Source organism: Ricinus communis, unplaced genomic scaffold (assembly GCF_019578655.1).
Source record: "Ricinus communis isolate WT05 ecotype wild-type unplaced genomic scaffold, ASM1957865v1 Ctg27, whole genome shotgun sequence".
In the NCBI taxonomy this organism is placed as follows: domain Eukaryota; kingdom Viridiplantae; phylum Streptophyta; class Magnoliopsida; order Malpighiales; family Euphorbiaceae; genus Ricinus; species Ricinus communis.
In genome coordinates this window covers 74-72,162 of record NW_025963461.1, presented here as the reverse complement: position 1 = coordinate 72,162, position 72,089 = coordinate 74, and the positions used below count along the sequence as shown (strand labels likewise).

The window sequence follows — 72,089 nt, the reverse complement described above, 5'->3', positions numbered from 1 at the left end:
GGGTGACCTTAGTAGTATCTATAAAACTAATTAGATATGCTTCACATCCATTTTTAATTAATCGACACTTGATCACTTTAGAAATCAAACAATTAGGAATTGTCTTCCTTTCACCCACCATTACTATTTTCATTTCTCCTTGTATTTCCATAGCCACTTCCTTCGTTTTACAATCAACAATAGCATGATTTCTTGACAACCAATCCATCCCCAAAATAACATCAAACTCTCTAAGATTAATAACAACCAAATCTGCATGTAGTTTGACACTATCTACTACTACAGGACATGATCTCACTATCGATACTGTGATAATACCCCCAGCAGGCATAGATACATATATATCATAACCTAATGCCTCTATATTAGCATGAACATGCGATGCAAAATCATGTGATATGAATGAACATGTGGATCCAGGATCAATAAGAACATGTGCATCAAAATCATGAATAGAAAGTATACCAGTAACAATTTCAGGTGCTACAAATGCTTCATTTCTAGTAGTAGCAAATACTCTAGCTTGTGCTTGTGGTTGACCAATTTGTTCTGATGGTGTTGCTGAAATAGTTAAACCTCCTCCGCCACCTCTTCCCTCTGCCTCACTGAACCAACTGGAATATTTTCACCAACACTACTCTGACCCACTGTATAAGATTCTCCAGCATTATTTCTTCTCATAGGACAATCTCTAGAATAATGTCCTGGCCTACTATAAGTAAAACATACTACTGGTCTAGGTCCCCAACATTCTCCAGTATGTCTCCTGTTGCACGTAGGACAAACAGGAGCAAACCCTCTACTGGCTGAAACTTGTCCTCCCTCAAGTCTGGATGAATTGTATCCAACTCTACTATAAGGTACTATGGAGGATCTACTAGACTGACCACCAAACCCTCGTCCACGATAACTACTCCGCTGTGAATTAGAGCCTCTAAACGAAGAAATACTAATATGTCTTGGAGGATTACTGTAAGCACCAATGATCTTCTTCTTTTTAGCTTCCATGGTATTCCTTTCAAATGATGTTTCTTCAGCTCTCAAAGCAGCTTCAATTGAGGCATTGTAATTATGAGGTTTCACTGCCATTTTCTCACGAATGTCAAGCCTCAAACCCATCTCAAATTTCTTCCTTTCGGTTCTTGATTGGCTATTTCTTCCGGTGCATACTTACATAATCTCACAAATTGAACTTCGTACTCTGCAACTGACATATCATTCTGTTTCAACTGAAGAAATTCAAGCTTCTTTCTGTCTCTATAAATTTCTGGAGTATACTTCTCAGTAAATTCTCTCAAGAAATCATTCCAAGTCAAAGTCATTGGTCGTTCTTTGCTTCTTAAAACTGTTTCCCACCAATCAAGTGCATCTTTTTCTATTAAAGATACTGTATATAGAAGCCTTTGTTCAGATGTGCAATTAAATCTATCCAACACCCTTTCTGTATTTTGTAACCATTCCTCGGCCTCAGGATCGGGTAGTACCTTGAAAACATTAGCACCTTGTTTCCTAACTCTTTCATAATTCTTATCTATCACGACCTTTTGTTGTTGAGTCCGGTAGGTGCTTGTTGTTTGCCGTTGCATCAGAAAATCCATAAACTGTTCCATAACATTTTGTATATTCGATTGTGCAGCATTTTTAGAATGTAGCTCATGCTCATCATGTTGATCATGTTCAGATGCATTTTCATGACCATGCACAGACTCTAATGACTTATCTAGGCCAGTTGCGTGTTCTCCTTGTCTCTCCATCCATATATATGAAATGCAAATATTCAGTCAAGTTCAAAGAACATATATCATATGCTTAATGATGTGCAACATGAATCTACTCCCAATGAATCTAATCCATGCTCTGATACCACTAAAATGTAACACCCCCATCACATGCTAACCAATAAACATTAGCCAGGAAGCATACAAGCGTCGTAGAATATATACTACAGGTAGATAGGTCAATATGTAGGTTGTTAAGAATCCAGACACAAGGTTATTAACATATAAACATATGATTATACTTAAACATCATTCAACAAGTATTACAAACATCTTCTTATGCCTTATAAGGCATACTTCCATATATATCACATAACTGCATACAAAAATGCATCGGGAGGAGACTTCACAAAACTGGCCCAACTTGAGCTGCTAAAAGCTAGACTTCGCATACAACCAACGGATGCACTACTATTTACAAACCTGAAAAGAAAAATTTTGGAGAGGGTTGAGCCTCCATTTCAGTAAATAAATAATCAACATAATCTATATCACATACACTTAATACAATTTCCACCCAATCACATAACTTTCCATGATATTCATAGTTTAGGTATAAAGTCATACCATTCTACTCAATTCATTACAACCATCATAGAAGAAATACAATTCAACAATTATGGTTAGTTCTCACGGCTTGTGGATCCCCTTTAATGTGCTGCTCCGCCTCATCCTCACATATCACACACGTAAGCTGCTCCGCCTCATCTCACATTATACACTTTTATAGCCTCTCTAGGCTTTAGCCTCCCAAGGCTTTATATATATATCTTTTTTTTTCACAGGGGAATCCACCATTCACATGCACATATGCACTTAACATCATAATTCAATCATTTCACTTATATCATATTTCAGCAATAACAATTGTTCCACTCAACACCAATCATTTCCATCTCAGTCATTCAAACATAAACAATATTAAGCAAACGCAACCATTTGCGGAACATTTGATTAAATATATGAACATAGCAAATATTAACTATTTACTTACTCAAAATATACTTATTCCTTTAGCATATAAGAACCTCCTTTCTCCACAACTTCCTTTCCAGGCCTTTGAGTACCTGTCAACACATTCATCGATTCACATTTCATGCATATTACAAATATTCATGTAAATGCGAGTTCTAATGCACTACAAGATCATCCCCTCTCTAATTCATAGGTCTAACTCTTCCTCTAAGACTCTCAATTACTGTTTTAATATCCTATAAACATTTCCCATCTAGTTAAATACCAATTTAACTCAAATTAACATCAATAAATTGCATAAAACTAATCTCCAACATTTCTGTTTTCTAGACAGAATTTAGTACCAAGGTATATTTATTGCTGGGAAAAATTGGCTTAATACAAAACTCTCATATTAAATAGACATATCCATTTATGTGTCTAGTTTCATCTCCAAGAAGAATTACTCAATTCCGACTTCTATAGATTTAATTATTTTCAAATTACTGAGCAAGGGTCATACAGCTAGTTGTACCCGAGCAGAAATCTGTTTGCTCAATCTAAGCAACCAAAACGGCAAAAATAGCAAAATGACAAAACTACAAAGTTATAGAGGACTCATTAAAATTTCCATAGACACCAATTAAGCTTAATTTGGACTTATATAACCCATGTTATGCCTAAAATACAAAACATCAAGGTTGCTGGAATTTTGACAGTTTTCTATCTTAACATACTTAAACTCAAATCAAGCTTAATCTTTATGCAATCATTCAATACTCTACTAATTCATGATAATCAGACCTTTAATTAATTAATGAGAGCATCAAATGAAGTTTTTCCAATTTGTAATCAAGAACCCTAATGACAAATTAATAACACTCAAGTAACAACTTACCAATTTCAGCTTTTGGGTTGCTAATATGCTTAAATCCTTTAGCTTTAGCTTGGCTCCTTCAATAGTTGGCAAAATCCTATCTTAATCTTAAGTTTTTCTAGGTATTCCACTCCTCTCTCTTATTCCAAATTTTGTGTTTTTGGCCATGTACGAATTTTAGAGAAATGAAGAGGTAAAATGAGCTTACTCATGGTTCCAATTTCCAATATTCCTCTCTTAATGCCACCACCTACTAAACTATTTTTATCACCCTAAATCAATTCTTACTAACCATACATAGGTACTAACTTTTAATTGTATCTTTTAAGTCCAATCTATTTACCCAACCTTCAACTATTGGTTCAATTAAGTCTTAAGGCTTAATACACATAACCCAAGTACTTAATCAACTTATCTAAATTAATAATCTAATATCATGCTTCTTATTCTCTACTTATAATTAATATATATATGTTCTCATAAAATAAAAATATCATTGATATACCATCATATGCCCAATGATTAAATGTAAATGCACATAACATGGATGATGAGAAAATGCAGGCGTTACAGCTAAAGGAGGCTGAAACAATGCAATGGGTAGAGGGAATAGTAGAGGTGGGTTTGGTGGTTATTGTAGGTATAATGATGATGTGGATAGAAATTTGGGTGGTATCAAACTTAAGATTCCTACCTTTTTAGGAAAATAAGATTCGGAGCCATATCCGGAGTGACAAAAGCAAGTAGACCTTATCTTTGATTGTCATAATTTTTATGAGGAAAAGAAGATAATGTTAGTGGTTACTCAATTTTCTGAGTATGCAATAGTGTGGTGGGATCAATTGGTGATGAATAGGAGAAGAAACATGGAAGAGCCTATTGATACTTAGCATGCTCTCAAAACCATCATGAAAAGACATTTTGTCACATCAAAGACTCCAAGGTTTGAAGAAAGGTAATAGGAAGGTAGAGGATTACTATAAGGAAATAGAGATGCTCATCATAAGGACTGATTTGGATGAATATAGGAAAGCTACCATGGCACATTTTATTAATGGGCTTAATAAGGATATTGTAGATAGGGTCAAATTGCAACATTATGTAGAACTTGAGGAGTTAGTTCATCTTGCAATTAACGTTGAAAAGCAATTAAAACTAAGGGGCACAGCAAGGTCGAAACAAAAAGGCACTTCAAGCAATAGGCCTAATTGGTCTAATCAATGGAAAGGAAACAAAACAGAAGATGATAAGGCTATTTTTGATGGAAAGAAAGTAAGAATGTTTTAGGCAACAAGGTGATATGGAGCCTCCATGAATAAGCTTGGGAACCTCTTTTTAGTTTGTGGACCCCTAACACTTTAACATGAAAACTCTAAGAACCAATTCGGTTCAACCCATAAGAAAGGTTAGAAGACTGATTACTTAGAAAGATGATTAAGAATTAGAACCTAAGGAAAACTAAGTCCCTTAAACCCCAATTCCAAGTATGCCACAAGGATAGATCAACTCCTTGATAAATAAGATTTGCATTCAAACAAGAACACAAAGACAAAGCAAACAACTTTAAGGTTTAAAAACTAATAATTATTCAACTTCAACTTCAATTTCAACTTAATTTTTTTGTAACATCAAAATTCGTACTAGCCTTATATAGGCCTTAGAAAACCCTAAATCTTAACTTATAAGAATTTACATCTCATATAGGATAAAGAGAACCTTCCTGTCTATAAGAGATAACTTAAACAAAGTCCTAATTAGGTTAAAATACATGTTTGGCCGCCCATAATAAGCCATAAAACCCTAATTTACATAAGTCATGTAGATGGGGACTCATAAGATAAGTCAAGCTAAGCCCACAGTCTTCATATGCTCCAATTTAGCTTTTTGGTCTTTCTAAGCCCAATTAGATTCATTCAAGCCTAATAATCTGAATTAGATTAATGAGCTTTGAACTTAAATCCAATTCTTCAAGCCTTGATGTGTCCTTAGCCCAAAAGTCTTGGATAAGCTCATTGTCTTATAATTTGAAATGAACTAGGGCTCCTAGTTGAATTAGGATTCCTTTTGTTGCTTAAACTTCTAATATCATTAGGACTCCTTGCAGGATTAGGATTCCTAGTTGAGTCATGACTCCTTATTGCATTAGGATTCCTTGAGCTAGTAGGATTTGCATCATCAAGACTCCTTGTTGGAGTAGGATTCATTGTGCTAGTTTGGTTCGTATCATAAGGACACCAACCTAACCAAAGCTAACAAAATGGAGGTGACTCGCTAGCCTTTGCTTGGGGCTTAGTTACTTAGTTATGACTTCTTCCTCCGCTTCGAGAAGGTTGGTGCCTCGACCAGTGCTTTACTCTGTTTGCTTACTAGAGGTGATCTTTTGGTTGCTAGATACACACTTAATGTGCAAATGAAGGAGGAAGATAATATGAGTAGAAAAGGGACAACATATTCCATACTATATGCCATGTGCAAGTTAAGACATGCATTGTCATTATTGATAGTGATTATTGTACAAACATTGCTAGCACTTTGATGGTGGAGAAATTGGGATTGAATCTCATTCCACATCCAAAACCTTATAAATTTTTATGGTTAAACAACTATGGTGAGATAAAAGTGAATAAGTAGGTTATTTTGACTTTCACTATTGGGAGGTATTCAAATGAAGTGCTAAGTGATGTAGTGCCAACAAATACTAGCTATATCTTGCTTGGTAGGCCATGGAAATTTGATAGAAGGGTTGTCCATGATGGGTTCCTTAATAGATACTCTTTTGTAAAAGATGGGAGAAAAGTCACACTTATACCTCTTTCTCCAAAAGAAGTGTATAATGACCAATGTAAATTGGAGAAGGAAAGGAGCGAGGCTGAAAGTAGCAAAATTGAGGGAGAAGATTTAAGGAGTGTTAAACATACAAAAGAGAGTGAGGTTCGGCTTAGAGAGAAAAATTAAAAAAGGAAGCTTTTTGGCTAGGGAAAGTGAGGTAGGACATGCATTTCACTTAAGTGAGTTGTTGTTTATAGTTACTTATAATAATGTTTACTTGAACACTACTGAATTTGGTCTTTCCTTGTCGAGTGCATTTGCAAACCTTTTACAGGAATTTATTGATGTCTTTCTCGAGGAGATGCCAAAGGGCTTACCACCACAAAGAGGGATTGAGCATCAAATAGACTTCACTCCAGGGCCGCCATACTAAATAGACTAGCCTATAGAAGTAATCCAGAGGATACAAAGGAGCTTTAAAGGTAAATGGATGAATTGATATCTAAAGGGTATGTGCGAGAGAGCTTAAGTCCTTGTGCTGTTCCGGTCATTTTGGTTCGAGAAAAGGATGGCACTTGGAGAATGTGCAATTAATAAAATAACAGTAAAGTATTGTCATCCTATCCCTAGGTTAGATGATATGCTTGATGAGTTGCATGATGCATGTTACTTTACTAAGATTGATTTGCATTTAAAATATTATCAAATTCGCATGAAAGTTGGGGATGAGTGGAAAACAACATTTACGACTAAGTATGGTCTTTATGAGAGGCTTGTAATGCCATTTGGGCTTACTAATGCACTTAGCACTTTCATGAAGTTGATGAACCATGTATTGCGTGAATTTCTTAGTAAATTTGTAGTTGTATATTTTGATGATATTCTAATCTATTTTAAGTCTTTTAATGATGATGTTATGCATGTGCATAAGGTCTTAGATATTCTTAGAAAAGAAAAATGGTTTGGTAATCTAAAGAAGTGTAGTTTCTGTATGGATAGAGTCATATTTTTAGGTTTTGTTGTTAGTCCTAAAGGTCTAGATGTTGATGAGAAAAAGGTGAAAGCAATTAAGGAATGGGCGACACCTACAAACATAAGCAAAGTTAGGAGTTTGTATGGTCTTGCTAGCTTTTATAGAAGGTTCATTAGGGACTTTAGTAGCATTGTCGCACCTTTGAATGAGATTGTCAAGAAGAATGTTTGGTTTCTTTGGGGTGATGCAAAAGAAAATGCTTTTAATTTGCTTAAAGATAGATTGCATAGTGCTCCTTTGCTGATTTTAGCTAACTTTGACAAAACCTTTAAGATTGAATGTGATGCTAGTGGCATTAGTGTTGAGGCTATTTTAACGCAAGCATAAAGGCCAATTTGCTATTTTAGTGAGAAGCTAAATAGGGCAGTACTTCAGCACCCAACATATGACAGAGAACTCTATGCTTTGATACGTGCTTTGCATACATGGCAACACTACCTTTGCCCTAAGGAGTTTGTCATACATACAGATCATGAGAGTTTAAAGTATCTCAAGGAGCAAGACAAGTTGAACTGAAGATATGCAAATGGATGGAGTTCATTGAGACATTCCCATATGTGATCAAGTATAAGAAAGGTAAGGAGAATGTGGTTGCTGATGAATTATCCTGAAGGTATGCTTTGCTTAATTCTTTTAATTCTAGGGTTTTGAGTTTATTAAGGAGTGGTATTTGAATGATAGTGACTTTGGTAATATGTTTAATACTTGTGGTAATGGGGCTACCTTTAATGATATCTATGAGTTTGATGTATATCTTTACAAAAAGAATCGCCTATGTATTCCTATTTATTCTTTGCATGAGATACTTGTAAAGGAGGCACATGGGGGCAGTTTAATGGGTCATTTTATGGTGCATAAGACTTATGACATACTGATTGAACATTTCTTTTCGCCTTACATGAAACGTGATGTAAATAAGGCGTGTGATCGATGCATTGTGTCCAATAGAATTCGGCCCAAATGAAATTTAAAAAGAATGGACTTTGGTTAATGTTCTTAAAAATCCAAGTTTATGAAGGCTAAATGAGATTTGTTTAATATTCTTAAAGTCCAAGTTTTTGAAGGCTTTATTTAGCTCTTAGTATCCTATTCGGTTTGATGTTAAAGTTTCCTAAGCTTGTAAAGAAACTCATATTAGATCATATTAGTTAAGTAAGAGTTCTTGATGCGAATCCTATAAGCACAAGGAATCCTACTCCAACTAGGAGTCTTACTTGCATTAAGATTCCTACTCTAACTAGGGATCCTACTTCCACTAGGAATCTTAGTCCCACAAGGAATCCTACTCCAGCTAGAAATCCTAATCCAACTAGGATTATACACGAGTCACTCAAATATGATGGACCAATGACTGGAGCTCACATGAAGAAGTTCAAGTATGCTTTAGGAGTGTTCGTGAAGCAAGAGTTGAAGCTTGGGTAGGAGATCCAAAATCCAAGTAAGATTGGGCTTAATTAAGACAATTGGCCTCAAGATACTCTTATCAGCTTAATTCAATATATGGAGGCATGAACAAGTCAAAATTGGTCCAAAATAAACAAGTCAAGCTAATTAGTGTCCGATACTCAAGAATTGGCCGCTTATTACATGTTAGTTAAGCCCAAATGTCATGTTTATTATATGGGCTAGGGTTGGACGAATTTTAGGAGTATTTGTTCATTTATAGAGAAGTCTTTTAATAGTTAGGAGTCTTGTTTTAAGTTATCCTTTTAGTTTAGGAGTTCTAATCCTAATTTTATTTTTATATGCTTCCTTATCATTATAGAATTAGGTTTTTCTGAGGCCTATATAAGCTAGTATGAATTTCTACATAAAGTTTGGTTGAATATTATTTATTTTAGAGTTAATTCTCTTCTTTGTTCTTTATAGACTTGGTGAATTGGTGAATTTATCAAGTGAAGGCTTGATATTTTATAAACTTAGTTGAATCTAAACTTTTATTTATATTAAACAGCCTTTAACTCTTTATAATTAAGGTTCTTAAGAACAAGTTTTTAAGGATCCTATTGGGACTTAGAGTTTCTTTGCTTGATCAGGTGAACGATTCTTGGTAAAGATAACAACATTGATACGGGTTTGGCATAAGTTAGTTACATTCGTATCAATTCTATTCTTCTTAGGAATTTGGGTATGTCTTTAAAACATATCAAATTCGTATGCCATTTTCCAAATTATGATTAATTGAATTCTTTGCTTTCTTTCAAGCCAAAATTACTTGCATTTTATGCAAAATTTACTTATCAAGGAGTTGATCTATCCTTGTGGCATACTTAGAATTGGGGTTTAAGGAACTTAGTTTTTCTTAGGTTCTAATTCTTGATCATCTTACACTTTAGACAATCCTAGTATTTGATTTCAAGTTGCTTTTAGCTCTCAATCAAGGAGTTTACTCTGAATCAAGTTACTTATCAAGGAGTTTGCTCTTAGGTTCTAACTCTTTAACATTTGGTATCAGAGCTTTTAGCTCTCAATCAGGTTACTTATCCTTCTTTAATGTTATTTCATTGTGTTCTTTAAGTTTCCAAGTGGTTTGATTCGTTTCGTGATTGCCGCTTGCACACGCTTTCTCTCAATAGTGGTGTTTATGCTCTCCAGATAAAACCAAATCATCATACTAGATAAATAGGAGTTGACTGATTAACAACTCTCGTAGTCCTAAATTTAATGAGTCAGAATAACAAAAAGAAGGAAAAATTTGTGTTGGTATACCTAATAAAACCCCAGCCCAGATTATATAATTAAATGCATCCCAAACATCAAAATGTGTGCATTCCCCTTCGACTAATCGAAAACAATATTATTTCTCCTTTACACATATAGATTTATGTCTCGTCCTACTAGATCATCATGTCATACCCTAATGCCACCGGTCAAGCTTATTAATTACATTCCCATGATTTCTTATGCCAATCCTTGTGTCATCAAGAGTCCTGATGCCTAGAGGAACATGGAATGATGGAGATTCCAATAGTGTAAATGCTAAATTGGAATATCGGGACTTCTCTGAATGATCAAGAATGAATCTTTTGGAGGAAAGAGGGAACAACAAGAATCAAGGCACACCCAAATATTCCGATTCAGGATTTGCACCATTGAGATCTTCATCCTTCCTTGTTCCTTTAGGCATCAGGACTCCTCAGATGCAAGGTTTGGCATAAAGAATTCTTAAAATGCAATTGACAAGCTTGACTGATGGCATTGGGCATTAGCTTGATAATTAAGTAAAAGGAGATGTAAATCCACATGTGGAAGAGAGAAGTCATGTTGTTTTCCATTATTTTAAGCGTAATACAAGTTGAATTCGAGCTCTTTGATGTTTGAAATGTAGATAATGAAGTAATTTGGGTCGGAGTGATTTTAGGTAGGCCCATGGGAATTTTACCCTTATATTTGCAACTGAATGCTTAAGGATAATGAGCATATTATTTCAGTTTTCTACCTTGCGGGAAATCAAGTTATGGATTCTTTAAAGAACTTTTTGCACGTAATCAACACTTCGCGCTAGCGAGGATAGACTTATTCTCATGTCCATCCTTTCTCGTGCGTCTTTGTCTACCCTTGTGTTTAAATCAATTCCATCTGATTCTTACAGTTAGCCATATGGAAGAGAACAAAGACTTGTGACTGCTTTCCTTATCAGATCTGAAATCCTATTGATATTCTCATTTGTTTTTTGTCTATCTTTTGAATCTCTGTCTTTGTCATATGTTGGGTAATTCAAGGCTTCCCAATCGAATTTTTTGCTAAAGTAAGCAATTGGGCGTCCTTCTTGCATCAACATGGCTCCAATGCCAATACTTGAAGCATCACACTCAACCTCAAAAGTTTTAGCAAAGTTAGGCAAAAAAGTGGTGCTATTAACTATTAAGAAGATAAAAAAGATCAGTACAAGCAAGACTTTCATGTTCTATCTTATTGTTATCCTAAGAGCACTGAATAAGCACAAGGCCTAATATGAACTTGGAGCTACAAAATCCCAAACAAAAGTAGTTCTCCACTCGACTCTTTTGAATTCCCTCTAGTCTGGCTAGAATCCTTTTTTTCCTGAGATGTATGTTACCAAATACATGTTTATTCCAAGTGCTGAAATAAGTTTTTCTTTAAGCAAATTAAAGGCTTATCTTGTTATTCACCAACACTTATCAGTGGCAAACTCCATGGGCTAGAGGTCCAAAGCCTGTTGTATATCGGGCTGAGGCAGATCCTACAGTAGCCTTGGCGGCACAAGTAGAGCTACTTTCCAAAAAGATAGAACAACTTCAGATGCCGGTCCAAGCAATTCAGCCCAGATGTGAATTCTGTGGTGGACCGCATTACAGTGCCAATTGTAAAGCGGGAGGTATGTTTGCATCTTCTATGCCTACTAATGTTTCTAACGTTGAGCATGTTGATTATGCAGGTAGGCAGCAGAATGATTCCTACATCAATACATACAACCTAGGGTGGAGGAATCATCCTAATTTTGGATGGAGGAATTCCAATAACCAAGGTCGACTAGGATATCAGAGGTTGCATCCGCAGCAGCCTATGCATTATGTTCCCTATCAACCAGGAGGTAGTCAAGAGAAGAAACCTAACTTGGAAGAGTTGATGACGAAGTTCGTTGCAACTTCAGAAAACAGATTTCAACAAACGGACACTGCCATTCGGAATCAGCAAGCTTCAATTCAAAACTTAGAAACTTAAATTGGGCAGTTGTCTAGGATGATGGCTGAGAGGCAACCAGGCACGCTTCTAAGTAACACAAAGTCTAATCCAAGGGAGCATGCCAAAGCAATTACTTTTAGATAAGGTAAGGATCTTCCTAGTCCATCTAAGCCTTTCACTAATGATGATTTTAATGTGCAAGTGGATGAGTCGAAAAACAAAGACAAGCCTGAGGAGAAAGAAAAGGGAGCAGTTGAAGAGAAGGAGGATTTGAAGAAGATCCCCTCGAGGCCATACCAACCTCCCATTCCATATCCTGCAAAACTCAAGCAGGATAAAGTTGATTAGCAATTCAGTAAATTTTTAAATCTTTTTAAACAATTGTGGATTAACTTGCCTTTTGTTGAAGCTATTTCACAGATGCCAAAGTATGCAAAGTTTTTAAAAGAAATTCTAAGCAACAAGAGGAAGTTAGAGGATTTGGGATTGGTGACCTTGAATGCAGAATGCTCAGCAGTGTTTCAGAGCAAGATTCCAGTCAAACGACACGATCTAGGGAGTTTTACTATACGGATAAATTGAAATTGCTAGCATTAGCTGATTTAGGAGCTAGCATCAATTTGATGCCTAGTTCATTGTTTGAGAAGTTAGGACTAAGCACTTTTAAGCTAACTCCTACCAGGATGAGTATACAACTAGCAGACAGAACTGTTAAGTACCCGAAAGAGATTATAGAGGATGTGCTAGTTAAAGTTAACAAATTTATATTTCCTATGGATTTTGTTGTCATGGATATGAATGGTGAGAGTGATGTCCCATTGATCCTAGGTAGACCTTTTTTACATACAACTAAAGCTTTGATAGATGTTAGTAGAGGAAAGCTGGAACTTAGGGTAGATGATGAGAGCATTACATTTGATTTGACTAAATCCTTAAGATACCCATATGAGCATGATGGTACTGTCTGTTCGATTGATTTTATCAATGATATTGTGGAATCTCAATTGCAGGAAATAATTATTGATGATCCTTTGCAAGTGGCAATGCAAGAAAATGAGGATAATTTATCCAATGAACAAGTGTTGGAGCAGCTAGAGCACTTATTAGCTGTTAATGTTAATGATGAAAAGACTGATGGTTTTGTTGATCTTGACAGTCGGGGAGTAAAGGCCAAGCCTTCTTTGGAGGAGCCGCCCGTTCTTGAGTTGAAAGAGTTGCCGAGCACTTAATGTATGCCTACCTAGATGAAGCAAAGCACTTACCGGTTATTATTTTCGCTCATCTCAACCTGAGGAGAGGGAGATGGGGCTGTGTATTTTGAGAAGGTATGCAAAGGCATTTGCGTATAAGACGGCTGACATACCAGGAATAAACCTGAGTTACTGCCTTCATAAGATTTTGATGGAGGATGAGTTCAAACTGGTGGTGCAGCCACAAAGGCGGTTGAACCCTCATATGAAAGAGGTGGTTAAAAAGGAGGTAATTAAACTTCTTAATGCAGGTTGAATTTACCCTATTTCTGACAGTGCTTGGGTGAGTCCTGTGATGGTTCCCAAGAAAGGGGGCATGACGGTGGTGAAAAACGAAAAGGAGGAGCTGATCCCTACACGAACGGTAACGGGCTTTCGGGTTTGCATAGACTACCGACGCTTGAATGACGCAACTCGAAAGGACCACTTTCCCTTTCCTTTTATCAATCAAATGCTTGAGAGGCTTTCAGGCCATAAGTATTATTGTTTCCTTGACGGTTTTTTTGGTTATTTTCAGATTCCCACAGCACCAGAAGACCAAGAGAAGACGACATTCACTTGTCCTTATGGCACTTGGAGGAGTTTAATGAGTAAGAGATCGATGACTTCTTTCCGGATGAGCACTTATGATTTGATTGTTGAATTAGGGTTCGATTTCTGATTTGATTTCACATATACAAGCTTAAGCCATCTTTTTCTAGACTTCAATACTTGACCTTAGAATATCGTTTCATCTATTGAAGGAAGGATTACATTGGTTTTAACATCAAATTGAAGATCAAGAGGAGATTTGGGAGCATTCAAGAGGCAAATTAGGGTTTATCATTCTGAATTAGGAATTTAGGGTTTTTCATCCAACTTGAAGAAGAAGGCTGTACATGCCTTCAATTTACTTTTCTGAATCTATTCTTTACTTTGTGTTGCTTATTAGAACGAGTAACTAAATTTGTCAAACCTATTAGGGTTCCTATGTTGTTGGATTGATTTTAATGCTTATGAGATTTTGTTTATATGCTTGTCTCTTCTTGCTTTCATTATTAAGGAGAAATCACTTTATTCATGAGACGTTGTGAGTTGTGGTATTTAGATTGCTTTATGTAATTGAGAAATTCATTTAGCAATTGGAAATTTGAATAGCAAGAACTAGCTAATGATCACTTAGAGACAAGGGTAATTGACTAGCCGGATTAAGAATTAACAAAGCTTAATAGAGGCGGGTTAAAGCTTAAGACTAATTGAATAATCGATCGTTAGGAAGAGATTCCAACTTTAGGTTATTAGGTTTAGGAATTCGGTTATCTCGAGAGGGATACCAAATTCAGTTAAGAATTCGTCCATGGGTAATTGTAATTAGTAATCAATATAATCTCTATCTTCACTAAAATCCAACTAGCTTAGGTCCCCTAGGGTTTGCTTTTTCCTTCGATTGTTTTCCTAAATCCTTTGAAATTATTTGACACTTAGTTAATCGTTTGTTCATATTTAATCATAGCATAATAACTTCATCAATTTTATTAAGGTTAGATAACATAAGACGCTGCAGTAGTTCTAGGATCATCCTTTCATGAGAATACGACCTTGATACTCACCATTTGTGCTAGTCTACATCGATAGGTTCATTGCCTTACATTTTAGCTACACAAATAGCCTATCAAGTTTTTGGCGCCATCGCCGGGGAACTTTTGTGTGAACTAGAGTGAATTTTTGTTTGTGTTAATTTAGCCATTTTTATTTTTCTATCTTTATTTTACTTTATTTTATTCATTTATTTTTTAACTACTTCTATTCTTTAGTTGCTACCTTCCATTCTTAGGTAGTTTATGACCAGGAGCTCTAGCTCTGATGTTATAGAGCCTCTGTCTGATCTAGAGCGATCCCTCAGACTTTTAAGGAAGCATTTGTAATCAAGAGGAGGAGATTGAGGTTGAGGTACCTGTTGATAGACTAGAAGGGATGGAGAATCACAACGAAAATACTACGGCGGATGCCAATAGAACGATGTACGAGTTTGCTAAACCATCATTGGATGGGACATAGACGAGTATACTCAAACCGGCGGTGGCAGCTAAGAACTTCGAAATAAAGCCAAATGTGATCTAGATGGTATAGCAGAGTGTACAGTTTGGAGGGCTGCCAAGCAAGGATCCCAATGCCTATATAGCCAACTTTTTTGAGATATGTGACACGTTCAAGATAAATGGAACTACCGATGATGTCATCCGGTTGAGATTATTTCCATTTTCTTTAAGGGATAGAGCAAAGAGATGGCTATAGTCCCTTCTACCGAACACTATCAATACTTTGGCTGAAAAATTTCTTTACAAGTACTTTCCTCCAGCTAAGACTGCTAAGTTAAGAAATGACATTTTTTCTTTTGCATAGATGGATGACGAGAGCATGTACGATGCTTGGGAGAGGTACAAGGACTTGCTGAGATGTTGTCCACACCATAGTCTACTAATATGGATGCAGGTTTAGACCTTTTATAGTGGTTTGAACCTTGCTACTATGAAAATGGTAGATGCTGCAGTAGGTGGAGCCTTGAACAGCAAGACATCGAAGCAGGCGCAAAATCTGATAGAGGCGATGGCCATGAACAACTACCAGTGGCAATCCTCTAGGAGTCGGCCAGTCAAACAGGGAATGGCCAACCAGTTAGACTCTACAGCAGCCCTAGCAGCTCAAGTGGAGCTTCTAACCAAGAAATTATACCAGCTTTAGATGCCAGTTCAAGCAGTTTTGCGGTGGCCCGTACTACGGTGCAAACTATAATGTGGGAGGTATATTTACTAGCTCCTATACATTATCTATTGTTTCTGCTGACCATGAATAGGTTAATTACATGCGAAATACACCCGGACAGCAGAACAACCCTTATAGTAGCACATACGATCCTGGGTGGAGAAATCACCCCAATTTTAGTTGGCGCAATAATAATGCCCAAGGTCCACCAGGTTTTCAGAGACTGCATCAGCAGCCACCATAACAGCAGCAGCAGACTGGACCACTAGAGCTTCCTCCACCAGCCGAGAAGAAATCTAACTTGGAGGAGGTGATGATGAAGTTTGTCACGTCGATTGAGATGAGGTTCCAGCAGACCGACAGTGTTCTTAGAAATCAGCAAGCATCCATTCAGAACTTGGAAAGTCAAATTGGGCAGATTTCTAAGATGTTGTCTGAGAGGCAACAAGGAGCGCTCTCCAGCACCACTGAGTCTAGCTTGAAGGAGCACATGAACGCCATCACTTTGCATTCGGGTAAGTTAGTTTCAACTCTTTCTAAGCCTGTTTTTGACAATTCCACTATTGATGTGCAGATTAAGGGGAGTAGTGAGGTTAAGGAACCTGAGAGGTAAAAGGTGAACCAATCCCAGTCAAGGAGTATCAACCCAAGATTCTTTATCCTGCTAGACTGAAGCAAGTAGAAGCGCAAGAGCAGTTCAGTAAACTCTTGGATATTTTTAAACAATTGCATATTAACTTGCCTTTTGTCGATGTATTGAAGCAAATGCCGAAGTATGCCAAGTTCTTGAAGGACATACTTAGCAACAAAAGCAAGCTGGAGGAGGTAGCATATGTTAAGCTTAATGAAGAGTGCTCAGTAGTGTTTCAGAGCAAGTTACTAGAGAAATGTTATGACCCAGGGAGTTTTAATATTCCTTGCACTTTGGGTAACTTGTGTGTTTATGATGCATTAGCTGATTTAGGTGCTACCATAAATGTCATGCCCACGAGTATGTTCAATAAGGTAGGTTTAAGGGAGGCAAAACCCACTAAGATGTGCATTCAATTAGCTGATCATTCTGTTAAGCTTCCTAGGGGGATTGTAGAGAATGTGCTAGTCAAGGTAGATAAATTTATATTTCCTGTGGATTTTGTGGTTATGGATATGGATAATGAGCATGGTGTGCCTTTGATTTTAGGGAGACCTTTCCTTGCCACGGCTAGAGCTAAAATAGACGCATTTGAGGGAAAGCTAGAGCTTAATATAAGGGATGACTGTGTTACTTTCAGTTTGCTCCCATTTGATAGTTCTCCCGCCGACCATGTTCATGCCGTTTGCGCTATTGATGGGATTGGTCTTGCATGTGATAAGCCACCACAGGATATACTAATTGATGATGCTTTGCATGCTTCTTTGCCTGTTGATGTGTGTTATTCATTTGAAGAAAATAACTTGTATCAATTTAAAACTTCATGCTATGATACAGCCGAGAAGGGTAGTTGCAAGTTTGTTTATGACATGTCATCTAGACAGGATTTGGAATGGATGACTGGGCATCCCAACTCGGTACAGAGAGCACCTCCTTGGCAATATGCTGCACATATTGGACCGCCTCCTTACGGTTATATGCCTCAGGCCCCAGCTTGCAATGAGCCCACCTTCTCAATTTGCCCACGGAGCAGGAATGCTGCAGAGTCCAGCTAAGCGACTCGACCAAAAAGAAGTGCTTTTTGGGAGGCACCCCAAAATTTTAATATTATGTTTTTATTAACATTTTTATTTTATCAATTGTTTGCATGCTTGATGGTAGTTAGAACACTTAATAATTAAACATAGTTGTATGAATCTAGGGTTTGAATAATTTAAGTCAGATTTTTGGTAATTGGTGAAGAAGGACTTCCCGTTTGAATTATTTTACTTGATTTAAAGCCTAAATGTGTGCGTATATGTGTTAAATGTAGGTAGGGAGTTTGCCGACTCGAGATGGCGAAGGAAAGCTCAGACTTCACCTGTCCACTACGGTTTCCGTGGGCATCACGGGCTGCAACACCAAGTCGTGCTAATCAGCACGGCCGGAGTCATGCCCGTGATGAATATGCACATATAGAGTTTGGGAAAACAGCCATCCACCATGGCTTCCTAGGCTACCATAGGCTGCAACACTAGGCCGTGCCAGTCACCACGCCTATGCCCTAGGCTGTGATGGGGATGCACGTAAAGCACAAGGTAAATTCAACTGACTACCACGGCTTCCGAAGGCACCACGGGCAACAACACCAGGCTGTGCTGACTAGCATGGCCATGCCCTCACCCGTGATGGATTGGCACACGAATGAGGCTTCAAGGTTTAGCATGGGCCGAGTCCTGGTTAGCACGGCCTTGCCCTCGCCCGTGCTAACCCCCGTGACTATAAAAGCAGGCCTTTTTAGAAAATTTCCTACCATTGCCTCTCTAAGCTCTAAAGTGTTGTTTCTTCTTTGTCTTTGATTTTTCTTACCTATCACGACAACTTCAAGTAAGTCTCTTTGCCTTTTGCTTTTATTTGATTAAATTTGATTTTTCTTTTATGCAATTTTTTTATTATTTAGGAAATTTTGATATGCTTTAGTGGTTTGCTATATTTATGTGATTTTGAATAATGAAATGATAAGTGTTGGGTTTGGCAGCAATAAAGTTTATTTATGGCATTTTATTATGAACAATAGATAGCATAAATTTTCTTTATTTGGTGCATGATAAAGTAGGCTGGAATGTAATTGTGAATTAGTTTTCTGCAGGAGATTGAGGCTTTAGTCTTAGTGTTAAGTCTAAAGTTTTCTGTTAGTCAAATTATAGTCGTTTTGCTATTTAATTTTTAGTATAAATTATGTTAACTTCATTTCTTGTTCGAATACTAATGATTCATTGCATTAGGCAATATGAGGGACTGCGATCAATCACGTCGAAAGTAACCGCAATGCGCCGCTACCACCAAGCGCTTGCGTGGCAAAGGAACATCTTCCTCCACTTCACGTTCATCAGCACCGGCACCAGCACCGGCACCTCCACCACAACAGCAACTGGTCCAAGTACGAAGAGCACCAGCTGCAAATCCACTCGCACCTGGTCGTCATCCCTTATGGACATTTCTGAATGCTGATAACGAGAGCTGCTTCTAAGTCATGAGATGGAAGCAAGTGATGGTTGGACGTTGCATCGACTTTGTATCCCTAGAAAGAGTGGGATTGGCTCAGGATGTGCGTTCCCTGTTCGAAACTCTGCCATATGCACAATTCTTCGACATCATTGCGCCAACCTACCGCGAGCTCACAATTGAATTCCTCAGCACCTTCTTTCTGCAGCAACATATCACAAATTAGAATTAGCCTGATGCAGTTTACTTCAGACTTGGGGGAAGGGAGTGCTCAATGTTAGTTCCACAATTCGGCATGCATTTGGGATTATGGATTGAACAGGAGACCTCGGGCGAGGAGTATTAGGGGTGCATCTACGTGAACCCAATCTCGTATGACACCATGTGGGATTCATTGGTACTCAACCTTGGAATGCTAGTCTTTGCTCAATTTGACGGATTCTGGTCCGTAATTGCGCGTATTTCCCTCAATTACTAATAATGGCCCTCGATAATGACTTGAAACGTGAGAGGAACCAAAACACGGTCATTCTAGCATAAAACAAGATAACTATGCACAAAAATATAAATAATTGGGCATATAAATATGTATAAAATGATGCACATCACTATACTTTATCAGGATCTTATGCAAACAATAGCTAGGGTTGATAATGTCTACAATCTTGTATGCAAAGGCCTCAGGGTACTTCCTGAGAGAGGCCAAAGTCATCTCCCTCTCCTTAAGAGTCAAATTAGTTGAAATGATCACCTGCAGCTTCTCCGCCTCATCTAGATAGGCATAAGTCAAGTGCTTAGGCAACTTCTTAAACTCTAGGGCTGGTGGCTCCTCAAGTTAAAGTCTCAATTTCTGCATCCTTAACTTGTCAATATCAATAAAATGGTCAGCAGACCTGCTGGGCTCACTAGCTAGCACATAAGCAAGTTGTTCCACACCTTCTCGTTGAACAACTCCTCCTCATCCTTAGCTTGTAATGCCACTTGTAAAGGATCATCAAGTAATATTTCCTAGAATTGAGACCCCACAATATCATCCAAAACATCCACAGAGTGTACAGTATCATCATGGTCAAGTGAATGTCTCACAAAAGTGCTAAGGTCAAAGGTAATAGTCTCATCACCTATTCTAAGCTGTAACTTTCCATCACACACATTTATAACAACCCTAGATGTTGCAAGGAAAGGTCTACCTAGGATTAAAGGGATGCTACTCTCACCTTCCATATCCATAACAATAAAATCAACAAAAGTCTTATCTGCTAAACTTGTCAACCTTAATAAGTACAACCTCAACTATTCCCCTAGAAAATTTCATAGTCTTATCCGCTAACTGTACGCTCATCCTAGTAGGCTTTGGCTCACTCAAACTTAATTTTTCAAACAAACTACTAGGCATTAAATTGATGCTAGCTCCTAAATCAGCTAAAGCATCACTTATATGCAAATCACCAATAATACAGGGAATAGTAAAACTCCATGGATCATTGCTTCTTTACTGGTAGCTTGTTTTGAAGAATGGTTGAGCACTCCTCATTTAGTGTCACTAGTCCCAAGTCCTCAAGCTTCCTTTTATTGCTTAGAATCTCTTTCAGGAATCTCGTATATCTGGGCATCTTCGATACAGCCTCAACAAAAGGTAGGTTAATCCTCAGCTGCTTAAATAAATCCAAAAACTTACCAAAATGCTGATCAACCTTTACCTGCTTTAACCTGGAAGGATATGGAATTGGCAGCTAGTATTCTCTCACAGGATTCTTCTTCTTGTCCTCGATTCACATAGGTTCTATCACCTTAAGCTCTAGCTCCTTCCTAGCTGGCTCATCCTACACAACAACATCATCATCAACCATAGGTAAAGAGCTAGCTAACTGCTTACCTGATCTTAAGATAACAGCCTTGACATGCTCCTTCAGGTTTGACTCTATTGTGTTGGGGAGCGTCCTTGGCTATCTCTCAGCCAGCATCTTATAAATCTAGCATATCCGAATCTCCAAATTCTATATGGAGGCCTGTTAATTTCTAAGAGCTATGTCCGTCTGTTGAAACCTTTTCTCTGAAGTGGACACAAACTTCATCATCAACTCCTCTAAATTGGGCTTCTTCTCCTGGTTCTGAGGTAGTTGAGGGAGAATAGTCTGCTGTTGGGGTTGTTGCTGGTGCAACCACTAAAATCCTGGTGGACCCTAATTATTGTTATTTCGCCACCCGAAGTTGGGATGGTTTCTCCACCCTAAGTTGTATGTGTTGTTGTACGGGTTATTTTGCTATGTTGGCGTATTTCCCATATAATCAACCTGTTCATAGTCAGCAAAACAAGAAGATGAAGAAGAAGCAAACATACCTCCCGTATTACAGTTTGCACTATAGTGCGGGCCACCACAAAACTCGCAGCCAAGCTGTGCTGCTTGGACTAGCAACTGGAGTTGGTTCATCTTCTTGGCTAAAAGCTCCACCTGAGCTGGCAAGGCTGATGTAGAATCTACTTCGTTCACCACTCCTCGCCATCCTAGCTAATGTGCATCATTTTATACATGTTTATATGCCCAATTACTTCCATTTTTATGCATAGTTATCTTATTTTATTCTAGAATCACTTGTATTTTGGTTCCTTTCATGTTCTAGGTGATTATCAATGGATATTATCAGTAGTCGAGGGAAATACGTGCAAATACAGACTAGAATCCATCAAAATTGAGCAACGGCTACCATTTTAAGGTTGAGCATGGCCTGGACTCTGGCCGTGCTGAACCATCAACACTTGACCCTCAAGAGTGCCATTTTGGCACAGTTTCTAAGGCCACCACAGCCTCCATCACAACCCGTGGTGGCTCAACACTGGCGAGGGCACGGCCAAGAACAAGCCCTAATTTGTGGGACTCGGAGGTCCAGCACGGCCTGGACTCCGCTTGTGCTGATCAACACGGGCTTGACCACGGCCGTGATGAGACATTTAGATAGGCAAATGGGAATTATTTTGCTAGGGCTCGATCTTCTAACTTGATTTCACACATACATGCACGAACCATCCTTTTCTAGACTTCAATATTCGACTTTAGGAGACTATTTCGCCTATTGAAGGAAGGATTACATTGGTTTAAACATCATATTGAAGATATAAATTGGATTTGGAGGGATTCAAGAGGCAATTTAGGGTTCATCATTCAGATTTGGGAATTTAGGGCTTTTCATTCGACTTGAAGAAGAACGATGTACATGCTTTCAAATTGCTTTTCTGTATTTTTTCCTTACTTTGTGTTGCTTATTAGCATGAGTAGCTAGAATTGTTGAACCCATTGGAGTTTCTATGTTGTTAGATTACTTTTAATGTTTATGAGACTTTGATAATCAATGCTTGTTTCTGCTTGCTTTCATTATTAATGAGAAATCATATTATTCATGAGACGTTGTGAGTTGTGGTGTTTAGATTGCTTTATGTAATTGAGAAGTTCATTTGGCAATTGGAAATTTGAATAGCAAGAACTGGTTAATGATCACTTATAGATAAGGGTAATTGACTAGCTGGATTAAGAATAACAACTCTTGATACTGGTGGATTTAATCTTAAGGCTAACCTAAAATCAATCGTTAGGAAGAGATTCCATCGTTTAGGTTCTCAAGTTTAGGGATTCGATAGTCTCGAGAGGGAAATTGAATTCAATTTAGTGGTGTGAATGCAATCATGTTGCGGTCAGGTAAATTTGTTCTAACACTAATGCTGATGCATAGGTAGATTCAAGCAGCGAAGTTGAAGCAACCAAGGCAAAGGAACTAGAGAAGGAAAGGCAGAGGAGATTCCATGAGGGAATACCAGTCCAAAATCCCATACCTTGCTAGATTAAAGCAGGCGTGAGTTGAGCAGTAGTTTGGTAAATTTCTAGATATTTTTAAACAACTGCAAATGAATTTACCTTTTGTTGAAGTTATTTCACAAATGCCTCGGTATGCGAAGTTCTTAAAGGAGATTCTTAGCAACAAGAGGAAGTTTGAAGACTCACCGTGCATGACATTAAACGAGGAATATTCAGCAACTTTCCAAAATAAGTTACTGAAAAAGCGATATGATCCAGGGAGTTTTACTATTCCTTATGTTATAGGTAAATTATTTGTCAATGATGCCTTAGCTGATTTAGGGGCTAGAACTAATGTAATGCCGTACAGCCTGTTCATAAAATTGGGGCTGAGAGAAACCAAACCTACTAGGATGAGTATACAATTAACTGATAATTCTGTTTACTATCCTAGAGGTATTGTAGAAAATGTATTGGTCAAAGTAAATAAACCTATATTGATTTTATGATCTTAGACATGGACGGTGAGAGTAGTGTACCCTTAATTCTAGGAAGACCTTTTCTTGCAACATCTAGGGCAATGATAGATGTTTGTGATGGAAAGTTAAAACTTAGGGTAGGGGATGAGACTGTCACCTTTGACTTGCATAATCCCATAACCTAATTTTTAGATCATAATAATGCTATGTGTACTGTTAATGTAATTGACAATGATATTGAGACACAGTTGCAAGAAGTGTTAGTTGAAGACCCTCTACATGTCACTTTGCCAAGGGGAGAAAAGCATGAGCTGTCAAATGAGGAAGTGTTGGAGCCGCTTGAATTTATGTTAGCAAATGAGCCAACCAGAAATACTGATGAATTTACTATGATTGACAAGATAGGTGCGCAAAAGTTGAGGCCATCACTTGATTGGAAAGAGCTTCCATAGTGTCTTGACTATGCACATATGCATGAGGATAACGGGCTGCCGATCATTTCAGCAGCAGACTTGACAACCGAGGTGAAGGAAAAGGACATTGCCCACTCGAAGGAAGTACCTAAAAGCGGATGCTTGGAGGATCGCTAACATTTTGAGGACCCATAACCTGGCAGCTAAATCACAGCAGATGTCAAACCCGCACATGATGGGAGTTATCACCGAGTCCAGCTAAATGACTCAAGAACCAAAAAGAAGCACCATTGGGAGGCATTCCCATATTTAGCTTTATGTGTTTCTTTTTATTTTATCAGTCGCTTACATGTTTGATGGTAGTTAGAGCACTTACTTAGTGACTAAACCTAATTATATGAATCTAGGGTTTTAATAACTTAAGTAGATTTTTGGTGATTGGTGAAGATGAACTTCCATGTTTGATACATTTTACTTTAATTATAGCCTAAATGTGTGCGTATGTGTGTTGAACGCAGATAGGGAGTTTGGTGGTTCGAGATGTCAAAGAAAAGCTTGGATTTCACCACGGTGTCTGTGGGCATCACGGGATGGATCCCCAGCCCGTGCTGATCAGCACGACCGGAGTCCTACCTGTGATGAACATGCACATAAAGAATTTGGAAAATCAGCCATCCACCACGGCTTCCGAGGCCACCGCAGGCTGCAATACCAGGCCGTGCTGGTTAGCCCAGTCGTGCCCTAGCCTGTGATGGACATGTACGTAGCTCACACTCAAAATCGGCCATCCACTGCGGCTTTCCGAAGGCACCAAGTGCAGCAACACCAGGCTGTGCTGACCAGCACGGCCATGCCCTCACCCATGGTGAACTAGCACATGAAGGAAGCTTTAGGGTTCTGCACGGGCCAAGTCCAGGCCATGCTGACCAGCACTGTCACAACCAAATTTATTTATTTCTTTTTTATTAATAATTAATATTCATTAGCATGTCATTTACATCATGATTATGTATGACCTATTTTATTATATTATGTGGTAGATAAATAAATTATTTAGTTACAAATTGATTTAATTGAAAAGTAATAATTTTGGACTAAATTGGAAAGTTAGAAAGAAAGAGGATTAAATTATAAAGTTGCTTATTTTTACACCAATATACCACCTCTTTCATTTCTTCATTTCTACACATGCATTTCCTATTTCCTCTTCTTCTTTGTCTCTCTCATTCTTCTCCTTTTCTTCTTCAAACCTTGATTTCCTAATCAAACTCTACAAACTTTTAGTAAGTGAAAATCTAATTCTTCTTTTATGTTTGAAATGATTTGGGCTTTCTTAATCAAGGGAAACAAAGGTGAGTAATTTTAATTTCTTGATTTTGCTGTAAATTAGGATTAATGATATGAAATTGTTGATGATTATGTGTTTTGGAATTGTTTAATCAAGAGTGAACATGCTATTACTTGTGATCTTGAAGCTGAAATTTCTAGGCAGATTTCTCACCTCTGATTTCGTGACCTTAGAGGCTTTATCTCGAAAATTACCAAACATGAAAGTTGTAGGTATATGTTTCAGGAATATCTCTGTAAAATGGTTTTGCAGATCGTTGAGTGAGTATGAACTTATAAGGTTCGATTTGCTGCTGCTCTGTTTGTGCTTCAGCAGGTGACCTGGTTTTTGTGCTGACATTTTGAGGAATTTAGAGGCTGAACCAAGCATAGAGTTAAACATGAAAGTTGTTCATTTATATATTTAGTATATTTTTGCAAAATTTCATAATTTTTGGTTGAGTATAACGTAAGATATGTTGAACTTAATATGGCCTGCTCGAAACTGTTTTAAGCAGAAATCGGACTTAGGATTCAAAAATTTATTGCTAATTGTGTGTTTCACAACTTGAGCTAGAGAAGTCCAAATTGAGTAACATTAGTGTCTATAGAAACTTTAGAATGTTAACTTTATATCTGGAGAGTTTCATCAGAAAATTTATTCGTTTGATTGGTCATTTAATAGGAAAAATTTTGCTGTTCTGTTTAGATGGAAATTGGAGCAGCTATATAGAAAATGCCATAACTATTTCTATACCAATGATTTTGAAGTGATTCTTTCTGCTATGGTTTCTATAAAAATGGAAGTGTAATTCTGGAAAATATGAGATTTTTATTAATTGTACGTAAGTTTTAGTGTAATTTCTAAATCAGTACCTACAAGCTGCCTTCATCAACAAATATGTTGATTTGTTGTCATTCATCTCATGCATCATATTAATATCTAGAATATATGTTATTTTGTTAAAATGTGATGTTTTATTGATAGTAAAGATATGTATATTTATGCCTTGTGATTGAATTGTATTTGTATTGAATATGTGAATAGGTTCATCCAAAGGAAAGGAAGTGGTAAGAGAAAAAGAATAGGATTACTTTGTTATCCTATAAATTTTGGTAAGTATTTAATAGACTAAACTTTGTGTACATTGAGTAGGAACTGCTGTTTGATTACTTGATAATTTCTTGGTTGACTGAGTTGATATTGGTTATGTTTTTGGCTTGTTGTAAAGTGAATTGATTGTGATGTGTTGTGAAGTGAATTGATTGTGATTAAGGATTGATGACTCTTGAATGGGTATTGTGTGATCGGGAAAGTCGGTAGGCGGATAGCTACCCGAGTATGTGAGATGGCAAGACTGAGCCGGGCGGATAGTCTTATCAAGTGGTTATTGAAATTTGAAAATGTGAGGAAATGTGAGGATGAGTCATCTGATCCTAATTTAATTGAAATAATGTGGAATTGAATTATTTGACTTGGTTGAGTTTGAGATTATTTGCATTATGTGAGATGAAATTATTTGTTTATGAGAATAATTGAAATGGTTGATTTTGTGATTGTTAGTTAAGTGTTAGTATAATTTTCTGTATTGATAAAGACTTGATAATTCTAGCCTAATATACTATAGTTTAGTAAATTAAATGCTTATTGAGTCCCTAGCTCATTCCTTAGCAATTTTTTTTTTAGGTTAGTGCAGTTGTAGATAGCCTTAGCTATGCATTGCTCTCTTTGCATCAGTCAATATTTCAGGTGGGCCAGAGGAGTTATCTAAAGCATTGGGGCATTTTGGGAACTTGTGTGAATTAAAATAATGTATAAATATTCCTTATATATATTAAGTATGTCATGTCACTTAAATTGTATGAATGTTTATTGTAACTAAGTAGTAAATTATGTTTATGAAGTTAAATATATATATATATATATTGCTATACAATTGGATGTTTGAGTTGGGGTGTTACAAGCACAGCCTTGCCCTCGCCCATGCTGATTCCTGTGACTATATAAGCAGGCCATTTCAAACCTCTTCCAACTTTTTCGCACTCTAAAGTCTAAGGTGCGTTTTTCTCCTTCTTCTCGATTTCTCTTACCTGTCACGGTAATTTCAAGTAAGTTTCTTCGCCTTTTGTTTTTATTTGGTTAAATTTGATTTTTCTTTTATGTATTTTTTATTCTTTAGGACATTTTGATATGCTCTAGTAGTTCTCAATATTTACTGCTTTGGTTGGTTTATTGTTTTGTTTTATTTTATTTTTGTTTACACTGCTTAAGTTTGATTTGGATTAGATTTAGTTTAGATTAGTTGTTGTATTTGTGTGATTTTGAATAATGAAATGCTAAGTGTGGGGTTTGTTAGCAGTAAAATTAATTTATGGCATTCTATTCTAAAAATTAATACCATAAATTCTCTTCTTTTGGTGCGTAATGATGTGGGCTGGAATGCCATTGTGAATTAGTTTTCTATAGGAAATTGAGGCTTTAGTCTTAGTTTTAAGTCTAAAGTTTTCTGTTAATCAAATTATAGTCGTTATGTTGCTAAATTTTCAATGTAATTTATGTTAACTTGATTTCTCGTTCGAATACTAATGATTGACTGTATTAGGCAATATGAGGGACCGAGATCAAGCCCGTCGAAAGCAACCGCAATACGCCGCTACTAGCAAGCGCTCGCATGGCGAGGGAACTTCTTCCACTTCACCTTCACTAGCACCAGCACCAGCACCCCCACCACAATAGCAACTAGTCCGAGCATGAAGAACACCAACTGCAAATCTACCTGCACCTAGTCGACATCCCTAATGGACATTTCTGAATGCTAACGAGAGCTGCTTCCAAGTCATGAGATGGAAGCAAGTAATGGTTGGACGATGCATTGACTTTGTATCCCTTGAGAGAGTGGAATTGGCCCAGGATGTTTGTGCATTGTTTGAATTCCTCAGCACCTTTTTACAGTAACAGATCACAAACTGGCATCAGCCTGATGTAGTTTACTTCAGACTTGGAGGAAGGGAGTTCTTAATGTCAGTTCTATAATTCGGCATGCATTTGGGTTTTTGGACTGAGCAGGGGACTTGAGGCGAGGAGTATCAGGAATGCATATACATCAACCCAATCTCGTACAACACCATGTGGAATTCATTTTCACCCGATTGATCTAAAATTGCTAAGGCACTGATTATGGAGCTATAAAATCTCCTAAAACACGAAAGGACACAAAACATAGGTGATCTTCGAATAAAAACATAATTAATGCTAAGAAAATTCATAATAATATGTCAGCAGATATGTGTAAAATCATGTATATCAGTTCATTTTCTTGAAATTTTTATTTTGTTTTCTATTTTTAATGTCTTAGTCAATTCTATTATGTTGCTTAATTTCTTGTTTTTCCTTTAATATTGAATTATTGTTATGATTTATTTTAGTTTATTAGTTACTATTGTGGATATTATGGATTTCTTTTATTACGGTATGCTATTTTACTCTTTTCCCTAATTTATTCCATTGTTTATGAAATTATTGATTTTGTTCTTATTATTTTGACTCTGTTAATTCTGTTATTTTGCTCAAATTCTTGTTCTTCTGTTATGCTGCTAAATTGGAATTAGCTAATGCAAGTGTGTCGAAAACGTGTTAAATTAATGTTGTATTGCTATTAAACTATTGCTATTATTGGAATAATTGTTTCTTTAGTGCAAGGAATACAATTTTGGCAATAGTTTGATCAATTTTCATGCATGTGCCATGGCTGAGCAGCGTGAAAGACCCAAGAAGGTGGGTATATACAAGAGAAGGCATTCAGATCGAATCTGCCCATCTCCACCTACAACTCCCGCACGATATAGACTGGTAGGCATTGGAGGCAGTCGGCCTAGCCACTGAGGTTCGAGAGATACTTCAGACTCCACCCTTTGAGGCCTTCTTCGGTTGTGGAGCCTACTTACAGGGAGCTCAGGCTTGAGTTTGCATCTACCTTCTTCCTTCAGACTCAGATAAGATTGGTCGCAGCCAGAAGCCATCCCATTTCGGTTGGGAGGGTAGACTTACATGATGAGTATTTTCGAATTTGGTGTCACACTTGGCCTCTATGATCAGGCGACTAAAGAGTCAGATCATTTGAGAGGCTCCTTATACAATCTAAGAGTTTCTTTTGACAAAGCCTGGGAGACCATCTCTGAGGGGGACAAGCCTTACTACTTGAGCAAGTCCAAGGCATCTGGCCTCTCTATTAGTTTGCTCTACCTTCACTGCCTGCTCGCATATACATTGACAGGGCGAGGGGAAAGTTTTGGAGTGGTCACCCAGCTTGACATATTCAAAAAGGAGGGTGGACATGGGATATGTGTTAGCGAAGCAATGCAAGACTGTCACTAAGGACCAAAAGAAGACTTGGATATGTTTCAGACATTATGTGACCAGGATTACTAGGAGGATGGAGCTACTGGACATAGATTTGTTGGATGAGTTGACGATCGTAGATGAATTGACCCTTACTGGCCTATCTACTATGTAGCATATGAGGATGATCACCCAATGGACAAGGCCCTTGGGGCTAAAACATAAACTTATTCGGTCAATAGCCCAGGAAGCTCGGGAGGAGTAGGGGGAGCACCCCAGACCTATAGATATTCCTGTCTCCTCCCAACCTTCATCCTCATTAGATCCTCGACCCTCTAGTGTGCAGATTGATGAGTTGATTGCAAGATTTTATCAGATCACTGACATGCGACTCAGCACACAAATAGGCTCGACAGGTTTGAGTGCAGTTCCAGCATTTTGATGCTATACAGAGGTAGATTCTGGATCTTTTAAATAGGCAGTTGGCCCAGGGAGACAGGATAGAGGCACCCTTGCAGAAGAATAGGACAAATGATTTTGACTTTGCTGATTTTGATAAATTCTTCCCAATTCCAGCTGACGATAATACCCCCCTCCAACAGCACCACCTCAGCCACCAGCCTAGCAAGATGAGTAGGGCAATATCTTTTTTTCTTTTTGAGTACTTAATTTGTTGCTTCCCAACTCTTTTTTACACTATGGACAATGTATCCTACAAGTGTGGGGTAGGTAAGTCGTTGTTTTGGCTTTCCTTTTCTTTTTCTTATGTTTTCCAATTGTCATTTATTGTATTATTAATGACGTATATAATTTAGGATACTTAGGATGTTTATTAGGTTTTTGTTTATCTTCGAAAGATTGATAGTTATGATTATGAGCATGAGATTTTTCCTCCTTGTTGTTTGTTGCTTTTGGCATATTCTTAAGCAAGTGGCTGGGTTAAACCAGTTTTGGTTGACCATTCTTTAAGTTGGTAATTTGAATTTGATTAGTTGTTGTGTTGTGTATGAATTGATTAAATGATGATTTGATTGATGGTATTTGGACACCTTATTCAAATATACACACATTTAAATTGTGAATTTTTGTACCTAATTGAACATGCATCATAAATGCTCCTTTCTTTTTGTTTGAGTGTGCATTACATTCTTCTTATTTCTAGAACTTGCTTGATAATACTTGTTGAGGTCATATGAACAATCAAATTTTATGAAATGATAAGGGCACTTATGATTCACCATTGTAGCCAAAATCAAATGTGTAAATATTTTCCATTAGTTAACCAAGTTAAGTCTTTCCCTTTTTTATCCCTACCCTATTTCTGGAAATTTTGCGATGTGTTCATTGAGTTGTTGGATGAAATGCCGGTTTTATTGAATTTACTAAGTTCCTCAAAAATCTTGTTTAGATGCTCCCTTCAATCCAAAAACAAATTTGTTATTTCTTCTTCAAAAAACAAAAAAAAAAAAAGAAAAAAGAAACAAACAGAATAAATAGTACTTTATTGAGTATTCATTCATTCTACACCTTTTGAGCATCTTGTTTTAGAGACTTTGGAACTATAGTGAATTTAATTACTTTTGTTTGGCATTTAGTCCTTTTTGAGCTAAATTGTGAGGGAGGCAGTGCAAGAGTTCATAAATTATTTACAGACTCCCAAAGTTTCCACACCTAAACCTAAGCCCCATTACAACCCTTGTAAAGACCCTTGAATTATGATATTTGATTGTTTGCAATAGCGGAGATAGGATTTATGAGCAAGCCTATGGTAAGTAGGTTGAATATAATTACGTCGAGAGATTGATGACTACCTTTTAAACACTTAGTGCATAGAGTGATTCCTTGTGAGGCATATGGTTTCTTGAATATTTCATGTTGAATGTACGATAATTACTCTTGTTTAGATTGCTGGTTTAGTTTTTAGTTGAGTTTCAATTTGGGATAGATTGAATGTTGCTTAATTGTAATCCAATTCATGAACTTTAAGAAGGGTTCATTGCAAGCCTATGATCTAAACTGTTGATTGCTTTAGGACAAGCAATAGCTTAAGTATGGGGGTGATTTGTATCCTTGATTTTACACATCTTTGCATGCTTGATCTTGAGTTACTTTTAGAGCAATTTATGTGTTTTTGTATTAGAATCACCCTGTTTTAGTTTCCTTTGTATCTCAAAGGATTAAATGCCCAAAAATAGAAAACATTATTCACTAAATCCTCAATTTGTAGAATAATGCTAAAAAAATACTATAAATCCAATAAAGAGATAAAGAAATAAAGAATTTTTTTATTTTTATTTTTTTAAGAAAACTGAACTAGCAGCTCATAAGAGAATTGTTGCGTACAACTGAATAAAGTAAAGAGCAAAAATATAGTTTGAATTGAAAGGAGCATCTAAAATATCAAAAGGACTTAGTTAATTTACCAACATAGCAAATAGCATTTTGATCCCAAATATGAGTGAGCAAATCACAAAAATTCCAGCATAAAGGTAAATGAAAGATGAAATGAAAAGGCTAAAATGTAAAGTGTGAAATGGTGTAAAAATGAAGAAAGGGGTAAAGGCTCAAACATGGCTAACTAATGGAAACATAAAGGGTAGGCTTTTAGCTAAGTGTGGTGAATTCTAAGTTGCCAAATCATCTTATGGTATTCACAAATTCATGTAACCTCAACAAGCATTACAAAGAAAGTTCTAGAAGCAAAGCCAAGTACAATGCACACTCAAACAAGAAATATAAAGAGCATATGTATAATGAATGGCTCAAAATCTCACATTTGAAGTGTGGCATTAATTGCAATTGGTTCTCAACATCTTTAGGGATGCCTGAGCATAGGTCGTGTTAACTTCCCAAAAAGATCAAACGCCTCTAATTACGTCCATTTTTGCCCAGAATTGATCTAAAATACAAAAGGACACAAAAAACAGGTGATCTTGGAATAAAAGCACAATAAATGATAAGAGAATGCACAATAATTTGCAAGCAAACATCTGTAAACCTATGCACATCACTGCCATATGGGAAAACTTGCTAGAAAGCGAATGGTCCTGACCAACGGCTCTTTAGCTTCTCAAGAAAGAGTCGGAGTCGTGAGTTATACAATAACATACTATCCCCAACTTGGAACTCCTTGGTGCTCCTTAGCCTCTTGTCATGCCACTTCTTGGTACGCTCCTTGTAGATTAAGGAGTTGACATATGCTTGGCTACGCCACTCATCCAACTCGTTAAGCTGCCACTATCTATGTTTTCCTACATTAACAACATCAAAATTGCGAGTTTTCAAAGCCCACGATGCTTTATGCTCAAGTTGAACAGGCAAATGGCATGCTTTCCCATAAACTAGCCTATATGGTGTAAAACCAGTTGAAGTATGTTAGGCCGTCCTAAATGCCCATAAGGCATCATCTAGCTTCTCCGCCTAATCCTTCCTGCTCACTCCTATAGTTTTCTCTAAAATCCATTTCAAACCCCTATTAGTAACCTCCATTGCTCACTAGTTTGTGGGTGATAGGGTATAGAAAACCTGTGTGATACACCATAGTGTTTAAGCACCTTTTCTAACTAAGCATTACAAAAATGACTCCCCCTGTCACTAATAAGAGCTCTAGGTGTCCCGAACCTAGCAAAAAGTCTTTTGAGGAATCTTGTAACTACACTAGCATCATCAATGGGAAAAGCTTACGCTTCGGGCCACTTAGAGAAGTACTCAATGGCAACCAAGATGTATTTATTACCATAGGAAGAAGGAAAGTGTACCATGAAGTCGATCCCCAACATCAAAAATCTCAAGAGCTTGAATGCTCGTTTTGGGCATCTCATCACGAGTAAAGATGTTACCTAATCTTTGGCATGCATCACAAACCTAAATAAATGCTCTAGCATCCCTAAAGATTGTCGGCTAGTAGAATCCAGAGTCTAGCACCTTCCTAACTGTGTGATTTATAGCTTAATGACCTCCCATTGGTCCTTCATTGCAATGCCTCAAAATCTAGAGGATCTCCTTCCCAGTACACATTGTCGAATAACCTGATATGCACAAATTCTAAACAAGAAAGGGTCCCCCAAAATGTAGTATTTCAATTCAGAAAAGAATTTCTTCTTTTGCTGAAATGTCATACGCTTCGGAAGGATTTTAGCAACCAGATAGTTTGCAAAACCAGAAAACTAAGGGTTATCAGAATTAGCCTGAGTTGAGCATAAGAAGTCATCTAGAAAATTGTCATTAATCGCACTCTCATCAAGCGCCTCCAAAGTCGGGTTTTCTAGCCTAGAAAGGTGGTCTGCTGCCAAGTTCTCAACACCTTTCTTATCCTTGATCTCAATATCAAACTCCTATAATAATGGAATCCAACGAATGAGTCTAGGCTTTGCATCATTCTTATTGAATAAGTACTTGAGTGTGGAATGGTCCATGTAGACAACAGTCTTTAATAGTACCAAATAACATCTAAACTTGTCAAATGCAAAAACAACAGCTATAAGCTCCTTTTCAGTGGTGGCGTAGTGCTTCTGGGCATCATTCAATGTCTTGCTAGCATAGTAGATTGGTTGGAACTTCTTATCTATCATCTGTCCTAAAATAGCTCCAACTACAAAATTACTAGCATCGTACATAAGCTCAAACGGCAACTCCCAATTAGGTGAAACTATAATCGAGGCTGTGGTTGGTTTCTCCTTCAACTCAAAGGCCTGCAAACAATTATCAGAAAATATAAAAGGTACATCCTAAGCAATTGAGTTAAAGGTTTAGCAATCTTAGAGAAGTTCTTAATAAACCTCCTATAGAAACCTGCACGCCCTAAGAAGCTCCTAATAGCCTTAACTGAACTAGGTGGGGGTAATTTAGCAATAGTATCCACCTTGGCCCTATCGACCTCCATCCCCAGATGTGAAATTTATGTCCCAACACTACACTTTCCATAACCATAACATGACACTTTTCCCAATTAAGAACTAGGTTAGCATCCACACAACGCTCAAGCACGCGTTCTAGATTATGTAAACAGTGAGTGAAGGAGTTACCAAATATAGAAAAATCATTCATAAAGACCTCCATGGAATCCTCAATCATATCGTGCAAGATCGCCATCATACACCTTTGAAAATTCACTGGTGCATTGCACATTCCGAATGGCATCCTCCTATGAGCAAACGTACCATACAGGCAAGTGAAGGTTGTCTTCTCTTAGTCCTCAAGTGCAATGGGAATTGAAGTAAACTGAAAAACCATCTAGAAAATAATAAATTTTATGCCTAGACAACCTTTCCAACATTTGGCCAATAATGGGAAAATGGTCCTTTCGAGTGGCATCATTTAGCCTCTTGTAATCTATACACACTCGAAAGCCCGTTGTCATTCTAGTCGATATAAGCTCGTCCTTCTCATTTTTTACCACAGTTATACCTCCCTAATTGAGAACCACATGCACAGGACTAACCTAGGAACTATCAGATATAGGGGAAATCAAACTTGCATCAAGAAGTTTAATTACCTCCTTTTTAACCACTTCCTTCATATTCGAGTTCAGTCTGCACTGTGGTTGCACCACTAGCCTGTAACTATCCTTTATAAGGATCTTGTGTAAGCAGTAGCTAGGACTAATCCTAGGAATGTCAGTAATTTTCCAAGCAAACGCCTTCTGGTACTTCCTAAAACAGGCCAAAGTCATCTCCCTCTCCTCGGGTGTCAAGTCCGCTGCTAGAATGACAGGCAACCTATTGTCCTCATCCAAATATGCATAGTTGAGATGCTTTGGCAGCTCTTTCAACTCAAGGACTGGTGGTTCCTTGATATGCATTGTTTTACACATGTCTGCTTACATATTATTGTGTATTTTCTTAGCATCTATTATGTTTTTATTCCAAGATCACCCGTGTTTTGTCTCCTTTTGTATTTCATGAGATTTTATAGGTCCATTATCAGTGATTGAGCGATTTTAGATTAATTTCGGGTGAAAATAGATGTAATCAGAAGCGTTTGACCTTAGGTTGACTTTTGGAAAGTCAACACGGCCCGTGCTAGAGCCCGTATAGAAAATCCAAGGCCATGTAGCTTAATCACCGTGAAGCAACATGATTCCTGAGGGTAACACGCCCTAGAGCACGGTCCTTGTTGGTTAACACAGACCAGAACATGCTCATGCTAGGATTAAGAGCACGACCGTGTTTGTGACACGGGTCAGAACACACCCTTGCTCGATTCAGTTCATTTTGTCATTTGGAAACCAACACGGCCCGGACACGGGCCAAAACACCCCTGTATTTGCTTATAGTATAAATTGAACGAGTCAAAAAGAGAAAAGAGAGTTCCGGATCGACAGTTTTTGACTCTTCATCTTCCTTTATGATTTTGTTAGACGTGTTTCATGCATTTTTAAAGCAGCTTCCAAGAGACTGATTCCACCTTTTAACGTCAGATTCGTGATTCTTGGGATTCAATTGAAGATTGAAGAGGAGTTTTGGAGCAAATCAAGAGGCAATTCTAGAGAGCAACTGCAGTGTAGATCAAGACTTTGAGTTGTTCACCCAATTCTAGGAAAGAAGGTGTATATGTTTCAATTTCTTTATTCTTTCATTGTAATTCAATTGCTATTTGTTTTAGACATGAACATGTGTAGCTAGATTGATTGCACCCATTGGGCTTCCTTACTATATTGGCTTTGTACTGAATTGGTAAGATTGCTTGGGTTTCCTTTCTTATATTCTTTTTGTAATTAATAATATAAATCTAGTTTTCATTACGTTGATTGTATTGATTACTATTCATAGAATTCTTTTAGCAATTGAGAAATTTGGAAATTTAATTGCAAGAACAGGTTAATTTTCACTTAGAGGTAAGGTTAATTAATTTGCCGGATTAAGAATTAACAAAGCTTAATTAGAGGTGGATTAAAGCTTAAGGCTAACTTAATAATCAATCTTTAGGAAGAGATTCCAACTTTAGGTTCTTAGGTTTAGGAATTTGGTTGTCTCGAGAGGAAAATCGAATTCAGTGTAGAATTCATCAACAGGTTGCATAATCAGACTCAACAATCTGTTATCCTTTGTTTGATTGCCAACTAGTCTAAATTCCTCTTTGGATCTGCTTTCTTGTCTTGATTATTCTCTTTGCTCATTCATTTCGCACTATATTTAGAATTTAGTTTTTAGTCATTAGTAAATTTAGAAACCTCCGTTATTAATTTAGGCTAAATAATAAGGAATGAAGTAGTAACTCTAAGATTTCACTTTCCTGAGGGATACAATATTTTAATACTTGTCATTGTGCTAGGCTGCATCGATAGGTTCACTACCTTAGTTGTAGTTACATAAGCATCGCATTAAGTTTTTGGCGCCGTTACTAGGGACTTTGTTTCAAAACTAAAGTGAACTTTGCTATTTGTTGCTTTAGTAAATTTTCTTTTCTATTTTTGTCATTACTTTGCATTTAGTTATTCATTCATTTATTTGTTTAGGTTTTTGTGCCTTGTTCATTTCAGGTAGTTTATGACCAGGAGTTCTAATCCTGCACCAGTAAACCCTCTGCTCGAACTAGAGCGATCCCTTATGTAGCTGAGGAAGCGATTAGACATGGAGGAGGAGTAGATTGAGATTCCTGTCCATACACTAGTAAATATGGGAGAGGGCAACAACAACATCGTTGAAGCGAAAAGGACAATGTACGAGTTTGCTAGACCTTCCTTGGAGGGGACGCACACCAGTATATTGAGGCCACTTGTTGCAGCAATAATTTTGAAATTAAGCCAAATGTGATTCAGATGGTGCAACAGAGTGTACAGTTTGGGGGCTTACCTAATGAAGATCCTCATGCCCACATCATGAACTTCTTAGAGATTTATGATAGCTTCAAGATAAATGGAAATACCGATGATACCATTTGGCTTAGGCTGTTTCCATTTTCCTTGAGGGATAAAGCAAGAGATGGCCATAGTCTCTACTAGCCAACACCATCACCACCTGGAGTTCTTTGGGTGAGAAATTTCTTTATAAGTACTTTCCTCCTGCTAAAACTGCAAAAATGTGTACCAATATTTCTTCTTTTGTGCATTTTGATGATGAGAGCATGTATGATGCGTGGGAGAGGTACAAGGACTTGTTGAGATGTCGCCTACACCACGATTTGCCATTACGGATGCAGGTGCAGACTTTTTATAGTGGATTGAATTCAGCTACGAGGAAGATGGTAGATGCAGCTACAGGTGGGGCCATCAATAATAAGACGCTAGAGTAGGCCCAAAACTTAATTGAAGAGATGGCCGTGAACCCATATCAATGGCAGTCTTCTAAGAGTAGGCCAAGATGGCAAGGAGTAGGGAACCAGGTCGATTCTACATCAGCCTTGGCAGCTCACGTGGAGCTTTTGGCCAAGAAGATCGACCAGCTCTAGATGCCAGTCTATGCAGCACAGCTTGGCTCTGAGTTTTGTGGTGACTGATGTAGATGATTCTATGCATGTTTATTGACTGTTTATCAGTCGTTTATTCGCGTATTTGAGTCATATTTATTCCTGTTTGATCGCACTTTGGTATGTTTATGAATTTTTCAGGTTTTCAGACTCTTTGATAGAAATTGATTGATTTACAGGCAGAAACCAAGCTATTTGGATGATTTACACATATTAGATGCTTATCAGAGTCGATTCCTTGATGGCACACATTTGAGGCTTTTGCACGACCTCCCTTGGACAATTTCAAAAATTTGGCATTTTGTGAAGGTTGGTGCCCGTTGCTCAGGCCGTGCATATATGCACGGGCCGTGGCACAGGCCGTGGCATGGACCGTGGCATGGCTAAGGCACTTCTGCCCATAAATAGGGCATGCAAAATGAGACAGGGTTCCGCTTTTGATTTCTAGACTTCTCTACGCGTGCTACCCCTCACTTCTGCACCTCTATTCTTGACATTTTGGGAGACCAACGTCAGTTCAAAGGATCGATTTGGAGGATTCAAGCAAATATTGAAGTTTCTAGACGATTGACCGAGACATCTGAGATCCATACTTGAGGCTGGTTTCAGAATTGGCACTTGCGACATTCCCACTCCGATTCGAGAGAAGAGGGGTTATATGTTCCATTTTCTTTTCTGTTATTTATTTCCTTTTGTACTTTTTTTCTTTAATTATGAGTAGCTAGGACTGCCGAACCCATTGGGGTTCACCTTTGTTGATGGATTGTGCTTAATTATTAGATTTTTATCTGCTATTTTTGTAATCTTCTTACTGTTTAGTAATAAAGTTTGATTCAATTAATTTGAGACGTGAAATTAATTGTCTTTTGGTTGTTTCTTGACATTGAGAAATGCTTGTTACAACTGGAAATTAAATAGTAAGAATTGGTAGTTAACACTTAGAGATAAGGTTAATTCACTCGCCGGATTAAGAATTAACAACTCTTAATAGTTCTAAATCACGCTTAACGCTAATCTGTAATAGTCTGATAGGAAAAGATTTCATTAGGTTAGTGCAAGTTTAGGAACTTGGTGAGCTCGAGAAAGGAGCCGAGTTCGATTCAGGATTTAGGCACGGGTAGCAAGATTGGTAGTTTATAAAATCAACTTTAGAATTCCATCACTTAGGTCCCTTTGGGTTTGCTTCTTTGTTACGGTTGTCTTTCGATTGTCAGTTGCTGTTGTTCCTTTATTTGCATTCATAAGCATTAGTTAATTAATTTAGACTTCTCACACCTTATTTCAGACTAGATAACATAACAAACAGTAGTAGGTTTAGGTTCACCCGATCTCCAGGGATATGACCTTGATACTCACTAGTGCTAGACCGCAGGTGTAGGTTGCATCAGTAGCCCATCAGTGGCTCGCACTACAGTGCAAACTGTAATGTGGAAGGTATGTTTGCTTCTTCTTCATCTTCTTCTGCTGACCTTGAACAGGTTGATTATATGGGAAATGCGCCTAGGCAACAGAATAACCTGTACAACAATACATACAACCCAGGGTGGAGAAACTGTCCCAACTTCGAGTGGCGAAATAACAACTCCTAGGGTCCATTAGGATTCAACGGTTGCACCAGCAGCAATCCCAACAACAGACTGTTCTCCCTGAACTACCTCAAAACCAGGAGAAGAAGCCCAATTTAGAGGAGTTGATGATGAAGTTCGTGTCCACTTTAAAGAACATGTTTCAGCAGACGGACACAGCTCTTAGAAATCAACAAGCCCCCATACATAATTTGGAGAATCAAATAGGCCAGATTTCTAAGATGTTGGCTGAGAGACAGCCAGGGATGCTTCCTATTACCACAGAGTCGAACTCGAGGGAGCATATCAAGGCTATCACCTTGAGATCAGGTAAGTAGTTAGCTAGTTCTTTACTTATGGCTGATGATGATGTTATTATGCAAGATGAGCCAGCCAGGAAGGACTAGAGCCTGAGGTGACAGAGCCTGTGCGACCAAAGGACAAGAAGAAGAGTCTTATGAGGGAATACCATCCTCCAATTCCATATCCTGCCAGGTTGAAGCAAGAAAAGATTGATCAGCAGTTTGGTAAGTTTTTGGATTTATTTAAGCAGTTGAGGATTAATATACCTTTTGTTGAGGCTATATCGCAGATGCCCAAGTATGTGAGGTTCCTAAAAGAGATTCTAAGAAACAAGAGGAAGCTGGAGGACTTGGGACTTATGACGCTAAATGAGGAGTGCTCAGCCATTCTTCAAAATAAACTGCTAGTAAAGAGGCGTGATCTAGGGAGTTTCACTGTTCCTTGTATTATTAGTGATTTGCATATTAGTAATGCTTTAGCTGATTTAGGAGCTAGCATCAATCTAATGCCTAGCAGTTTGTTTGAGAGATTAGGTTTAAGTAAGCATAAACCTACTGGGATGAGCATACAGTTAGCTGAAAGGACTATGAAATATCCTAGGGGAATAGTTAAAGATGTACTTGTTAAGGTAGACAAGTTTATATTTCCTATTGATTTTGTTATTATGGATATGGAGGGTGAGAGTAGCGTACCTTTAATTCTAGGTAGACCTTTCCTTGCAACATCTAGGGCTGTTATAAATGTGTGTGATGAGAAGTTACAGCTTAGAGTAGGTGACGAGACTATTGCCTTTGACCTTCACACTTCTATGAGACATTCACTTAACCATGATGATACTCTATATTCTATGGATGTTTTGGATGATATTATAGAGTCTCATTTGCAAGAGGATATTACTTGATGATCCTTTACAGGTAGCATTACAGGCTAAAGATGAGGAGGAGTTATCCAACAAGGATGTATTGGAACAACTTGCTTGTTTGCTGGCTAGTGAGCCCAGCAACTCTGCTAACCATTTCGTTGATATTGACAGGTCAGGGGTGCAGAAATTGAGACCTTCACTTGAGGAGCCACTAGCCTTAGAGTTGAAAAAGATGCCTAAGCACTTAACCTATGCCTATCTGGATGAGGCAGAGAAGCTGCCAGTGATCATTGCAGCTGATTTGACTCCTGAGTAGAGGGAGATGACTTTGGCTTCTCTAAGGAAGTATCACGAGGCTTTTGCATACAAGATTGTAAACATTCCTGGAATCAACCCTAGCTATTTTTTGCAAAAGATCCTGATGGAGGATAGTTAAGAAGGAGGTAATTAAACTTCTAGATGCAAGTTTGATTTACCCTATTTCTGATAGCTCTTAAGTTAGTCCTGTGCAAGTTGTGCCCAAGAAGGGAGGCGTGATGGTGGTTGATGTGCATAGTTTTACACATATTTGCGTGCATATTATTGCGTATGTGTTCTTTGCATTTTAGGAACATTTATAGGACCGTCATTGGTGTTTAAGCAAATTATAGATCAATACGTGTGGAAACGAACGAGAATTCATCAAGATCGGACAAGAGCCCGCAGTGCATACATTGAGCACGGCCTAGGTCAAGGCCGTGATGATCACCACGGCCTGGACTCTAGCCGTGACCAACCATTGGCTTTTGATCCTTGAAATTGGCACTTTGGACACGGTTTCCATAGCCACGACGGCCTCCAGCACGGCCAGTGGTGGCCAGCACGGGCAGGGGCACGGCCATGGTGAAAACCTACATGGTGAGATCCACAGTTTCAGCATGGCCTGGACTCACCAAGGCCGTGCTAAAATAAATATATAAGGAAAATAAATTTTTTAGGGTTAGAAGAGGAGGAAGGAGTGAGAGAGAGCTCTGGCGGCTGGTTTGGTTTTTGCACAGTGTTGAGTGTGGAAGAGAGTTGTAGAGAGGAAGAACCCCCAAGAAAGTGCTAAAAATTGGGATACCCGTGCATCTTTAGAAGCTCGAGTGGAATCGTTTTGCAGGGCTACCGATCAACTCTCCACTCCTATCCTTTCATCTCAAGTCTTTTTGTGAATTTTGTTGTGGTTTACATTTGAGTAACGATTGTCCATTGTGTAGAGATTTTACTCATTGTTCTTATAACTATGAACAGGTGAATTATACAGGAAGTTGGCCAAATGACTCGTATGGAAGCACCTACAATCAAGAGTTGAGCATTCATTCACCCTTTGGATGGAGCTTAGATGGCCAAGAACCACTGTGATTTAATACATCAGTGACCCTAATCTTGCACCTTCAACTCAAGATGAAGAGTTAGTGTCAGAGGAGCTGATGATGAGGTTCATTGCAAGTCTTGATGATAGATTCCAACAAACAGAGAGGGTACTTGAAAGTCAATAAGCCTCAATTGAGAACATAGAGCATCAAGTAGGCTTGATCTTCAAGTTACTAGTGGTAGAATAATGGGGAACTCCATCAAACGCTAGTTTTCATGGAGATGCTACTTTTCCTTGCTTTAAGGTTTGGAAAACATAAACTGAAATCTCCTTCCTTGGGATGTTACTTGCTTGAGTTTCTTGCATAACTTTTCCAATTTTTCCTTAATTACTAGTAATAAAGAGGTAAGATTTTCAGAGTAGATAGAATAGCAAAAAAGTGGCTCCATAAAAAGAAACTAAGAAGCAAATTATTTCTATCAATCTCATAAGAATGACATCAATGTGATTCTAATTATCCAATGCTGCCTCTAGCAATCTGGTTAATAACACTTACTCATACTCCACATGATCATTATACATAGTAAAAAAGGCTCGTCTTTTATGTTTGTAGTCTTGCATACGTTGTCTTTGCTAGCTGCTTGTTTCACTTTAGATAAAACTTGTTTACTTGATCAAGTATCAAGTTTCTTTCATAACATTTCCACAGGCTGGACATGGTGATTTTGTATGTTTCAAGGATAGGTAATTGTTACATTTTGAATTATTCTTGACCTGTAGACAAAATGTTTTACGTTTTAACTAATTGGAGGATTTGATTACAGGCGGTCTTTTGACAAAAGCGAGAGCATTTGAATGAGGTCAGTTTTTGTTTGTTTGTTTGTTGCAGTCTTCTCGTAGTACCCATGACAACAATGTTTGTTTATATCTGCAGGGTCCTGAAAAGCTTGAGGAAATATTTAAATGTGAAGGAAAGGCAGTTGATGATTTATTGAACACTGCCAAGGTACTTCTTCTTTTACACTAATGATTTTGCTTTTTATATGAGTTTCTTCTTTTTAAGAAATATTTTATGATCTCAATTTTGTTGGAGAATATACTCCTACATGGGAAAAGTATAAAGAAATAAAGTGATAAGTGGAGAAAATTGAGTTGTAGCATAAGCCAATTGGTTTTGTGCAAGATCAGATTCCAACCCCACTTTTATGGTTATTGATATGATAACTCACTACATCGAAGGCCCATGGAGCTTCTACATGGTATTAGAGTTGAAGTTGGCCCAGTGGCTGTTTGAGTGCCATCACTTTGCGTTCAGGTGAGAATTTTTCTGGTTTATCTACGATGTTTGACGATGATGCTTTTGTGCATGACGATTTCTTGAACATGGAGATGGAACCAGAAAAAGAAGAGGCGAACATGATTCCTTTGAAAGACTATCAACAGGAATGTACAGTTGATGATGCTGAGTTGCAGTTACAAGAATTTTTGGTGGATTTTCCACAAGTCCCTTCAATGATGGAAGATAAGCACGAGTTATCCAATGAAGAAGTCTTAGAGGAGCTCGAGTTTCTTCTAGCAAGTGAACCAAGAGAAGAACTGGAGAAAACCATTGACGTTCCTAAAGAAATTGCCCAACCGTCGATCCTTCCAATTGGTGAAACTTCAGCTTTCAAATTGGAAGAGCCCCTAGAGCATCATGACTACGTTTAATTATACGAGGAGCGATTTTTGCCCATCATACTAGCAGCTTGCTTGACAGTCGGGAAGAGGAAATTGACGATTATCCCTCTAAGCGGATACTTGAAGACATTTGCTTGGAAGAAGGATGGATGGTCGTCGATCACGCCCGTTTGCTTTTCACCATGAGTCTAGCTAAGAAGACTCATCACATAAAATATTGTCCCTTTAATATTTTACCCTTTCATTTTGAAACATTTTATTGGTCTTAAGTTTGCATATTTTATTTAATCATTATTTTCAGTTTGATTATTTCTTTATTTTATTATTTTCAGATCCTACCGAGGAGGCACTGAATTTCCACAACATCAGCCTCGATGGATGATCAGAGCAGTCCCTTAAATCTTTTTATTTTTCTGCATTTATGTACTTTATTTTTCATACATGTCATGCACTTGGATTGTATTGCCTTTGTTCTCTTAGTTGAGCATCCCATGCGAGGTATGCACAATATTTTACACTGAGGACAGTGTGTTCTTCAAGTGTGGGGTGGTTATGGGTAAACCTTATAATCCTAATCTCTCATATGGTTTTTAGATATATCTGAAATTGCTATCGCTAGGTGTTGTGTATTTTTAGGGGATGTTAGGACACTGTGTTTTTGTGCACTTGAGTATGCTATTTTTGAGCTGATTGATGACTTGATTTATAGAATTGTAGTTACTTTTCTTTATTGTTCATTGTCCTTGGAAAACAATTGATGGTGTTTTACACATCAGCCTTGCCGGGTTAAACCGGTGGTATTTAATTATTTTTCAAATTTTGAAATTTAACTTAGAACGTTAATAATGTCATATGCATGTGTTTCTTAAGTAATGATTCAATTAATGGTGTTGCGAACCAATTGCACCTAATACCACACCTCAAAGTGAGATTTTGAGCCTGTTGAGCATTCATTATACTTATGCTCTTTATATTTCTTATTTGAGTGTGCATTGTACTTGACTTTGCTTCTAGAACTTGCCTTGTAATGTGTGTTGAAGTTACATGAATATTGTGAATACCATGAGATGATTTAGGCGATTTAGGATTCACCACATTTGGCCAAAAGCCTACCCTTTTGTATTTCCATTAGTTAGCCAGTTTTGAGCCTTAACCCTTTCTTCATAATTTCTTTTTGTGATTTGCTTAACCTTATGTGGGATTAAAATGGCAGTTGCTATGTTAGTAAATTCACTAAATTTTTTTTTGATATTTTAGATGCTCCCTTTGATCCAAATTGTATTTGTTATTCTTTATGTTTATTCAACTTGTATGCAGCAGTCGCTAATAAGCTACTAGTTCATTATTCAAAAAAAAAAGAAAAGAAAGAGAAAAAAAGAAAAAGAAAAAAAAGAAGAAGAAGAAAAAAATATAATAAACAAATTCTTTAATTATCTATCTCTTTATTGGATTTAGAGCATTTGCGAGCGTTATTCTATGAAGTAGGGATTTTAGTGGATGATTCTTTTGTAATCTTAAGCATTTAACCCTTTGAGCATATACTATTGTTTATCGCACGAATTCCAGCATTTTCACACTTCTGTCCAAATCTTTGTACCTTTACCTTAGCCCCATTACAACCTCGGTAAAGACTCTTTGATTTTGGTATTTACTTATTCATAGTAGCGAAGATATGATTTCTAAGCAAGCCAATGGTGAGCGAGTTTTGTGCATTTGCTTTGAGGGATTTGTTATTCACCTAATATACACTTGAGTGATCCCGATGAGGCACTGGTTCGTGATGTTTTGTATTGAGTTGTCATTTAAGTTATTCATGGATTAATATTATTTCCATTCTTTGTTAATGATTTGCAATTTGATTTATGATTGAGTATCCTTTGAGATGTGTCAAATACTATATGTTGTGGACTAGGGGCATAAACAGTAAGGAATTGCTAACTGCAGTTTTATGAGGTGAGTTATTAAGTGCTTGAGGACAGGAAATAGCTTTAAGTGTAGGGTAATTTGATGTACATAGTTTTACACATATTTGCTTGCATATTATTCCGTATGTTCTTAGCAATTATTGCATTTTTATTCCCAGATCACCCGTATTTTGTGTTCTTTTGCATTTCAGGAACATTTATAGGACCGTCATTGGTGTTTAAGCAATTATAGATTAATACGTTTGGAAACGAATGAGAATTCATCAAGATCGAACAAGAGCCCGCAGTGCATACATTGAGCACGGCCTAGGTCAAGGCCGTGCTTATCACCATGGCCTGGACTCTGGCCGTGACCAACCATTGGCTTTTGATCCTTGAAATTAGCACTTTAGGCACGGTTTTCATAGCCACCACGGCCTCCAGCACGGTCTGTGGTGGCCAGCACGGGCGGGGGCACGACCATAGTGAAAACCTACTTGGTGAGATCCACGGTTTGGCCGGCTGGACTCGGCCATCTTGACGATCTGACCTTGACCACGGCCGTCGTCGATCGGCTTTGACCACGGCCGTGCTGAAATGAATCAATCGTTAGGAAGAGATTCCAACTTTAGGTTATTAGGTTTAGGAATTCGGTTATCTCAAGAGAGAAAGCGAATTCAGTTAAGAATTCGTCCACGGGTAGCATAATTAGACTCATTAATCCTTTATCTTTTATTTCATTGCCAGCTAGTTTATGTTCCCTTTGGGTTTGCTTTCTTGTCTTGGTTATTTCATTTATCCATTCATTCCTGCATCTCCCTTAGAACTTAGCTAGTAGCTATTAGTTAGTTTAGAAATTATTCATCATTCATTTTAGGTTAATATAACAAAGAACAAAGGAGTAACTCTAGGCTTTTACTTTCCCGAGGAATACGACCTTGATACTCGCCATAAGTGCTAGACTGCATCGATAGGTTCATTACCTTAGATTGTAGCTAACACAATTAGCCCATCAGTGGTCAAGAATGAGAAGGATGAACAGATACCGACTAAGATGGTAACTCATTTCCGAGTTTGCATTGATTATAAAGGGCTCAATGATGCAACTCGGGAAAGATCATTTTCCCCTTCCTTTTATTGAGCAGATGTTAGAGCACTTATCAGGGCATATGTTTTATTGCTTTCTTGACGGTCTTTCATGTTATTTTCAGATCTCTAGTACACCTAAGGACCAAGAGAAAACCACCTTCACTTGCCCCTATGGTACGTTCGCTTACAGGAGGATGCCATTCAATTTGTGCAATGCACCTGCTACTTTCTAGAGGTGTATGATGGCGATCTTCCATGACATGATTCAAGAGTCCATGGAGGTGTTCATGGATGATTTTTGGTATTTGTTAACTCTTTCTCCCATTGTTTGCTTAACTTAGAGCATATGCTTGCGCGCTGTGTAGAAACTAACCTTGTGCTGAATTGGGAAAAGTGTCATTTTATGGTGAGAGAGGGTATTGTGCTAGGGCATAAGGTTTCACATGTAGGGATGGAGGTAGATAAAGCTAAGGTAGAGACCATTGCTAAGTTACCACCCCCTAGCTCGGTTAAGGCTGTTAGGAGTTTCCTTGGTCATACAGGTTTTTATAGAAGGTTCATTAAGGACTTTTCTAAGATTGGTAGACCTTTGACTCAATTGCTTGTAAAAGATGTTCCATTTATATTTTCTGATGATTGTTTGCAGGCTTTGAGTTACTTAAAGAGAAGCTAACTACAACCCTTATTATGGTTTCACCTAATTGGGGGCTACTTTTTGAGCTAATATGTTATGCTAGTGATTTTGCAGTTAGAGCTGTTTTAGGATAGAGGATTGACAATAACTTCCAACCAATTTATTATGCTAGTAAGACATTGATAGATACCTAGGAGCACTATACCACTACTCAGAAGGAGTTGCTTGTTGTGGTATACGCTTTCGACAAGTTTCACTCATACTTGGTGCTATCCAATACCGTGGTCTACACGGATCATTCGGCATTAAGGTACTTGTTTGCAAAGCATGATGCTCAGGCGAGACTCATTTGTTGGATTTTGCTTTTGTAGGAATTTGACATTGAGATCAAGGATAAGAAGGGTGCGGAGAACTTGGTCGCAGATCACCTTTCGAGATTGGAGAACCCGAGCCTAGATGCACTTGATGAGAGGGCTATTGATGATAGTTTTCCGGATGAGTACTTGTGCTCTATTCAGGTATCTTCAGATGTCCCTTGGCTTTCCAATTTTGTAAATTACTTGATTGCAAAGGTCTTACCAAAGGGTATGACATTTCAACGAAAGAAGAAATTCTTTTCTGATTTGAAGTACTACATTTGGGAAGACCCTTTTCTATTTTGAGTTTGTGCAGACTAGGTGATTCGGCGATGCGTGTATGGGGAGGAGATCCTCTAGATTTTTAGGCATTGCCATGAGAGACCAACAAGAGGTCATCAAGCAGCTAACCACATTGCTAGGAAGGTTCTTGATATTGGATTCTATTTGCCGACCATCTTGCGGGATAATAGAGAACAACTCTTGTAGTCTGAAATTTTATGAGTCAGCTTAACACAAACAAGGGAGAATTTGTTTGCACCTAACTAATAATATTCTGACCCAAATTTTTTCATTATATGCGGCCGAAACATCAAAATGCTCGTGTTGCTGCTTGATAAGTTTGCAAAGTTCTTGAAAGAACCGATAACTTGATTTCCCGCAAGTTATTATATTGAAATAATAAACTAACTTGCCCCAATTAGCATGCAATTTTTATATTTTGAAGCCCTCATTCCATAAGAAAAAGAAACTAAAAGATAAATTTGAATAAATCAATAAAAAAAGATGAATAAACTAAAGTCAAATCAAGAACCATAGAGTAGTTGACTAGGCAACAACTCTCATGATCCCAAGTTTCATGAGCCAACTTAATAAAAATAAGGGAAGATTAGCATGGGCCTACCTACGCTTGGATTAATTGAAAACAACATGATTTCTCCCTTACGCGCAAGGATTTACGTCTCCTCATGCTTGATTGTTTAGGAATCATGGGAATGCAATTGACAAGTTTGACCGGTAGGCGTGACTTGATGATCAAGTAGCATGACATGCAAATCCACATTCATAAAGGAGAAATCATGCTTCTTTCGATTAATACAAGCGAGAATGCAGATGTTTTGATGTTTAAGAGGCATATAATGAAGTAAATAGGACCAGAGTGAGATTAGATACACTCATGCGAAATTCCCTTTATTTCAATTAAGGAATCATGGGAACATAATTGACAAGCTTCAATAGTGGCATTGGAGCATGACTTGATGATCAAGCAGGACAAGATTCAAATCCAAGCGTGTGATGGAGAAATCATGTTTATTTCGAGTAATCCAAGCGAGAGTGTGCACATTTTGATGTTTGGGACACATATAATTATGTAATTTGGCCAAGAGTGTTATTACGTAGACCTATAGGGATTTTCTATTGTTTTTATTAAGCTGGCTCATAAAACTTGAGACTATGAAATTTTTTGGCTAGTCAACTACTCTTTAATTCTTGATTTAACTTTAGTTTATTCATATTTAGCTTCTAATTTTTTCTTCTTATGGATGAGGGCTTTTGCACTATGAAAACCGCATGCAACCAAATATTTGAAGTTATTAAGCATATTATTTTAGTGTCTTACCTTGGGGAGAACTAAGTTATAGGTTCTTTCAAGCCTTTGCGGACTTATAAAGACTAGTGTGGGCATACCTAGTAATACCCCGGCCCAAATGACATAATTATATGCGTCGCAAACATCAAAATTTATGCATTCCCCTTAGATTAATCGAAAGCAACATGATTTCTCTCTTATGCGTGTGGATATCTCATCCTGCTAGATCATCAAGTCACGCCCTAATTCCAAGCACTGTATTGATGCTTATGATTGCCGCTTCCATGCGCTTTCAATCAACACTCGTATTTATGCTCCCTAAATAAAACCAAAACATCAAACTAGACAGAGATTAGATTTAGTGGAACAAAAGAAACAAACAAAATGAGAACATAGGTGGGATTTTAGATTTGATAAGGAAAGAAATCACAAGTTCTTTATTCTTTTCCATAGGGCTAAGCGAAAGGATCAAATCGAATTAACTTAAACACAAAGGTCTGTAAAGAACACAAAAGAAAGGAAGGACGTAAGCGATAAGTCTACATTCGCTAGAATGAGTCTTTATAAGTCCACAAAGTTCTTAAAAGAACCCATATCTTAATTTTTTGTAAGTAGAAAACTCAAATAATATGCTCACTACTCTCAAGTATTTGGTTCCATGGGATTTTTGTAGTACGAGTGATCAGAACCTATGTAGCACAAGGAATTCTACACCAACAAGGAATCCTGTTTCAACAAGCAGTCCTAATTCGACTAGGAATCCTAATCCAGCAAGGAGTCCTGATGATATTAGGAGTTCAAGCTACAAAAGGAATCCTATTTCCACTAGGAATCCTAATCCAACTAGGAGTCCTAGTTCGATTCAAAGTCCAAGTGAGATTGTGATTAATCAAAACAATGGGCCTTAAGATACTCTTATAAACTCAATCCAACATATTGAGGCATGACCAAGACAAGATGAGCCCAAGATAATCAAGTCAAGCTATTTGGAGTCCAATACTATAAAATGGGCCGCATATCACATGTTGTGTCACGACCCACCTTGGGGGCCCGTGACCGGCACTAGGGAATGGGTAGGCTTAAGGCCACCGAAACCCGTAGTAAGCCTTACCAACCCGCAAATCCATATATACAATTAACCAAATATAAAGTAGTCATAATTGTCTTGCATAATACATCATCATACTACCAACAAGAGTCAGAATAGTTATATAAATTTTAAAATTTCCTACTGCGGATACTCTAGAGTAAAAATGACAAGTATATAAGTACAAGATAATTACAAAAGTCCGAAGAAGAAGAAGTCGGACTGTCGAATGTACGATGGCGAAGGTCTTTAACTATCACCTGAAAAAAAATTACAACTGAGACTGTCAGTCTCGAGAGTGAGATAAAATCAAATAATCTAGAGACTATTGCAGTCTTCACAGGAAATATTAATTATTCGAGTCCATATATCAAACCTTGAACATAAACAGAAATCATGATGTCATCATACCATAATGAAATAAATAAATAAATAAATAAATGAAAAATATCTTTGTTTCTTTTCTTTTCGGGACGAGTGGCTCGGTAGAACCCTAAACCCCAAATTCTAGTAGCCTTTCATTTCTCTTAATCCAACAGTCTGGCGCCCAGAGCAAGCTCGACCGTGGTCCTTACTCCAAATCAACACTTGAATTCCAAATAAGCTACCAGAGAGCATTGCTCGATCAGGGACCTTAACTCCAAGAATCAATCGAACTCGGCCCAGAGCAAGCTCGATCAAAGGCATAAATTCATAATAACCTTATATCCATGATCATTACCGGCAAGACGCGTCCCGATAACCCATCAAAGGCATGTTCTACAAGCCACATTTCCAATTCGCAATCATCACATATAATAAATATTATTATCCGATGAACTCAACCAACACATATCGAAATAAAGATTAAAGATTTAAGGTAAAACAATGTGAAATTTGTGAGGGAAAATAATAATGTTTATCTTATTATAACATACTAATAATAATATTTATATTATTTCAAATATTAATAATCAAGTGAAATCATTTATTTTGCGATACTAATAATCATATTATGCATGAACTTTCAAAATAGCATATTAAATCGACTTAGCAATATGCAATGATTAAATGACTTTAACTCATCGATCTAATGCGTTCAGCTCCTCCTACGCCTCGGGTGGAGTCAAGTGAAGGCTGAATTATCTAATAACAAAAGACATACAATTAATAGACATTCGAAAATTTTTCCTAAACTTAGACCCTAAGGTCGACCGCCTAGAATTAAATTGGACTCGAGGATTCTCACGAAATTTGATGAACCTCCCTAAATTTCGGATATTTACCCCCGTGAACCAGGACTCCGGCAAAAAACATATCGATATGCCGGAATTTAATAACAGGAGCCGCCACAAGAATCGCACTAATATTTTCCGACTCCAAAACACCACAACCCAAACAATTTAATTTGATTTATTTTTAAACTACCCAACACAAGCAATTAATAGCCACAATAACTTTCTAATATTATAACAAAATTTTCGAGTCTAATAAAATTATACCGAGTTAAAAATTAAAATATTTCAAGGCCCGAAACACCGGTCCTGGGTTTCGGCCCCGCCAATGTTGACCAACCGGAAGCGCCACGCAAAGCTCAAGTTGCGGGAGTCCTAAGTACAAGAGTTTTGGCCGAAAGTGGCCTAAGGCGGCGGATTCGGCCGAAAGTCACGTCACGCGACACTTTCCAAGGCCGCCGGCAAGGATTTTCCGACCTGAGGAGGTTGCTTCCGGTTTTTGGGGGTGAGGAACCTGCTGATGCCGATCGCCGAAACACGCCAAGAAGAGGGCGAACGGCGAGCAGCCCCTCTGCTCTTGACAACGCTGACGGAAAGGAGGAAAGGGAAGGGAGCTCGCAGAGCTACGGGAAGGGAGGGAAGGCCAAGGACAAAGCAAGTGAAGAGTGTACAATGAAGAGAAGAAAATGGGGGAAGGGGAGAGGAAGAGGGAGGAAGGAAAGAGAGAGAGGGAGGAGAAAAGAGAGTTTTTTTTTTTAATATATATATATATATATATAGGATTATTATTATTACAACTAAGGGTGTTACATTCTACCCCCCTTAGAAGAAAAATTCGATCTCGAATTTTAAACCATGGCCCACTTAGGATTGAAATAAATGAGGGTAGAGGCTTCTCATTTCCGCCGGTTTCTGTGTGCACTCTTCATACAAATGATTCCGCCACAAAACTTTGACCATCGAAATAATTTTAGAGCGCAGCTGGCGAACTTGAGTATCCACGATCCTGACTGGCTGCTCCTCGTAAGTCAAATCTTCACCAACTTCCACATTTTGTGGTTGTAACACATACGAAGGGTCTGAAATATACTTTCTTAACATCGATATGTGGAATACCGGATGCACGTGCGAGAAGTTCGGTGGCAAGTCTAGTTTGTATGCCACATCTCCAATTCTGCCAATAATCTCAAAGGGTCCCACATAACGAGGTGCCAATTTGCCCTTCTTGCCAAACCGCAATACACCACGCATAGGAGACACCTTCAAGAATACATATTCCCCAACACTGAATTCCACATGCTTCCGCTTTGGATCCGCATAACTTTTCTGCCTACTAAAAGTCAGTCTTTCGCCGCATGAATAACCTAATCTTTTCTCAAGTGATCTCAACCAATTCCGATCCCGCTAACTTCCGCTCACCAACTTCTTCCCAACATACGGGGGATCTACACTTCCGACCATACAAGGCCCTCGAAGGTGCCATTTTGATACTTGCATGATACGCAGATACCAATCCCATTGACCACCAAAGTCTATCACGCACATCCAAGCATATCCTCTAAGGTCCGAATAGTCCTTTCCGATTGTCCGTCCGTCGAGGATGGAAGGCGATCAAGTCCAACTGGTACCAAGTTCCTCTTGTAACTTTTTCCAAAACCTTGAAGTAAATTACGCCCCCGCCGACACTATGGAAACCGGATGCCGTGAAGACTGACAATCCTTTCCGGATACACTCTTGCATACTTAGCTACAGAGTAGGTAGTCTTTACCTAAGAAAATGCTACCGACTTAGTCAATCGATCCACAATTACCCGGATGGAGTCATAACCAGCAGGTTCTTGGGTAAACCCGATACAAAATCCATAGTAATCCTTTCCCATTTCCACTGTAGCTAGGAAGCGGTGAGTAAACCGACGGCTCGATGCTCTAATTTAACTCACGACATGTCGGACATTTGGAGACAAACTCGCTACATCTCTCTTCATCCCGCTCCACCAATAATTTCCTTTCAAATCATGGTACATCTTTGTGGAGTCTTGATGCACGCCTGTAAGTTGTACAAGGAGCTTCTTCTAAAATCTCCTTCCGAGATTATCCACATCGGAACACAGCCTAGAGCCCATCATGAGGGTGCCATCATCATTTATAACAAAGTTATTAGCTCGACCCTGCCGCACATCTTCCAAGATTTTCTACAACCTGTGGGTCCCGATTCGAGCCATCCCGATTCGCCGACAAGCACAGACCTAACCTCGAAATGTGCTAACAACACACCCGATTCTAATATTTCCACCTAAAACCCTTGATCATACAACATGCAACCCTTCAACCAAATGGTCTCTTCTACAATCGACATGAGCAAGACTACCTACCAAACTTCCCGCCTCAAAGCATCAGCCCACAACATTCGTGACATTACCCGTGGTAGAGAATATTACAATCATAGTCCTTCGGAAGCTCTAACCACCTTCTCCGCCTCGAGTTCAAATCCTTCCGTTGAAAAATATACTTTAAGCTTTTATGATCCAGATAAATCTCGCACGTCTCTCCATGAGATAGTGCCTCCAAATCTTTAATGCAAAATTAGTGCCGCCATCTCCAAATCGTGGGTCGGGTAATTTTGTTCATGCTTCTTCAATTGCCTAGACGACAAGCTATTACCTTTCCATTTTGCATCGGAACACAACCCAAACCCACTCTAGAATCGTCGCATACACCGTGAATCCACCACCCCGGAAGGTAAGGTCAACACCGGAGTCAAGTCAAACACCTTCAACTTTTGAAAGCTTCTCTCACACGCCACCCACCGAAACTGACATTTTCCGAGTCAACTTAGTCAAAGGCACCGCTATCCTCGAAAAGTCTTGCACAAATCGACAGTAGCCCGCCAACCCTAGAAAGCTACGCACTTCGCCTAATCGGGTTGGCCTCGCCAATCACCATTGCCTCCACTTTCTTAGGGTCCACTTGAATACCCTCTTTAGACACTATGTGCCCCGGAAAGCAACGCTTTCCAACCGTGAACTCGCACTTGGAGAACTTAGCGTACAATTGATGCTCCCTCAAAGTCCCAAGTACTATCCTCAAGTGCCACGCCCTCTTCGCTTTTGGAATAAACCAAGATATCATCAATGAATACGATGACAAAACGATCCGAAATTCCTTGAATACTCGATTCATCAAATCCATAAAAGCCGTAGGGCATTAGTGAGTCCAAACGACATCACCGGAAACTCATAATGCCCATAACGCGTCCCCGAACGCCGTCTTTGGCACGTCTTCACCACGGATCCTCAATCGTGATACCCCGATCGCAAATCAATCTTGGAGAAATACACAGCCCTCGGGCTGACCGAATAGGTCATCGATGCGAGGGAAGCTTGAGATCGGTTACGAATCGTCTCCTTATTTAGTTTAATCGATGCAAAGACGCAAGGTGCCATCCTTCTTCTTTACGAATGTAACAGGAGCACCCCAAGGAGACGTATAGGTCTAATGAAACCCTTATCTAGGAGGTCTTGCAACGCCTTTAGCTCTCTTAACCTGCCGGCGATATTCGACAGGGCTGGCAAAGAGATAGATGTGTTGTACCCGGTATCACGTCGATAAAGAATTCTATCTCTCTACTGGGCGCAATCCGTAGTTCTTCCGGAAACACATTAGGAAACTCGAACCACCGAACGCCTTCGACGTAACCTTTCCTGCAGAGGTATCCCTAACCAAAGCCACATATCCTCGACATCCCGCCAAGCATCCGCCTACTGTAATCGCCGACACGAGATTCGTGGGAGAAGGTATCCGCTCACCTTTAAAATAGAACTCGAGTCTCCGTGAATTCGAAAAGTCACTTGTTTCTCCCAAGCAATCCAACATGGCGAAATGCAAAGCTAACCAATCCATTCCCAAAATCACATCAAAATCCATCACATCTAAAAGAATTAGGTCAAGAACCAAATCTCGACCTCAAGCGGACACCGACATTACACGGACACACGACATCGCCTCTAAGGCCTCACTTAATGGCGAGACCGACATCGGACTGAAGCCTAACGGCCGGACATCCAATCTTAAGGCAAAACTAGGCGATACGAAGAATGGGTAGCCCCGTGGTCTAACAAAACTCTAGCCTCGGAATGACAAACAAGAATAGTACCGACACCACAAAGATTTGAGGCTCGCGATCTTGAGGAGTAAGGGTAAACACTCTAGCTTGCCCCTACCGACCGCTGAGACTCAGCTCGACCTTGAACCTCGGCCCTGCACCGCCTCAAGATCTACCTCCAAAACTACGGCCCCGGCCAACAAACCGAGATCCATCTTGAAAATGTTCGGGGTTGCGGGAAAAGTCGGCTGGTCGCACTAGCGCGACGAGCCTTGGCAAAGTTCGGTCGGATCAAATAGCGAGGACACTCTCGAGCCATATGTCCCATCTCACCACACCTAAACAGGCTCCACTGGACGTTAGGCACGGTCCCCGATGTGACTGCCACATCCGATAAGGCCGGCCCCAAAACTAGTGCCGCCAGCCTCGAACTCCCACTACCATCAAGCCCCGACCAGTCGAAATACTCGATTACTCCTCCGATTATGCCTACCCTTTCTTTGGACATGGTGACCTCTCGTCTGTCCACTGGCCTGCACCGCCAGAGTAACTTCCACTACCATAGTATTTGCACGACAGTCATGACCGGATAGCGACCCTCAACCTCGATTTTCTTCTTCCTACAATCGTTGGTCCTTGACTAAATCCTCGTGAAGGCGTCATCTCCATCCCGCCTCGCCATGTCAAGAACTTCTAGGAAGCTCGCCTCCTAGATTGAACCAAGGAAACAAACTCTAGGCCGAGCCTCGAAATGTATTCTTTGCCGTTCTTCCGCTCCTCGGTCCCCCCACAAAGATATGGTGCATACCTACTCACCGAACAAATTGCCTGGTGTACTCAGCCATAGATGATTCTCCCTTGACTAACCTTTCAAACCTCTCCCTGTACTCCCGCCTTACAATCGAAAGGGATGAAGTACTCTTCAACTGCCTCCGAATTGCCTCCACGACAACCCATCTAGAAAGGGGCGGATATAATCTCCGAACCACTGGGATGCTATTCCTTTCAAGGAAAACCCGGCCATCTCGATGGTCCTCCCACGTAATTGCAAATCGGACGCCTCTTTTCAACCTCATCCAAAAAGTCCAGAGGGTCTCCAACTGTCCCATCAAACTCCACAGGTCTTAACTTGGTATACTCAAGACATAGGGACATCGTCCGGATTCCTAATACGGACCCAAGAGCACCGGCCTCAGACTCCCTCGAAAGCACTCGCCGAAAGGTTAGCAACGCCTAAGGCCCTCGCATCCCGTACCATAATCGGACACAAAAGCCTCCACTGTGATTTCACCAACACCATGTACCTCCCGAGCCTCGCCCTGATCTGGTTGGGCAGCTGCTCGAGGCCTACCTCGCCTTCTGGTACCATGGGTTGGGTCCGGAGGAGCCGTCCGAGCGGTAAAACTCATCTTCGCCTTCTTGGGCCGATGTCAAATGGCAATGCCGGTTCTCAGATTGGCAAGAGCCGAAAATGAACAACAAGCTATTAACCCAATGGGACTCTAACGATAGCGCAGATACTAGAATCAACGAAACATGCAAGGATATACTCAATTTATCCTAGTTTCCGCAGTAGTTTAGAAAGCTAACCTAGGTCGAAGGAAAAACTAAACCTAAGCTCTGATACCAACTTTGTCACGACCCTCCTTGGGGCCCGTGACCAAGATTTAGGAATGGGTAGGCTTAAGGCCACCGAAACCCGTAGTAAGCCTTACCAACCCGCAAATCCATATATACAATTAACCAAATATAAAGTAGTCATAATTGTCTTGCATAATACATCATCATACTACCAACAAGAGTCAGAATAGTTATATAAATTTTAAAATTTCCTACTGCGGATACTCTAGAGTAAAAATGACAAGTATATAAGTACAAGATAATTACAAAAGTCCAAGAAGAAGAAGTCTGACCGCCGAATGTAATGGCGAAGGTCTTTAACTATCACCTGAAAAAATTACAACCGAGATCGCTACCCTGAGAGTGAGATAAAATCAAATAATCTAGAGACTATTGCGCCTTCACAGGAAATATTAATTATTCGAGTCCATATATCAAACCTTGAACATAAATGAAATCATGATGTCATCATACCATAATGAAATAAATAAATAAATGAAAAATATCTTTGTTTCTTTTCTTTCGGGACGAGTGGCTCAGTAGAACCCTAAACCCCAAATTCTAGTAGCCTTTCGGCTCTCTTAATCCAACAGTCGAGAGCAAGCTCGATCAGGTCCTTACCTCCAAACTCAACACTTGAATTCCAAATAAGCCGCCCGAGAGCATTGCTCGATCAGGGACCTTAACTCAGCCCCGGAGAGCAAGCTCGATCAGGCGCATAAATTCATAATAACCTTATATCCATGATCATTACCGGTGTGCACGCGGTCCCGATGTAACCCATCAAAGCATGTTCTACAAGCCACATTTCCAATTCGCAATCATCACATATAATAAATATTATTATATGATGAACTCAACCAACACATATCGAAATAAAGATTAAAGATTTAATGTAAAACAAAGTGAAATTTGTGAGGGAAAAATAATAACGTTTATCTTATTATAACATACTAATAATAATATTTATATTATTTCAAATATTAATAATCAAGTGAAATCATTTATTTTGCGATACTAATAATCATATTATGCATGAACTTTCAAAATAGCATATTAAATCGGACTTAGCTATAGTGCAATGATTAAATGACTTTAACTCATCGATCTAATGCGTTTCGCATCTCCGCCTCCTACGCCTGTGGAGTCAAGGAAGGCTGAATTATCTAATAACAAAAGACATACAATTAATAGACATTCGAAATTTTTCCTAAACTTAGACCCTAAGGTCGACCGCCTAGAATTAAATTGGACTCGAGGATTCTCAAAATTTGACAGAACCTCCCCTAAATTTCGGATATTTACCCCCGTAAACGGGTCCAGACCTCGCAAAACATATCGATATGCCGGAATTTAATAATGTACGCCACAAGAACTGCACTAATATTTTCCGACTCCAAAACACCACAACCCAAACAATTTAATTTGATTTATTTTTAAACTACCCAACATAAGCAATTAATAGCCACAATAACTTTCTAATATTATAACAAAATTTTCGAGTCTAATAAAATTATACCGAGTTAAAAATTAAAATATTTCAAGGCCCGAAAACACCGGTCCTAAGCCCCGCCACAAAGGTTTCAATTCAACCGAAGCGCCACGCAAAGCTCAAGTTGCGGGAGTCCAAGTACAAGAGTTTTGGCCGGAAAGTGGCCCCAAGGCGCGGATCGGGGCCGGAAAGTCGCTGCTCACGCGACACTTTCAAGGCCGGCAAGGATTTTCCGACGGAGGAGGGTTGCTTCCGGTTTCGGGTGAGGAACTGCTTCGATGCCGATCGCCAAAATACGCCCAAGAGGGGCGAGGCAGCCTCCCTGCTCTTGACAACGCCACTAAAGGAGGAAAGGGAAGGGGAGCTGCAGAGCGGGAAGGGAGGAAGGCACTGGCAATGGGAAGAGTGCCAAGGAAGAGAAGAAAATGGGGGGGAAGGGGAGAGGAAGAGGGAGGAAGGAAAGAGAGAGAGGGAGGAGAAAAAGAGAGTTTTTTTTTTTTTAATATATATATATATATAGGATTATTATTATTACAACTAAGGGTGTTACATGTTGCTTAAGCCCAATTTTCATGTTTATTATATAGGCTTGGATTGGACGGATTTTAGGAGTTTTTGTTCATTTAGAGAGGTCTTTTAATAGTTAGAAGTATTGTTTTAAGTTATCCTTTTAGTGTAGGAGTTCTATTCCTAGTCTTATTGTTATTTGCTTCCTTATTATTATAGAATTAGGTTTATTTAAGGCCTATATAGGCTAGTACGAATTTCTATGTAAAGGGAGTTATTGAATATTGATTATTTTGAAGTTAATTCTCTTCTTTTGTTGTTTTCGAACTTAGTGAATTTATCAAATGAAGGCTTGGTATTTTACAAACTTAGTTTAATCTAAACTTTGGTTTATGTTAGACAGCCTTTAATTTCTTATAATTAAGGTTCTTAAGTACAAGTTATTTAAGGGTCTTGTTGGGAGTTTAAAGTTTTCTCTGCTTGATTAGGTGAACAATTCTTGTTGAACACATCAACATTGAATATGGATTTGGCATAAGTTAGCCATGTTTGTATCAATTAGAGAGTAGTTGACTAGTCAACAACTCTTGTAGTCCTAAATTTTATGAGCCAGCTTAACAAAAAGAGGGGAAATTCGTGTGGGCCTAACTAATAATACTCCAACCCAAACTACTTCATTATATGCATCTCAAACATCAAAATGCTTGCATTGCCACTTGTATTACACTTGGATGAATAAAAAACAACATGATTTATCCCTTACGCGCGTGGATTTACATCTCGTCTTGCTTAATCATCCAGCTAAGCTCCAATGCTAGCAATCAAGCTTATCAATTGAGTTTCCATGATTCCTTACGCCAATCCTTATGTCATCAAAAGTCATCGTGTCTCAAGCAACAAGGAACGATGGAGATCCCAATTGTACTAGTCCTGAATTAGAATATTTGAGCAAGACTCGATTCTCAGCATTCCCTCTTTCCTTCAAAAGATTCGTCCGAGAACATTCGAAGAATGATATCAATACTCAATCAACTAATTTTCTTTCTTCGCATTCGTCTAAGCCTTAGAGCAATGCCTATGATTGCCGCTTCCACGTGCTTTCACTCAATACTCGTGTTTACAGTCCCTAAATAAAGTCACAAGTTCTTTGTTCCTTAAATACAAGTGTAGACAAAGAATACAAAAGAAAGGAAGGACATGAGCGATAAGTTTAAGGCCGGAGTATTATTTAGTACGCACATGCAAATTTCACCTTGTTTTCATTATGAAATTATGGGAGCGCAATTGACAAGCTTGACTAGTGGCATTAAGGCGTGACTTGATGATCAAGCAACACCAGATGCAAATCTACTCACGTAAGGGAGAAATCATGCTGCTTTCGATTAACATAAGCGAGCATATAATAAAGAGAATTTGGTCGGAGTGTTATTAGGTACGCCCACGTGAATTTCTCCTTATTTTCGTTTAGAAATCATGGGAACATAATTGACAAGCTTCACTGGTGGCATTGGAGCGCGACTTGATGATCAAGCAGAATGAAACACAAATACAAGCGCGTCACAGAGAAATCATGTTCCTTTTGATTAATCGAAGCAGGAATGCATTTATTTGGGATGCATATAACGATGTAATTCTAGCCAGAGTATTATTAGGTAGGCCCATAGGAATTTCTCCTATTTTATTAAGTTGGCTCATAAAACTTGAGACTACGAGAATTGTTGACTAGTCAACTCCTTTCCAGTTCTTGATTTGACTTTAGTTTATTTATCTTACTAAATTTATTTATTCATATTTAGCTTCTAGTTTCTTCTTCTTGTGGAGTGAGGGCTTTTTCACAATGAAAACTGCATGCATACGAATATTTGAGTATAGTGAGTATATTATTTTAGTTTTCTACCTTGTGGAGAAATAAGTTATGGGTTATTTCAAGACTTTTATGGACTTATAAAGACTTGCACTAGCGAACCTAGTCTTATTGCTCATGTCCTTCCTTTCTTTTGTATTCTTTCTCTACCCTTGAGTTTAAATCAATTTGATTTGATCCTACAGTTAGCCATGAAAGAGAATAAAGAACTTGTGATTTCTTTTTCGATCAAATATAAAATCCTACCTATGTTCTCATTTTTTTCCTTAGAGGAACAAGGAAGGATGGAGATGCCAATGGTGCAAATTCTAAATTGGAATATTTGGGAGTGCCTTGTTTCTCATCGTTTCCTCTTTCCACTAAAAGATTTGTCTGTGATCATTCTGAGAATGATATCAATACATGATCAACTAATTTTCTTTCTTCCTTTCAATTAATACAAGTGGGTATGCAAATATTTTGATCTTTGGACACATACAATGATGCAATTTGGGTCGGAGTGTAATTAGGTAGGCCCAAATGAATTTTGGTTTATTTTCATTAAGCTGGCTCATAAAATTTGAGACTACGAGAGTTGTTGGCCACTCAACTCCTCTCTGGTTTTGATTTGACTTTATTTATTCATCTTTCTTTATTTATTTATTCATATTTAGCTTCTAGTTTTCTCTACTTATGGAATGAGGGCTTTTGCACTATGAGAACTGCATGCAACAAAAAATTTGAGGCTAGTGAGCATATTGTTTTAGTTTTCTACCTTGTAGAGAATTAAGTTATGGGTTCTTCCAAAAGAATAAAGAACTTGTAATTTCTTTTCTTATCGAATCTAAAATCCTATCTATTTTCTTAGTGTTCATTTCTTTTGTTGGTCTCTTTCTAATCTATGTCTTGTATGATTATTTGGTTTTATTTGGCGAGCATAAATAGGATTGTTGAGTTAAAGCGTGTGGAAGCGACTATCATAGAAACCGATATAATGCTTGATAAATGAGAAGAAAGAAAATCAGTTGATCGAGTATTGATACCATTCTTTAAATGATTACAAACGAATCTTTTATAAGAGAAAGGGAACAATGTGAATAAAGGCATTGCCAAATATTCCAATTCAGGTTGCAATAAAAACATTTATCTGGTTTTTAGAATTAGTTGGCCCATGAATAATTACATATAAGAAAATGTACGCCTCTTTCATACATACCACGGAGGTAAATTCATGGCTAATCTTGCCATCAGCATTAAGCCTAATGTGCATCCATTACCAATCAAAATTCATGTTTTTTTCCTGTGTACATTACATTACATCTCACACTAAATTTTATATGTATTCATTGCAACCCTTAATTGTTTTTCCTAAAAATCTACCGAAATTTCGATAGAATTTCTCCTATAAAAGTAATATACACTCGTAAAACGAGTCCATTTCCTACTTTAAAAATAATTAGGCATAACCAACAGAATTACAACAATAATTACTTATTAACATCATAAATATTTAAAATAACATATACTTACAAAATTAGACGATTAAAAACACATAAATCCAAACAAGAATACAAGATCTACTATATACATACATATATATATATATATATATATATATATATATATATATATATATTCGATTTAATTAAAATTACACTATACTCAAATTAGTTTTATTTTTTTCAATTTGGGTGAGACACTTTCAATATTAGCTGGTACATTTTAGGTAGAAATCAAGGGCTTATTTATAATTTTTAGCTATTTAAAATTATTATGAAATTCTTAAAAGGCAAAATCTGCAAAATGACTATAATATTGGTCTTGATAGTAAGATTGGATTTTTATGTTTCTTTTAGAATATTTATAATGACCTTAAACTATTTTAGAAAGATTGCTCTTAAACTCTCTCATTTATATTTAACACGCGATTTAAATAACGGAAAATCCAATATAAAAAAATGAAAATATATGTTCGAAAGGTTATGAATCGATTGGCAAGTCTAATCCCAATATCTTGATTTCAAATGGCAATGCATTGTAGACCCAGGTTCCGCATGGTAAATGCATTAAATAATTGAAAGCATAAGGCGATAAATGATACAAATAAGAAAACTTATATTTGTTCTTTGAAGTCTAGAAAAGAAAAAAGAGAAAACAACAAGACAGTGTTCTCCCAATAACTAAAAAGTGTATCATGTCTGAATCTAACTGGGGTTCGCGGTGGTAGAGGAACTGGATCGGAAAAAAGAGGGATTCTAGTGTAAGATATCTAATGAAACCGTCGCTGGAATTGAGATCTCATTCAAAGAAAAAGATATAAAATATCTGGAGTTTCTTTTTGTTTAGATCCGATCCGCAAGGACCATGATTGGGAATTGTTTGATCGTCTTTCTCCGAGGAAGGGGCGAAACATAATCAACTTGAATTCGGGATAGCTATTCGAAATCTTAATGAAAGACTGGATTTGTTATCTCATGTTTGCTTTTCGTGAAAAAATATCAATTGACGTGGTTAAGGGTATACAACAAGCATCAGAACCTAGAAGAATAAAGAACACATACTTAAAAAAATGAAAGGCAATAAATAAAATTACTTATTTACACCAATCACTAAATAACATGCTTATGCATTTAGTGACAATATTAAAATTAAAAACAACTAAAAAGATATTAATTTGCCTATTGATAGGGTTGGTATTTGGTAAACCAATCATTAATAATACAAAACCCGCCTACCAACATAAGTAATTAAGTTTCACCGATCATCCAATTCAATCTAGGAGTTAAAAATGATCAACCAAAAAAACGGTCTCAACAGATTAATAAAAAAAAATTAAATAAGGTGGCAAGTTACTTGCCATATCATCAGTTTCTAAAGATTCGTTAACACAACTATTAAAAAAAAAAAAAGAAGAGCCCAATTTATATTTCTTGCCTCCTTACTAATAGTGATAATAATAATAATAATAATAATAAATAAATAAATAAGATTTGAGGAATTTATTGCTCGAAGTTAACCATCTCTACCATCCTTCTCTTTCATCGTTCTCTCCTAAATTGTTACATTCAAGATCAACAATAACCAAATTAATTTTAGTTTTTAAGAAATTAAACGAAAGCATCAAGTTTCATTTATATTTAAAGTAGCTTTCCGTATAAAACAAAAAAAATTATGAAAAATATTTCAAGAAAATTAACTAACCTACACCAACTATGAGAGGTGAGATAGGCAATGGTGGGGCATGACAGGCCATGCCGGTTAGAGGTGCGAGAGAGGGGGATGCAGGAAGAGTGCATTGTCTCTAAGTGAGAGAGGGAGGAAGATGAGGAAACTAAGGAAGGAAGGGGAGTTATGGTTATTTGAGGAACAAGGTTAATATAATTAAAACGACAAAATTTTGAAATTAGTGACGGTTTGAAAAATTATTACTAATTCATGTAGAAAATTGTACAAATTTACATATTTAACGATAAAAATAAAATAGTCAGTAAATTAATTTTTTATAAGAATTTAGCAATGGTTTGATAATTTACCGATAATTTCATGTAAAATAAATTATAAGAATTTACATATTTAGCAACAAAAGTAATATAGTCAGCAAATCAATTTATTTTCTATGAAATTAGCAACGATTTGCATTATCATCTGTAATTTCAAGTAAAACAAGTTTTCACAAGATTGAATTGGTAAAAACATTTTCACAAGTTATAATTATGTAAATTGGCTCAGGTTAATTAGGTATGCCCATGCAAATTTTTCCTGATTTTTGTTATTCTGGCTCAGAAAATTTGGGATTACAAGAGTTGTTGATAGTCAACTGCTATTCATCTAGTATGATGGTTTGGTTTTATTTGGGGAGCATAAACACCAATATTGAGAGAAAGCACATGGAAGCGGCAATTATAGGCACCAATCAAATGCTTCGACGAATGCGAAGAAAGAAAATTAGTTGATCGAGTATTGATTTCATTCTCCAAATTATCACAGACGAATCTTCTAGACGAAAGAGGGAACAATGAGAATCTAGGCATGCCACAATATTCCGATTTAGAATTTGCACCATTATCTCCATCATTCCATGTTTTTCTAGGCACGAGGACTTGCAATGACATAAGGATTGCCATAAGGAATCATGGGAATGTAATTGACAAGCTGGACTAGTAGCATTAGGCTGTGACTTGATTATCTAGCAAGACAAGACATAAATCTACACGCGTAAGAGAGAAATCATGTTGCTTTCAATTAATCCAAGCAAGAATGTGCGTGTTTTGATGTTCGGGACGCATATAATTATGTAATTTGGGCTGGGTGTTGTTAGGTATGCCCATGCAAATTCTCCCTTATTTTTATTATTCTAAATAAGAAAATTTGGGACTACGAGAGTTGTTGACCAGTCAACTCCTCTTTGTCTAGTATGATGGTTTGGTCTTATTTGGGGAGCATAAACACCACTATTGAGAGAAAAAGCATGGAAGTGGTAATTATAGGCACCGATCTAATACTTGGATGAATGCGAAGAAAGAAAATTAGTTTATTGAGTATTGATTTCATTCTCCAAATTATCACAGACGAATCTTCTAGAGGAAAGAGGGAACGATGAGAATCTAGACACGCCACAATATTTCGACTTAAAATTTGCACCATTGGGATCTCCATCATTCCATGTTTTTCTAGGCACGAGGACTTGCGATTACATAAGGATTTCCATAAGGAATCATGAATGTAATTGACAAGCTAGACTAGTAGCATTAGGCTATGACTTGATTATCTAGCAAGACGAGATGTAAATCCACACGCGTAAGAGAGAAATCATGTTGCTTTCAATTAATCCAAGCAGGAATGTGCATGTTTTGATGTTTGAAACGCATATAATTATGTAATTTGGGCTGGGGTATTGTTAGGTATGCCCATGCAAATTCTCTCTTATTTTTATTATTTTAGATTAGAAAATTTGGGACTGCGAGAGTTGTTGATCAATCAACTCCTCTTTGTCTAGTATGATGGTTTGGTTTTATTTAGGGAGCATAAACACCACTATTGAGAGAAAGAGCATAGAAGTCATAATTATAGGCATCGATCCAATGCTTGGATGAATGTGAGGAAAGAAAATTAGTTTATCGAGTATTGATTTTATTCTCGAAATTATCACAGACAAATCTTCTGGAGGAAAGAGGGAAAGACAAGAATCAAGGCACACCCCAATATTCCGATGACACAAGGGTTGGCATAAGGAATCATGGAAAAGTAATTGAAAAGCTTGACCAGTAGCATTGGGGCGTGACTTGATTATCTAGCAAGACGAGACGCAATCCACATGCGTAAAGTAGAAATCATGTTGCTTTTGATTAATCCAAGTGGGAATGCACGGGTTCCGTTGTTTATGATGCATATAGTGATATTATTTGGGCTGTGTTATTAGGTGTTAAAGAACCTCTAAGAATAGAACCCACGAATGCTAGTCCCTATGAACCCATGAATCACTAACTTGAAAACCTAAAGAACAACTTGAAATCAAACCCTAGGATTGTCTAATTAGATTGTAAGATGATCAAGAATTAGAACCTAAGGAAAACTAAGTCCCTTAAATCCTAATTCCAAGTACGCCGTAGGGATAGACCAACTCCTTGATAAGTAAGTTTTGCATTCAAACAAGAACACAAGATATAAGAAATTTTTGCTTGAAAGAAAGTAAAAATTTTAATTAATCATAATGTCTACCAACTCCTCTACCATCAAAGTGCTAGCAACATTTGTACAACTACCACTATCAATAATGACAGTGCATGTCTTACTTTACACATGACACCTAGTGTGGAACATGTTATCTCTTTGCTGCTTTATATTATCTTCCTCCTTCATTTAATTGAGGAGATGGCCATGAATACATATATGTTGCAGTCTTCTAGGAGTAAGCCAGGACGGCAAGGAGTGGGGAACTAGGTAGATTATACATCAGCCTTGGCAGCTCAGGTGGAGCTTTTAGCCAAGAAGTTCGACCAACTCTAAATGCTAGTCCAAGCAGGACAGCTTAACTGCGAGTTTTATGGTGGCCCGCACTACAGTGCAAACTATAATGCGGGAAGTATGTTTGCTTCTTCTTGATCTTCTTCTTCTGCTGACCATGAACAGGTTGATTATATGAGAAATGCACCTAGGCAGCAAAATAACCCGTGCAGCAACACATACAACCCAGGGTGGAAAAACCATCCCAACTTTGAGTGGCGAAATAATAATATCCAGGGTCCACCAGGATTTCAGCGGTTGCAGCGGTAGCAACCCCAATAGCAGACTGTTCTCCCTCAACTACCTCAAAACTAGGAGAAGAAGCTCAATTTAGAGGAGTTGATGATGAAGTTTGTGTCCACTTCAAAGAACAGATTTCAGCAGATGGACACAGCTCTTAGAAATCAACAGGCCTCCATACAAAATTTGGTGAATCAGATAGGCTAGATTTCTAAGATGTTGGCTGAGAGACAGCCAGGGACGCTCCCCGGCACCATAAAATCAAACCCGAGGGAGCATATCAAGGTTGTCACCCTGAAATCAGGTAAGCAGTTAGCTAGCTCTTTACCTATGGCTGATGATGATGTTGTTGTGCAGGATGAGCCAGCCAGGAAGGAGCTAGAGCCTAAAGTGATAGAGCCTGCACGAACCTAGGACAAGAAGAAGAGTCTTGTGAGAGAATACCAGCCGCCAATTCCATATCCTACCGGGTTAAACCAGAAAAAGGTTGATCCACAATTAGGTAAGTTTTTGGATTTATTTAAGCAGTTGAGGGTTAACCTACCATTTGTTGAGGCTATATTACAGATGTCCAGGTATGCGAGATTCCTAAAAAAGATTCTAAGCAATAAAAGGAAGCTGGAGGGCTTGGGATTAGTGACACTAAATGAGGATTGCTCAGCCATTCTTCAAAACAAGCTGCCAGTAAAGTGGAGTGATCCAAAGAGTTTCACTGTTCCCTATATTATTGGTGATTTACATATTAGTGATGCTTTAGTTGATTTAGGAGCTAGCATCAATTTAATGCCTACTAGTTTGTTTGAAAAGTTAGGTTTAAGTGAGCCAAAATCGACTAGGATGAGCGTACAGTTAGCAGATAGGACTGTGAAATTTCCTAAGGGAATAGTTGAGGATGTATTTGTTAAGGTAGACAAGTTTACCCCTTGAGTGACTCTATGAGGCATTGATATTTGATGTTTGTTATTGAGTTGTTGTTAAGTTATTTATGCATTGATATTATCTACATTCTCTGTTAATAATTTGCAGCTTCACTTACATTGAGTTTCTTTTGTGATGTGTTGAATGCTATTTATTGGGACATAGGGGGCATAAACTTTGAGGATTTGCTGACTGCGATTTTGTAAGCTGAGTTGTTAATTGCTTGAGGACAAGCAAAAGCTTTAAGTATGAGGTGATTTGATATGCATAGTTTTACACATATTTGTTGACATATTATTGCGACTTTTCTTAGCATATACTATGTTTTTATTCCAAGATCACCTGTGTTTTGTGCCCTTTCATGTTTTATGAGATTTTATAGGTCCATAATCAGTGCTTTAGCAATTTTAGATCAATTTCGAGCGAAAAGGGATGGAATCAGATGCTTTTTAACATTGGGTTGACTTTTGGGAAGTCAATATGGCCCGTGTTGGAGCCCGTGTAGAAATTCCTATCTGTGTAGCTTAAGCACTTTCAAGTAGCATGTTTTTTGAGGGTACCACGCCCTATAGCACGGCCCGTGTTTGTTAACACGGGACAGAACAGGGCTCGTGTTTGCTAACATGGGCAAGAATACAGCCATGTTCGATTCAGCTCATTCTGTCAATTGGAGTACAACATCGCCTGTATTGGTGGACACGGGCTGGAACACACCCGTATTTGCGCAATGAATAAAAGGAACGAGCCAAAGAGAGAAAATAAAGTTCTGGATCGGCGATTTTGATATTGGACCCCGTGTAGCTTAAGCAATCTGAAGCAGCACGTTTTCGAGGGCACCACGCGTTAGAGCACGACCCGTGTTGGTTAACATGGGCCAGAACACGGCCCATGTTTGCTAACATGGGCAAGAACACGGTCATGCTCGATTTAGTTCATTTTGTCAATTGCAGTCCAACAAGGCCCGAACACGGGCTGGAACACACTCGTATTTACGGAATGAATAAAAGAAACGAGCCAAAAAGAGAAAAGAGAGTTCTGGATCGACAGTTTTAATTTTTGATCTTCCATTGAAATTTTGCTAGACGTGTTGTCAAGACTTTCAAGGGGCTTCCAGGAAACTGATTCCACCTTAGAACGTCAGATTCATGATCTAGATTTTGGATTGAAGATTGAGGAGGAGTTTTAAAGGAAATCAAGAAGCAATTCTAGAGATCAATTGTAGTGTAGAAAAAAGAGTGTATGTGTCTCGATTTCTTTGTTCTTTTGTTGTAATTGAATTCCTATTTGCTTTAGACATGAACATGTGTAACTAGATTGGTTGAACCTATTAGGGTTACTATGTTGACTTTGTACTGAATTGTTGAGATTGTTCGAGTTTCCTTGCTTAATAATCAATTGTTAGGAAGAGATTCCAACTTTAGGTTCTTAAGTTTAGGAATTCTGTTGCCGATTTTAATCCTTTTGATGTAGGTGATGAGCTTGATTCGAGGATGAATCATCCTAAAGAAAGAGGGAATGATATGGATCAGCCAAGGCTTAAAGATGTTGGTTTGGATGGGTCGATGACGAGGGCAATAAGAAAGAATCAAGGAAGGATCCATTAAGTTTGCCACAAGGTCCAATTATAAGGTCAAGGGCCAAGAAGCTTCAAGAGTCCTTAAATGGCTATATGCAAGAGTGTGCTAACAATGGAAGTCCAATAGAATTCGGCCCAAATGAAGTTCTTAAAGAATGCGCTTTGTTTAATGTTCTTAAAGTCCAAGTTTATGAAGGCTAAATGGGCTTTGTTTAATGTTCTTCAAATCCAAGTTTACAAAGGCTTTGTTTAGCTCTTAGTATCCTATTTGGTTAAATGTTAGAGTTTCCTAAGCTTGTAAGGAAATTCATATTAGATCATATTACTATTCTTCTTAGGACTTTGGATATGTCTTTAAATCATGTCAAATTCGTATGCCTATTTTCAGATTATGATTAATTAAAGTTTTTTACTTTCTTTCAAGCCAAAATTGCTTGTATCTTGTGTTCTTATTTGACTGTAAAACTTACTTATCAAGGAGTTAATCTATTCTTGAGTTGTACTTGGAATTGGGGTGCTCAATGGGGCAACCTTAAACTACATAACTTATGATAAGGTGATGTACGCATTGGTGAAAGCTTTAGAGACATGGCAACACTATCTTTGGCCCAAAGAGTTTATGATTCACACAGATCATGAGTCATTGAAGCATTTGAAGGGGCAAAATAACCTTAACAAACGCCATGCTAAATGGAGTGAGTTCATTGAGTCCTTTCCATATGTGATCAAATACAAGCAAGGTAAAGATAATGTTGTTGCGGATGCGTTATCGTGAAGGTGTGCACTTCTTCTACTTTGAATGCCAAATTCCTTGGTTTTGAGCATATTAAAGAAATTCATGAGCATGACTCTGATTTTCGCAATGCGTTTAATGCTTGTGAAAAAGGTGCTTTTGATAAGTTTTATAGACATGATGGATTTTTGTTTAAAGAAAAACGTTCATATATTCCCATATGTTCTATGTGTGAGGTATTAGTTAGGGAAGCTCATGAGGGTGGTTTAATGAGACACTTTGGAATTACTAAGACTTTAGATTTTTTGCGTGATGTTTTCTATTGGCCTAATATGAAACGAGATGTTGCTAGATTTTATGATAAATGCATTGTTCGTAAACAAGCAAAGTCTAAATCGAAACCCCATGGCTTGTATACACCATTGCCCGTGCCTAGTTCACCTTGGATTGATATTTCTATGGATTTTGTGCTTGGTTTACCTAGGTCTAGGCATGGTAATGATTCCATATATGTTGTTGTTGATATAGCTCATTTCATTCCATGTCATAAAACTAATGATGCAACATATATTTCTGCCTAATTCTTCAAATAAATTGTACGTCTGCACGGTATGCCTAGAACAATTGTTAGTGGTAGGGATGCAAAGTTCTTAAGCTACTTTTGGAAGACATTATGTGGAAATTTAGGAACTAAGTTATTGTTTTCTACTACATGTCATCCACAAATTGATGGTCAAGCTGAAGTAGTTAATAGGACTTTAGGTACTTTGTACTATGGTTAAAAAGAACCTGAAATCTTGGAAAGAATATTTGTCACATATAGAGTTTGCATATAATCATAGTGTGCATTCATATACTTGATTATGTCCTTTTGAAGTTGTTTATGGTTTTATTCTTTTATCTCTATTAGATATGATTTCTTTACCTTTGAGTGAATGTGTTACTCTAGATGGAAAAGAAAGGCAAATTTTGTAAGGAGTTTGCATGAGAAGGTGCCTGCAAATATAGAAAGAAAGAATAAAATTTATGCTCAATAAGCTAACAAAGGGCGTGTAAAGGTTTTTTTAAACCTGGTGATTAGATTTGGTTGCACATGCACAAGGAAAGGTTTCCTTCACAAAGGAGTTCCAAGTTACTTCAACAAGGAGATGGTCCTTTTCAAGTTCTTGAAAGGATTAATAATAATGCATATAAATTGGAATTGCCCAATGAGTATGGAATTAGTGCTACTTTTAATGTTGTTGATCTTTCTCTTTTTGATTTTGACATAGGTGACGAGGATGAATCATACTAAAGAATGAGGGAATGATATGAATCCTATTGGCACTAGGAGTCCTACTCCAACAAGGAATCCTACTTCAATTAGGATTCAAGATCCATTTCACATCCATGGAGGCCTAATTACAAGGTTCAAGGCTAAGAAAATAAAAGAAGCTCTCAATGGGCTTATTTAAGATGTTTGGACTAAGGACATATTAAGGCTTGAAGATTTGGATTCAAATTCAATGCTCCTTAATC

The 72,089-nt window shown here is 38.0% G+C and overlaps 2 protein-coding genes and 2 non-coding genes across 4 annotated transcripts; 1 reads left to right on the top strand and 3 right to left on the bottom strand.

The window, feature by feature from the left end:
* Window positions 1-15,657: 15,657 nt before the first annotated feature.
* Window positions 15,658-15,764, bottom strand: LOC112536160. Its single transcript, XR_003080216.2, has one exon. It is a non-coding gene; the product is annotated as a small nucleolar RNA R71 (small nucleolar RNA).
* Window positions 15,765-37,526: 21,762 nt separating this feature from the next.
* LOC112536159 lies at window positions 37,527-37,633 on the bottom strand. Its single transcript, XR_003080215.2, has one exon. It is a non-coding gene; the product is annotated as a small nucleolar RNA R71 (small nucleolar RNA).
* Window positions 37,634-39,352: 1,719 nt separating this feature from the next.
* Window positions 39,353-40,962, top strand: LOC125368983. The gene is made up of 5 exons (XM_048370375.1): window positions 39,353-39,435; window positions 39,516-39,811; window positions 39,871-40,412; window positions 40,461-40,553; window positions 40,657-40,962. Exons 1-5 carry the CDS (start codon window positions 39,353-39,355, stop codon window positions 40,960-40,962), a joined length of 1,320 nt encoding a protein of 439 aa, XP_048226332.1.
* An 11,439-nt stretch (window positions 40,963-52,401) lies between these two features.
* LOC125368982 lies at window positions 52,402-53,417 on the bottom strand. Its single transcript, XM_048370374.1, has 2 exons — window positions 53,349-53,417; window positions 52,402-52,797 (listed from the first exon to the last, which is right to left on the bottom strand). Exons 1-2 carry the CDS (start codon window positions 53,415-53,417, stop codon window positions 52,402-52,404), a joined length of 465 nt encoding a protein of 154 aa, XP_048226331.1.
* Between the last annotated feature and the right edge of the window lie 18,672 nt (window positions 53,418-72,089).

Excerpts from the sequence above, each read along its gene's own strand:
- LOC125368983 (XM_048370375.1), top strand. The coding sequence starts at position 39,353 with ATGTTTGCTTCTTCTTCATCTTCTTCTGCTGACCTTGAACAGGTTGAT. Across the intron at positions 39,812-39,870 it reads GGCTATCACCTTGAGATCAG|CCAGCCAGGAAGGACTAGAG; the intron begins GTAAGTAGTTAG and ends ATGCAAGATGAG. Across the intron at positions 40,554-40,656 it reads ATGAGAAGTTACAGCTTAGA|AGTCTCATTTGCAAGAGGAT; the intron begins GTAGGTGACGAG and ends ATGATATTATAG.
- LOC125368982 (XM_048370374.1), bottom strand. The coding sequence starts at position 53,417 with ATGGGAAAGGATTACTATGGATTTTGTATCGGGTTTACCCAAGAACCT. Across the intron at positions 52,798-53,348 it reads CTGGTTATGACTCCATCCGG|GTGTCTCCTATGCGTGGTGT; the intron begins GTAATTGTGGAT and ends GTATTCTTGAAG.